The sequence below is a fragment of the Colobus angolensis genome, unplaced genomic scaffold (assembly GCF_000951035.1).
Source record: "Colobus angolensis palliatus isolate OR3802 unplaced genomic scaffold, Cang.pa_1.0 Scaffold36, whole genome shotgun sequence".
Classification (NCBI taxonomy): domain Eukaryota; kingdom Metazoa; phylum Chordata; class Mammalia; order Primates; family Cercopithecidae; genus Colobus; species Colobus angolensis.
The window spans coordinates 7027476-7096110 of NW_012116932.1; the positions used below are offsets into that span (position 1 = coordinate 7027476).

Here is a 68635-nt window from a genome sequence, read left to right on the forward strand (position 1 = left end):
CGGCCTGCCCCGGGTGAGTACCGTGCGCTCCGGCGCCGACCCGTTCTGGGCGCCACCTTGGCGGGGGCGGAAGGACTGGTTCGCCCCGATTCTGGACCCTGCTCCGTGCGGGATGGAGCAGCAGTGCCAGGCCCCCCGGGGATGTACGAAGGACGGTGTGTGTGCGTATGTGTGTGTACGCGTGAGTAAACGCGCGCGCGTGCGGGTGTACACCACCTGAAACTCGCTTGCTGGGGGGAATAACGCTGTCCGGAGCTGATTTTATTTCCCTCGCCAGCAGGGGGGCCCTTCCTGCGAAACGCATTGGGCGTCTTTCAAGGTGCAGGTGTGGTGAGGCTGCAGAAGGGAGAAGGCGCAGGGAGGGAGCTGACATTTATTGTGCAACTCAACATGCCAAGCGCTTCACCTAGAGTTAACCTTATTTCATCCTCTCCACAAATCTGGAAAGAATGGAATTATCCCCATTTCTCAGATGAGAAAACTGAGGCCCACAGACCTCGTGCCTTGCCCAGGGTCACACGGCTCCACAGCTGCGGAGCTGGAGTTGGACCCAGTTCTCTAGAGGTCTCTGACCCGTCTAAATGACAAGACCCTCCTTAGAACTAAAGAAACACAGAAGAACCAAAGATGATTAGGAAAAAGGATGCAGACAGAGCATTAGGGAATTAATATAAAAAAAATCTGAGCTCGTGAAATATCCTATCAATTAATTTCAAATATAGGACCACATTTACACTCCTTTCCATTGTCTGGCTCTGGGGGCGAGATGTGGTAAGGAAGGGAGAGGGCTGTGCCAGTGCTGGGCAGAGGCATCTGGGGACACCTTTTCAGAGTATCTGCCTGCTGGGAGGGGAGAAGTGTGTGAGAACCTGTGGAGGGAACTCGGTTGTTATTCATTCCTGACAATTGGCCATTCCTCCACCTCACCCCCTCCTAGTTGATTCCATTTGCTTTCCTTGATGTATTGTCCAAGATGACAGCTGTCAAATTGAAGCGGGGTCCCACCTTCATCATTGGCTGTCATGAAACCTTTTGGCATTAATTAGGTGGCCCTGCACTTTGATGATTGTATTAGGAGCTGTGAAGTGTCTGTGTTACTGCTTACAGAGGAGATCTGTTGGGCTGATGTTGAGCTAATGATCTCAATCAATGAGGCATCTAGAGCAACAGGCAAGCATTGTGCTTATCTTTAGGACAAAGTAGCAAGAAGCAAGACCCTCACGAAGAAAAATAAAGAGTATTGGGTTTGCCTCACAGCCCAACTTTAGAAAAGCATTTCAATTTAATATTTGAATTGCTTCACTGGAGAAAGAACAAAGAGGAACAGAAAGTGATTTCTGGAAGATGCTCTGGAACTCCTTTCATTTAGGTTTGAAAGATTTTTGAGTCATGTTCTTTTATGGTGAGCTTTGCCATCTTGGTGCACATTGGTGCCCTGGGTGCCTTCACTTCCAATTGCCAGTCCCTCCATCTCTTTTTTGGAGGATGACCCTTGGGCTGCAGAGCCTATTTTTGTAGGAACTCAAAACAGGGAGTGCCTGGGAATTTACATCTCACCTGGGGCAGCCCCTCTTCAATGACTGATGGGTGCTGGAGTATAAATAGTCCAGCTTCTTTGCCCTTGATCAGGACACTCTGAAGCATGATATCCTTTGTTTCCAGAGATCCAATGTGGAGTTGTGTCAAATTGACCTCTATGGTTCTTTGCTTGGCTTGTTTCCCTTGCTTGGCTTGCTATTTCTTGTTTTACTTCTTCACAGACATTTTTTCCTAGGAATATCTCCTAATACACTTTCATAGGAATTCTTGTCTCAGGATCTGATTCTAAGGAATCCAGACAAAAACATGGACCCTTCTCACTGTCAATGTTTTTATCCTTCCTATGTTATCCAAATGTGACTAATATCGGTCATAGGTAGCCCATGCTAACCTGTAGGGTGTTCTGTATGAATTCACAAAAGGTGTTCCCTTCCAGGCAGATGGATCCCCATGCCCAGGCAACGAATTGGCAGGCAGATGTTCAGTGCCCTCTAGGCCCCTGATCAGTGCATCTTTGGCAGTGCCCACAGTACTCAGCGGTCATGGTGGCATGGTGCTCAGAAAAGCAAAAAACAGAGTTGCTTAGTTGTCCCAGGATCTCGTTTCTTGGCTTCTCTTTTTTTCCCAAGAAAAAAATCCCCCAAAGAGGGATTTTACCCTCTTTTTTCCCCAGTTTTCCCCTAAATATTTTAATATTTCAGGCAGGTGTTTTGGTTTTCTTTGGACAAGCCAGTCTTAGTTTCTTTCTAAAGCCAACAAAGGGGAGGAAAAGGGCTGCTTTGGCTCGTGGAATCTCAATCGTGCAGCCTGCAGGAGGGTGGTGGTGCCTGGTCAGAGAGGGTAGGTAGGTCTCCACTGGCCTCCAGGGGCTCTCAGAGGGGACTTGTCTTGATGGTGAGGTTACTGGGTGGGGGCTTGGATGGGCTGCTTTTGTTGGAGGCTCTTGCTTGAAGACATTTTCCTTTCCTTGGATCCAGGAGGCTCATTGTACCTGATCTGGCATCCTGAGTTTCCTCACCTTTTCCTTTGGTGGCCTCTTGATAATATCTAAATTTTGCCCATCTGCTGGTGGAGCAGAGCCCCTTTGGGAGATGCATATGTGGGGGAGTTCTTTGAAAAGAATGTTTTTGTTAACTGCTTGGTAATGTAGGTCAGAAGAGAGAAATCTAGGGAAAGTGAAAGAGTAGGAAGAAGACATCTGTACTGGGAATTGGGGAGGGGAGTTTGGCTCCATCCCCAGAGTTCTGAAGCCTCCTGGTGACCTGGGGCAAGTCACTAAACTTCTCTAGGAACCTCAGTATTTTCACCATTCATTTAATAACAATTGTCCAGCCAACCTCAGAGTGTTCTTTGATGATCAAAAGGGGAAATATGTTAATGGACTCATCCAGTAATTATAGAGGAAGCCCGTGAAATCTTTATACAGAGACAACTGGCAATCCCTTGGGGACCAAAGTGTATGTAGAGGCATCATGATGTGGATAGCAAGTGGTAGAATAGAGATAATCACCAGATCAGTGGTTGCATGAAGGGACAGAGAAGTCTCCAGAGCTACTTGGGCTATTTTTGAAGGCTAAATGTTGACAGAATTTTGCAAAGGGAAGGGTGTCATGTAGTGTGTACTTATGGGGGTGAGTCCATCAGAACTGCCTTCACATTTGGGCTCTGACCCCTCAAGCCCATGTGATCCTGAGCGAGATACCCAACTACTCTGAGCCTCAGTTTCCTTATTGGTAAAATGGGCATATTCAGATTGCTCTGAGGATTTAGTGATGTAAAGCAATTACCAGATATTATTACAAATGGAAAGTATTGTTATTAAAGTTACCTTTTAGGTGAATGGATTCTGTTTGGCTGCCTGGGGCCAGTACTTTTCAAATATAGCTGGACATAATGGGGATCTTATGAAAATGTAGATTCTGATCCAGGAGATCTGGGGTGGGGCCTAAGATTCTGCTTTTCTCCCTAGCTCCTAAGTTCTTGTAGATGTTGTTTCTTTAGGGACCACATTTTGAGTACAAGGCCCTAGGCTACTCCCTCTTGGGTAAAATTTGAGTCCTTTGTGGGAGCTGAAGAGCACTGTGTTTGGAGAGATGATGGGTAGGGTTCAGGCCTCCTAGGCAGGTCTGGCCTGGAGCTGGGGTAGAGATAGCTAGTAATTGCTGCTGTTGAGTAGGATGTTCCTACTGGGTAGGTAATGGATCAAACCCAGCTTCCTTCAAATGCCCAGGACCAGCCTCCTGGAGGAAATTCTTTCTGGCCAAATGGCCAAATACTGCCTACTTTTGCATGCTGGCCCTCAGGATGTAGAGATGAATAAGCCATTGGCCCATAACTGCCCCTGCCACAGTGTGATTGCGGGGAGTGGGTAAGGAGGGGTTAGACATAGAAATGTACGATTATGACATGGTGAGGTGAGCGCTCTGTGGTGTTAGGGTAATGGAGAGGCAGGTAAGAGAGTTAAGAAAGGAAGGAACACTTCCTGGTGGTAATTAAATCTGAACTGGGTTTTGATGGATGAATCACTGTGTCTGAGATTGGAGGAGGGCAGGAAAGTGTGTGGAATAGTATTCTAAGACTGAGGAACAGCATGTGCAAAAGTAGGGTGCCATGATGAAACAGCTTGGTGTGTTCAGGTCATTGAACTAAGAGTTGTTTGGAGCATAGAGTGTGATGGGGAGGAGTTGGTCAGGGAGCAGAGCTCAGTTCATGAAGCAGTATTAGTCAGGAGGGTTTTCTAAGCTTTGCTGCAGTAATAAATCAACTTCATCATCTTGGTAGTTTAACTGAACAAAGGTTACTTCTCACACACAATGTGTGTCCCTCACAGGTCAATTGATAGCCAAGTTGACAGAGCTTCTCCCAGCTTTCAGCCTTGCCATCTGGAAAATGTGGCCACTGTAGTCACCAGTGCAGGAAGAGATAGTGGGAGAGTGTCTCTCTGGCTCCTCTGGAATGAATGCAGTGTTGCTTTTGTCCACAGCCCATTGGTCATTGGTCAGAACTAATTGTGAGAGGGCTGGGAAATAGGGGATGGGGGCTGGGATGGAAGAAAAAGTCAGAGAACATCAACTCTCCCACGTATGTCTTGTTATGAAGCTTAAGCCTCACTCTGAGGCCACAGTTTCTCAAATACGAGTGGTATGGGAATTCCTTTAAAGGAAAAAAATTCTTGTAGATTCCTAGTGTTGCTTAAATTATTTTTATTATAACGCAGTTTAGATATGTAGTAGTTTCAAATGAGTCTAAACTCTTTATACTTAGAGCTGTCATATGACCACATAACCAAAACAAATATATAAATAAAATATCAACACAGCTACAAGTCAAATACATTTGGATTAACTTCATGAATTAATGTTCTTATGAAGTTCTAATGAAGTTATTTTTGCTAAAATGAAATCCCTATTTCTGGTTATAACAGCTGCTGTTCAGGTTCTTGGGAATTTGGTATGCAGTGTGCCATGCCGCAAGGTTGTATGATGGCTCAATTTTCTCATCAGTTTCCTCTCTATACACTAAGCCTGATTTGTTATTTTCTCATTAGCCTATGATAATTAAAATAATGTTTCTTGATGCCAACTGTCTCAGTCTGTTTGTGGTGCTGTAACAAAACACCCGAGGCTGGGTAATTTGTGAAGAACAGAGATTCATTCCCAACAGTTCTGGAGGCTGGCAGGCCATGATTAAGGCACCTGTAAGCTTGATGTGTGGTGAAGGCTCATTCTCTGCTTGTTGCTACACGCTCCAAAGGGGATGGATCTTGTGTCTTCACACAGTGGAAGGAATAGGAGCCAACAAAGGGCCTAAGCTAGTTCTTTTCAGCCCTTTTGTCGGTCACTCATCCATTCTGTAAGGCAGAGCCCTCCTGACTTAATCACTTCCCCAAAACCCCTACCCTTCAATATCACCACACTGCAATGGGGACTAAGTTTTAACATATGAATTTTCCTGGTTATTCAGAACCATAGCACCAACTACAGTATAAATGCAAGAGTATATATGGTGAAATTATGTGGTAGCACTGTCATAACATGGCCATTCAGATAATCCAGAATATGTTTCTATTGATTCTTTAAACAAGGTGATTATGAAAGTGAAAACAGAAAGTTAAACAAAACACAATTTTGAGAACTTGTGTACCCTCCTAAAATAGGTTTGAGGATCTCCTGGAATTTGAGAAACAGGTGGAAAACTACTGGAGTGCTTAATGAAGGGGACATAGATGTCCAGCTTTATGGTTTAGAGACATCACTTTTCCCAGGGTGTGTGGAGTGGCTGAGGGGGAGAGAGAGGAAGGCCGAGACAGCAGAATCTGGGGTGGCTTGCAGGTAGCTGAGCTAAGATGTCATGAGGGCAGGTGCTCAGATGTAGTTAAGGGAATGGGAGAGAGGAAGCATGGATTTGAGAGACATGTAGGAGCTGGAATTCACAGAAGTTGGAGGTTGACTGCGATGTGGGAGGGGATGGAAGGGAAGAGGAGTCAAGGATGACTCTTGGTCTTGGAGGTCGAGGGTAGTTGATGGTACCACTGACCAGGATGAGGACCACAGGTGTCAGATGTCCATGGCAAGAATGGGAGAGCTCAAGACCAGAACTGTGTTCTGCTGTATTCACCATCCCAGCTTTTCTCATTGATGTAACTTTTCCTGAACCAGTTTCTGAGAAACTGCTGCATCTTGCAGTGCCTATTTTTCTTCTACGGGACGTTAATTAGTGCTCATTAAGATGATTTGAATGGCTTTATTAGCTTTTCTATTGCGCTTGCTGCTTCTGTCCTGTAGGAGCAGATTCTGGCAATATTGCCTGATTAAGCACACACTTTTTTTGTGCTCTATGTGTTCAAAGGAGGTGAAAAAAATTGAGAAAACTCTAGATGGTTCTGAGCTAGAAACTGTCATACCATATAATGTGAGATTAGTTTTCTGCCTTCAGTTTTTATTTTAAGAACACAAACAATCAACTTTCCACTCTGTGTTTTTGGACAGAGATACTGAAAATTCTCTGAGGAATGAGTAGAGGTTAAATGATCTCTAGGTAATTACATAAGAAGTAAAATGGAAACACTGCACTTTGGGGAAGTGGAGGGCAGAGAACACAAAGCCACACAGACAGACAAACAAAAATTTCACAAACCGAAAATAAACCCCTGTGGTTTCTAGAGTGAAATGTCATGTTAATTAAAATTTTGGCATTAAATATTTTAAAATGTAACTTAGTATTTACTTTTTGTATAAATAATTAACCTAATGCACCAACTGATGGAGGGAAGCAACATGAATAGGCTGCCAGAAGTGGCTTTTACTTTCCTGTTTCCACTTGAGAAACTTCTGCTTTCTCCTGGTCTCAGGCATTGTTTTCATAGCAGAGCCTCTGAGGCCCTCCAGGGAGATGTGTAACCTCCCCTCTTCTGAGTCTATCTGGAACTTGTGATAAAGGTTCTGTGAGCGAGGGCATACCAGTCACCCACCCCCAGACACCACATGCCACTTGAGGATGGCACCATGTTTTCTCATCCCAGAATCCCCCCAAGCTAGGAGGGCATTTCCCCTAACAGTAGTTTCCATACCCACAAGCTAGTCCAGGGCACCCTAGAGGAAGTATCTTTGGGTCTCAGGGTTAGTTGGAGGAGCAGATTTCCTAGCAATAACAGCCATGACTTTTTGCGAATGTCTCTTCCAGGAATGGGTTAGACAAGGCTGGTTATTCATTTTAATTCAGATGTTGTTTCGGTTTCAGAGGGCTACAACAAAAGTCCCCTGGAGCTTGGGTCTCTCCATTTGTGCCGGAGGCAGTGGGTCTTGCCAGATAATTAATATGCTCCCATTCTTTAGCAGATGCTATCAGTCCCTGTCCATGGTCCCTGAGCACACATCTTTCCTGTTCTGGTGGTTCCCACTGCAAGCCACTGCAACACTGTTAGACGGCTTTCTTTGGTTGCAGGGGCATGGTTGGCCCCCATCTGGTGCAGATACCCACAAGTGCTGGGCAGCTAATCTCCTGGGAGCAGCCCTCAATCACTAATGGAAGGGAATGGATGGACGAATATCACAGTTTCCTTGCCCCTCTGGAAGGATAACTCTGAGGCATGTTCTACCCAATCTCTCCAGAGGTTCCCAGGAGAACTGAGCCTAGGTTGGCCATAGCAGTAACTTACTCTTTGATGCCACTGTCCTACTTCACTTCTCCACTCTCCTCTAGTGCTTTCTGGGATCACCTCCCAAATCAATCCATATCCGTGCCCCAGGCTGTGCTTTTAAGAGAGACCAAGGTGATTGGGGTTATGTGACCAGCTCTGGCCACTGGACTGTAGGTGGAAGTACCATGTGTCACTTCCCATTCCAGGTGGTTGAAAGCCAGGATACCACCATTGTCTTTCTCATCTGCTACTCGGGCAACCTTGGAGACCATGTGCTTTGAATGGAGGATCAGAGATGGAGAAAGCTACTAGGTTTACACTGGGATTCATACAAGCAAGAGTCTTTTATTGTGGTAGCCCTAGAGCTTTTTGATATTTATCAGTTAGGGCACCTGTCTGTCTGATATACAGTGTCACCCTGTCGTTTTGTGGGTGCCACCACTGATGTCAGCCCATCCTCCGCTTCTCCATCCTACACTGGTCCATAAGAACTCTTGGAATCTGCTACCCATGACCTCCTTTAATGCTTCTCATTTCCAAACTCCCCTCCTCTGCAGTAGTTTGATTAATATTAAAGTAAAATTTAAGTTTCTCTATGGTTTTTAATTCATCTGGAAGTTATTTTGGTATTATTTGTGAAATAAGAATCTAAATTCATTTTATTTCCAAATTATTAACCAGTTGTTCCAGTATTGAATAAAAATCATTCTAACCTTCCTTGCTAGTTTGTAATCACCTTTCATTATACATTAAATTCTCATATAAAGTAGTACCTATTTTGGAGCTACAGTTTTTTTTTCTTAAATTCTTGTGCAAGTACCAAGACATTGTAATTGTAGCTCTGTAATATATTTTACTATCTTCATTACTCACTACTCATCTCCTTCCTGTCCTCCCTCAAAAATTGTATTAGTGCTTCAATTGCACAAAACCTACAAATTATAAATGGGAAGAACTGATATGTCTATTAGGCTTTTACATTCTGGAATGGACAGTCATTTAAATGGCTTTTCTTTTTTTTTTTTTTTTTGAGGCGGAGTCTCACTCTGTCGCCCAGGCTGGAGTGCAGTGGCCGGATCTCAGCTCACTGCAAGCTCTGCCTCCCGGGTTCCCGTCGTTCTCCTGCCTCAGCCTCCCGAGTAGCTGGGACTACAGGCGCCGCCACCACGCCCGGCTAGTTTTTTGTATTTTTTAGTAGAGACGGGGTTTCACCGTGTTAGCCAGGATGGTCTCGATCTCCTGACCTCGTGATCCGCCGGTCTCGGCCTCCCAAAGTGCTGGGATTACAGGCTTGAGCCACCGCACCCAGCCTTAAATGGCTTTTCTAATTCCTCTCACATTTTTGTGGTTTTGCTTATGTTGCTCATACACATTTTTTGTTAGTTATTCCTAGCAATTTTCTATATGTTGACATATAAATGTTATAAATTTTTTCATGTATTTTTCAATTTATTGCAGTTCTGTCAAAAGCTTGTATGTACATATAAGCTTCACTATACATATAGAAAATTCATAGATAGTTAATATATGTAATTAATGTTTTTTTTGCCTTATAGCTGACTACTTTCTAATTATATTTGGAAGTAAAAACATATAAAAACTATTTCATGAGCGTCCATGTACTCTAATTGCTTTTCCAGGTGGCTCAGCATAAACACATAGGTATATCCTAGAATTGAAATAAGTTCATGGAGAGAGGGAAAGATGGAGAGAAAAGATACATGAAGGAGTTGGCTGTGTGGTAGCAATCATAGGTTTTCTCTGTCACAGAACATGTGCAGAGTTACAGGGGCCATGAAAACAAATAACTTGGGTTCATTGTGGGTTTTCTCTTTGAGACAAAAGCTCTCACACATTTAAAACTTACCTGTAGGTGTTTCTGACTGGTCCTAGACACTGCTAGCACCAAATCAAAGTCTTCTCCCAGATGATTGAAACTTGTCAGTAATAATGTGTTTCTGTTTTTGGTCTGGATAAGAAAAGATGATGTCAGAGGATGCCACCTCTTCAGTAATGTTAAAGACAGGTCTGGCAGGTCAGACTGTTTAATGTAAAATAAAAGGTCACCACATCCCTAACCGGGGTCTTACCTTGTGTTGAAGTTGAGAAAACCAAAATCAGTGGACTTATTAATTTAAAAAGAAAAGAGAAACGGAAAGAAATGAAATATATTAGGTTGAAGCTCCTTTTTCTTGGAGTCAACTGATGTCCAAGGGTTGTAGACCTCTAAGTCATCCGATTTATAAGGAAACTCTTTAGTATTAGTCTATAAGTATGCTACGCAATGGCTGCTGGGAACTTTTAGTGCCTTTTCTTTAATGCCGTTATTATTAACTTAGAATCCAAAGAATTGACCATTTTCTGCAAAGACTACATAACTGAAGATGTTTAACTGGTTTTGAAGATTATATTTTCCAAAGAAGTTCTGTAGCATGAATGAAAAACAGGAATACATACTCATATTAAGAAGTGGAGAACAGGCTGGGCATCGTGACTCACACCTATAATCCCAGCAATTTGGGAGGCCAAGGCGGGAGAATCATTTGAGCCCAGGAGCTTGAGACCATCCTGGGCAACATAGTGAGACTCCCATCTCTTTAACAACAACAACAAAAATTAGCCTAGGTGGGAGAATCACTTGAGCCCAGGAGTTTGAGACCAGCCTGGGCAACATAGTGAGACCCTATCTCTTTAACAACAACAACAACAACAATTAGCTGAGTGTGGTGGCTCATGCCTGTAGTGTCAGTCACTTGGGAGGCAGAGGTGGGAGAATTGCGTAAGCCTGGAAGTTTGAAGCTGCAGTGAGCCACGATGGCACTACTGTACTCCAGTCTGGGCAACAGAACAAGACCCTATCTCAAAAAATAAATAAAATAAAGTAAAGCATCTGAGAACCAACTGAAAGACATCTGGAATTCCCATGTTCTCAGGAATGCTTGTTAGTTACTTGCTTTTTTTCCAGTTGCTTTGTCTGCATTACAATGCAAAAACAGCAGAGGCTTCTTGGTTCTCTTTATGTTTCCTTTCTCGCTCTTTCTTCGTCATGAGTACAAAGTAGATGTCTTTATTAAGCTGTTTCCTTAGAAAGGAAAGTGGTGTTAGTGTTGAGCTGCAGAGGGCTAGGTAAGGAGACAGAGTAGGATCTTTGTATTTTGTTCCCAACATGTTCACCTGGCCACAAATGCGATGTGTGGGTTTTTAGATAGTTTTAAGTGAGCATGTTAACAATCAAAGAAAAAACATACATGTTGGATTTTTATTCTGTTGGGAGGAAGGAGTGGGACTTTAAATATCTGCCCATCTCATAGGGGAAAAAAAGGAAAGTTTTATATTTTCTATGCTGCCTTGAATAACTGTCAAAAAAACTCTCAGCAGTTTCTGGCTAGCTAGCTGTCTCCATCTGGAGGTTGGCATTGTGTTTTTTTAACCTACAATTAACTACCATCCGCTAAAAATTCAGCCAGTAATAGTCATATCCTTTCATAGCTTCTTAAGAATTTTTTCTTAAATGTTCTTACAGTTCTTTTCCTACTCTTGACAATATCAATTTTTAGTATAAAAGCTACCAAATTAGATGCCAGAGACATCACTGATGATTACCATGAACTATTTGTTCATTGGCTCACATATGTTTATTATCTGCTACATGCCACTGTGGTAGGCTCAGTACTTTTAATTAATTTAAATTTAAATGGAAAATATCCGTATGTGTCTAGCGGTTATGGTATTAAACACTGCAGAGCTCTAGAGACTTGGGGAAACAGGTTAAAGTATCAAGTAAATTGTCATTTCAATGGTGATATGTGCTATGCAGAAAGAGACCAGATTGGTGAGGGAGGGGGATGGAGCAATTTGAGGATCTTTCAGGTAAGGCCTCTTGGAGTAATGATATTAGATCCATCACAGACCTGAACAAAGGCAGGAAGGATGTTCATGAGAGAAATAGTTTCAAGACACTCCAGGCACCTCTGGGTAATTATTTGCCGTTTGTTTTTAATGAAACAGGAGAGAAGGAATGTCTTCTACTTATGAATTCTAAAAATACCACAAAACCATCAGTGCTCATTCTTACTGTAAAATATAAAGACCTTTCATAATTTTGGGTAATGGTGAGGGTCTGGTTTCCCTGGAAGCAGAACCTGAGATGCGGATTCTTGTGCATGTGATTATTCTGGGACAGCTCTCAGGAGAAGGGAGTCAGGTGGGTAGGGAGTATGGCCAAGCAAGGGAGTGGTCTCAGCTGGAGTCACATCTCAGCCCCAGCCATGGAGAGCTCTGGAACATGCATTGTACCATGGAATTGTCCCACCCTGGGGTAAAGTCTGGGTCTTTTGTACCCCTCCCTAAACCCCTGTCCATCAGTCATTGATTATGGGCTGTCCTTGTGAAGGCAGAGTTGGGTGTGTGACCTCCTGGGTAAAGTGGCTCCAGTCAGCCAAAGTAACTCTTGGGAGACTTGGGCAGCGATGGGCTGCCAACACGTGTAAGAGCTGGAGGAGAGGGGCAGCCCTGGTAAAGGAATCTGGGTGGGTACCAACGAAATCCATGACAGTGTGCTGGCCCTATAGAATGTTGATGGCTGTGTAGCTTTAGATAAACTTTGGGGCAGAAATAGATGAAAAATCCTGAGTGCATGCTTGGATGATCACCCAGTAAATTCTGATGACCCAACCAATCGTCTGTTTTCATTAAACACTACTGTGGGTTTATTGGGTTCTTTCATGCAACACCTGTTCATTGCCAGCCTATCACATACCTGGCACTAGGTCTCTGTGTTTAGAATCTTGCCACGCAAGGCCCATTTATTTAGTACACTCCATCTCAACAATTTATATATATTTGGCAAATGTCATGATATAACATCACAAGAAATCCTGAAGAAGCTTAACCACAACTCCTGCAGAAGCTGAAAGCTGCTAAGGTTTATCCTTATAAAGGCTCTGAAGGCAACAGTCTGTGTTGAAACATTTGCATCTGATGCTTTCAAAAGACTTAGATGTAGCAGTTGGGCTGTTAGAGGGAACTGTGTCAGTTTCTGCCCACTGAGGTTGGCTTCTCAGCAGAGAAGCAGTTCTGCCTTAGTGTCACCACTGTCAATCTGGTTTAATCTGAGTGCTGACCATATGTGGGCAACCTTATGCCTGTCATCTCATTACAATCTTTACAGCTATCCTGGGAGGACGGGCTAGTGGGGGCCATGCAGGTTCCCATGGCAGTGAGGACTGCTGGGTGCTCCACCAGCAAAGATGCATTGTACTCAGGTTGGGTATTCGGGCCGCTGCTGAAGCTTTATGGGTCCAGTTGGATGCCTGACTTCATCAGGGTGTTGGTACCATGACTTCTCTACTTTTGAATTAGAGGAAAACCAAACCCAGTCTGAATTCCCAAAAAGAAGAAAAGTTTTCACCTTAATCTGCTTTACCCCAACATCACTCTTGTTTGGAATCTTAATACACTTTGAGTTGTTTTCTTTTTTTAGATCATCCCGTCTACAGGGATATCAGGCAAAAGCTCATCTGTTTATTGCCAGCTGCAGGAACACTGTGTGACTTAATTTTGCCCAGTTGGATGTTGGCTGGCTTAACAACTAGGGCAGAGCTAAACTGAGGTTGCTTTGCTTCAGTGTTGATGCCTGTTGATGCGTCTGAGTGCTGCTCTGTTTTCTCTGGAAGACCCCATGAGCTTAACATTCCATGTTATAAATGACACCTCTAAATATGTCCATGTCATTGTTCAAAAACATTCAGTATCTGTGGAAGGTTTGTTTCAGTTCTTACTAACTGGTTCTGTGGCCTTGGGCTAGTTGCTTACCTTCTCTGGCCTACAGTTATATTTTACAGCTGGGGAAACTGGGCTACTATCCTTGCAGTTCTAAAATGCAAAGATCTGCACCCACACAACTTTTGCATCCCACACACATGTCCTCTTTAGATTGGATCTTATGTTTACAAAAGATGCGTATTTCAACACAAGCAGTTTGTGAGAATTTTTACCAGCAAGTCTAATCATCACATAAATGACCGAGTCTTAACTATTTATGGAATGTCCTTCCTCAGTCTGGTGGATGTAAACCTCCAATAAACAGCACAGTGGAGCTATTTAGCTTATTTATTTCTTCTTGAGAAATAAATTGAAAAGAAATTAAGAAGGCTGGGTGTGGTGGCTCATGTCTGTAATCCTAGCACTTTGGGAGGCCCAGGCAGGTGGATCACTTGAGGACAGGAGTTTGAGACCAGGCTGGCCAACATAGCCCTGTCTTCACTAAAAATACAAAAAATTAACTGGCCATGGTAGTACATGCCTGTAATCCTAGCTACTAGGGAGGTTGAGGCAGGAGAGTCACTTGAACCTGGGAAGCAGAGGTTGCAGTGAGCCAAGATTGTACCACTGCACTTCAGCCTGAGTGACAGATCAAGACTCTGTCTCAAATAAATAAATAAAAAGAAATAAAGAAGAATTAAACATTAAAATAATTAAATTAAGAAGTAAAAGAAATTTATTTCTTCTTGAGAAATTTGGGTAATGTGTTTTTCATGGGATCCATCCATTTCATTTAAGTTGTCTCCTTTGCTGGCATAAAATTATTCATACTATTTCCTTATTATTATTTTACATAAACAGCTCCAGTGTTTCCCAAGTGTATCATCTGTCCTTAATATGAATGAAGGCTATATATTTTAAAAAATATTTCTTTTCAAATTATTTTACTGGCTTGCCATTTAATTATGTGTTGGACATGGAGGTTGCCTTATCAAGAAGTCAAAATCATTTAAAACCACTTTCTGAAGAATCTGCAGGCTGTTTGCCTCCTTGTTCCTGTACACAAATGGATCATGGAAGTTTCCACCTCAGATCTGATTTATTAGACTGACCCCTCATCTGATAAATGAGGTGCGAGAGTCTTCAGATCCAGGCACTGACAGATGGTTCAAATATTCCAAGTATCCTTACACCCATCTAAGATCCATTCAAGCCAAAGTGTGAAGATGTAGAAATGAGATTGATGTGCTTCATCTCTAGAGAAAAGGAGACGGAGTGTGCTTTTAGAATGATTTCTGCAACCTCACCAGTAGGAATGGAATGTGGTGAGGGTCTGTCTAGCCTAGTGTATTTTAAAGTATTGCATGACACAGGTCAGTGGACATTAGTGGGGTGGTGAGGGCCCTTAGGGTTTGATAACCAGGGAGGGAAAGGAAACTGTGAAGTCTTGCGAGCATCCAGTCAGCTGAAGGGAAAGTAGCCCCAGAGTACTTGAGGGCTCCCCTTCCAAATGAGTACATCCAAAGAGCCACCCTGCATATAGCACTGAGAAAAGCAAAACTCAGCCCCAATCAAGGTTACTGTGAATCTCCTCACTGCAACAGACAATTGGGATTAAATATTCAGGCCGTAGGAAACAGCAGCCTGGCCTGGGAGCCATGCCCTCTTGGAATTTTACTGAGTGTGCGATGAAGCCCCAGGGATGTGATCATGGGTGAGTTGGGAGAGTTGGGAGGAAACATGAAACCCGGGGTGAGACTGAAAGAGAAGCTGTCCCTAAGGAGTGCTCTGATCAAAGCCAACCAGCATCAGATGTCTCAGAGAAGGACAATGCAGGGGACAGGGTGGCGGCATCTGGAGAAGCTCCCCATGCATTGGCACAAAGAGCTGCAGGTGAAGAGAATCCTGTTGGAAAAGGAAAGGGGGCCAACCTGCTTCAGAATTTATGGAAGAAAAGAAAAGCCCAAAGGCAGCGTATGAAAAATGACTGGAAAGCAGAAGGGTTCACCTGGAGGAAAAGTGGTCAGGTGGTTAGAGAGAAAGGTTATTGTTATGGTTGCTGGCAGGTCCGAGGCCTCACCAGCCTTGGGAGGAAATGAGGCCATGTTAATATTAATGCCTGGTGTGCCCTCTGCCAGTGTCCTCAGAGTCCCCAGGGCAGGATGTTACCTGTGCTCATGTACACTGTGGCTACTGTTCCGAATCCTTCCTCCTGTTCCCTGCCCCTGTGGCCCTCCTGCTGTTGCTATCTCCCCAAGGCCCCGCATCACCCTCCTCTGCTGAGGCTGCCCTGGGTCCTGGGGCCTGTTCTGGGCAAAGCAGGTGTCTGGTCCTCCTCTCACTCTGCTGTGCCTTGTCACCTGGATCCCAGAGCTTCACACAGTCTTTGAAACATAGCTCCTTCAGCATTCTCCCTCAACCCTGCATTCCAACAGCACTTAAACCAGCTGTTCTGGGATTGGGAGCACAGGGGCAGAGGCCATACTGTTCCCTCTTTCTCATTGCCTCCCAGGCCTGTTATCTCCTCCCTGGGGGCTGCGAATGCCTGTGCACAAAACACCTCCTTCCCCATTCACCCACACCCCTGTCTGCACATTTGGCAACTTGTACAAATAAACAGATCCAGGAAAAATAAACACACTTCTGAGCCAAATGTGATCCTGGGTCCCAGTTTGGGTTTAGTTGGGTCATGCTGCCATACTTTAAGGGCTAATGAAATAGATACATACAAATCCAAGGGCTTTATGATCCCCTTACGCCCACTGAGGGCTGCATATTTTGGTTTCACTAACCACTTTGGCAAAGCAAGAGATATTCTGTGGCAGTGCATTTCAAGCAAATGTGCATCAGACCACCTGAGGGTCTTTTTAAAATGCAGAATCTGCTTTTGTAAATTGGGGGTGGAGCCTGAAATTCTGCATTTCTAAGATGCTCCCAGGTGATACTGATGCTGCTGGTCCACTTTGGGTCATAAAGGGGATCAAAATATGCTACCCCCAAATATGACACTTTGTCAGAAGAATTATTTTAAGCTGAAGGTATTTGAGAAACAGCAGATGGAAGAAAAGATCTCTATCCTCTCCCTATTTACGTAAAAGTCGACATAAATTTTCCTTTGTGAAGTTGTTCCTCTCGGTTGTCTTATAACAGGAAGGGCTGAACAACTCTTAATCACCAGAGAGGACTCTAGACTCATATCAGCCCAGAGATGGCTCTGAGAGGAATATGCATAACAAACCTTACTAAAATAATCTTTATCTTCCACTAGTTTCTCATATATATATATATATATCTTTTTTTCCCCATAGAAGCTCAAACCTTTTCCCTTTGTTTTATTACTTCTCCACAAGTTTATCATTCTTTGTTAAAATGGTATATAAGTCTCTGAGTCTGACTACCTTTTTGGGATTTTCACTTCATTTCTGTGAGGGCCTTATATGCATATGAAAGAAACATTTTTTGTCTGTCAATCTGTCTTTTGTCAGTTTATTTGGCAGGGCCCCAATCATTTAACCTAAAGAGTAGAGGAAAAAAAGGTTTGTTCCCCTCTAACAGTGGGCAAATTCTAGATCATTTCCTTTGCCACTTCCGTTTGCTGTACTTAAAATCTTTTGTCAAGGGAACCGTGGCTGGATTTTGTGTTTCACTGCACTGATGCCATGTTTTTATAACATATCACAAATTACTTATTAACTTTATGAAAATAACTACTTATAGGCAACTTGCACTCCCAAAAGGATACTCTGGAATTTCACTATATATCCTTGGTGCTCAGAGTGTGTCCAGGCCCAACAGCATCAGCATCACCCGGGACCTGGTTAGCAATACAGACTGTCAGGCCCCACCTAGACTGACTGAATCAGGACCTGCACTTCAACAAGATTTACAAGTGATTTGTGTGCACATGAACATTTGAGAAGCTCTGCTCTGTAGAACATAGTAAATTGGAAATGGAAGCTTCCAGTTTAACCACTTCAGTAGGATTCTCTAAGGAGACATGTCGGTGACAGCAGGAAAAAATTCAGACTTTGTCTGTCAGTCCTGTTTGTTGTCATGGGGTGTTTGTAGGGTATAACCCAATGTTCTGGGATCTCTGGAAAGAGAGGAAAATGCTTTCTGGTTTGCATGAAGCATGAGGGTTTTTCAGACATAATAAAGCCAGCAGAAGAGGAAGTGGTAACGGTGATACAATGATGAGATGGGTGGCCTATACTAGACAAGGGTGAGTAGGAAAACCGAGGGATGCGGGATGAGGATTATCGAGGGGGTCAGGGATAATCTTTAAAAGTGAGAAAAGGAATGTCCACTTAAAAACACTCTTGTAAACAATTGATGCAGTACATAAAACTCATAACTCCAAAGTTATCATGAGATGGAGCAGTCAATCCCATTTTTAAATTTGCGAGTAGCTTAGAAAAAAGTATCAGGCATCTGTTAGGTGGGTTAGAACAAGGCCTGGCAAATATCTCTCAGTCAGAGACCATACAGGGTTCTGTGCCAGTATGCTGCGGGGACTAAAATCAGGAGATAAAAGCCAACCCTGGACAGAGGCACTTCTGAGATAAGAGCAGGAAGAAGTCTCTTTAATTACTCTGTTTCTGATGTCTCAGTCGATGTCATGTTGGTAATAAAGAGGACAGGTAGTGAGGATGTTAATTAGAGATTGGAGTGTCATCAGTGATGACAGTCAATCAACAGCATGGCAGTTTCATTTTATTAATTTCTACAACTTTGATCAATATAGACATGGGCCAGGCTTCTGAATTACAAAACAGTAGCATTTTTGAGGCTTAGTGAGAGAGGCTTCATTCCAATTTTTTATTCGTTTACAAAACCTTCCTTGGGGTGTTGGCATAATCAAATGTAAGTTCACAAATGTTTCTCCTGCCTCATCTCTGCATACGAGCAAAATGAGTTTATTCCCAAATAGCCCCTGGAAAATGTCCAGGACAAATGATTACGCAGTGAAAATTAAAATTATTTCAGCCAGTCTTTCTCTATCTTCCACAGAAGAATAGACATGAATAGTCTCTCAGCACTGCATACTGAGGCCACAAGTGATTAATCTGGTGAAACCACAAAGAAATAAAAAGTTGATAAAAAGGGAAAGTATTTTCAGGGGCACCTTTCTGCTAGGAAGAAGGGGTTGATAATGTGGTGTTAGATGCATTGACCTTTCTTTTTTAGTCATCTTTTTGTTGTATTGAATATTACCAGATAGTTTAAAACACCTAACTCATTTTGTTTAGTACACATAATTTGTAAATGTTTATAGAGAGAGCATGTGTTACTTGGGTCCTATAACAATTTTGATTATCTCTCATTTATTTTTCTTGTGTTATTATAGCTTTTTAGGAGCCAAGATGAAAAGTCTGAAGTTAATACTGACCACAGACATAGGTTTCTTTGCGTTTTAATTAGACACATTTATTTTAAAATGACTTGGAAAAGGTAAAATCTCTTTAATTGTGATTTAAAAAGACAATATAAAAGAGAAATCTTTTATTTTTTTCTTGATGCTAAACTTGATTAGCAGCTAATCTTGTAACAGAGAAAAATAATTATAAGTAATTAGACAGGAAACTGGGTTAATGTGACTTACAGTCACTCTGGTAGCCTTTCTAGCATAATAAGGTGGAGAGCTGATCATCGAGGAATCAGGTTATGTTACTTTATCTAAATTGTGGCAGCAGATAAGAGACCCACTTTCTGAGCATCAAATCTATTAGAGGCAATAACGGCATGCCATGCTGGTGCAGTTACTGAGTTTATTGGCTCACCCCAGAATCAGAGCATGAAATTCCGTTTATCTCCCCAGCAGACCTGTTTGCTTAGGTTTGCTGGAGTGTTTCTTTTATTATCCCGTCCCTACTGGTTTTTCATTTCAGCCACTATGTGAGTGACAAATTCATCCTGCCGAGTCACATTTAGCATCGTATTCTCTTTGGCCTTGAGATGTACATCTACTTGGAGGAAATTCAAGGTTACAGGACTTATTTTCTTTATGAACAGGTGAAAAATAAGCACAAGTTGAGTGCTCACTCTAGGCAGAGCAATGCACCGGACATCCTCAGCAGTGAGTAAGACATTAATGCCATTTGGCAGGTGGTCAAACTGAGGTTCATAGGGATTAATTAACCTTCCCATGGTCACACAGCTAATAACAGCTTGTCAGAAGTCCTCTGGCCCATGGTCAGTGTTCTTTGTGCTAAAATGAAGCTTTCTCAACCTGAAGCAGTGTACTGCTGTCCCCTACCTGTATTAGCCATTCTTCAGAAATGCTACTTTGTCAAATTTCCTGTGGTAGACGGATGTTTGTGATTATATTTTCTTTTCACCTCACTTATCTAATGTATTTAGGAGGTCTTTTGTGTGATGTTTACTGGTGCTGCAATTAGCAATGCTGTTATTTATGGTGAGAGCTGGAAGACTGAAGCTAGACATTTGTGTTTGATGTTAGGGTTGGGAATTTGTTCCCCAAATCTTGTGTGCTTGCTCTCTGTATTGGGGCAGAGTTGGGGGGTTTGCATAAACCCTGGTCTCTGCTTTTGGAGAGCCTACAGTTTAGTTGAGAGGGAGAATGTTTACACCTACTAAGATGAAGTAACAATTAGCTGAGATGTGCAGCAGGCAAAACCTACATCTTCCATGTTCTGTGGTAGGTGTTGGTCTCAGGCATTCATGCTACATTTTGCTTTAATGAATGAGCAGGTCTTCAGAGGAGGGAGCTATCACTGTGAACTTATGACAGAGAAAGTTTGGGAGTAGAGATGGGTCTTAGGCTTTACAAGATGGTGAGGCTTGGATGGGTGGGGGAATGGAGGTGGAGTGGGTTGGAATTGTGAAGGGCCTTATGTGTCAAGCAGAGGAATTTGGGTTTGGACCTCAAGGAGGCTAATAAGGAGCTACTGTAGGTTATTGAGCAGATGGATGGCTTATCAAAAGCAGTGCTTGCTCTTCTGTATGTGTGGGGTTAGACTGGCATTGAGGAGAGACCCTATAAACATTTATATCTTGGTGTATTGAAGTAGAAGCAGCAGTTTTGTCAAGTCCAGGCCAATTTATGTTGCCGTAGGAAGTTAACAGAAAAATAAGGTGTTAATAAGAACATATTTTCCCTATGTTACTTCCTGGGACGTGGCTGGCTTGGTGGCTAAAGACAGAATTAGCATGTTTAATTTTTACTATCTATGGCTTCATAAACAATTTACTGTTGATGTAGGGACAGAGTACAGATTATTATCCTAGATTATACAGGTCGAGTGAGTCTCCCTTATCCAAAATGCTTGGGACCAAAAGTGGTTTTTTATTTTTTTATTTCAAGGAGTTTTTTTTTTTTTGATCTTGAAATATTTCCATTATATTTACCAGCTGAGCATCCCAGATCTGAAAATCTGAAGTCTGAAATGCTCCAATGATCATTTCCTTTGGTAGGTATGTCAGTGCTCAAAAAGTTTGCAGGCTTTGGAGCATTTTAGATTTTGTATTTTTGGTTTTCGGATGCTCAACCGGTATGAGGGTGAGCCACATGAAATTTGTTTTTGATGGTTCAAAATTGGTAGAACTACCAGCAGTTTTGTTTGGTTCCATTTTACTGATTTTGTAAGTAAAGGTGTTGCTGGAGCTGAGTGGACTCGGGCAGGCCTGTGGCTTTCTAGTAAGGTTGATTGGGGTAGGTTCTGGACAGTGGTGCCTAGTGGGAGACTGAAAGTACTCTGTGCAGTAGTCCTAGGGCATGAGCACGTTCCTGGAGACTGAGCCCCAGGCCTAAAGGATATGCTGTGCTCTCCCTGATGTTCGTTCTCCCTGCCCATGGACCAGGCATTCAGAGTCTTCTTCTTTTTCTCTCTTACCTGTAAAGACTATTTTAAAAGAGGAAAGAGGTCTTGTGGAAGAGAAGATAAAAATCAGTGCATCCCAAGGTTGCATTTTTCTGGTGCTTCCCAGTACCCTGAAGCAGTCATAGCTAGAAGTGCAATTTCAATAGGTCCCAGTTATGCTAAGGAGGTGGAGACCGAATTCTCACTTTTGCTGCAGACCAAGGAGCTTTTGAATGAGCTTGTGAATTCCTGGGCAGTGGAATGAGCAAGTCTGATGCTGGTGTGGTGGGGGCTGAGCTGTTCTCTCTTTACATCCTTTTACAATATGCCCTGGGATGGAGGCTGCTCTTATGGAGCCCATTCTTTGTTCAGGGATGGGGTGTTTCCAGGTTGCTCTCCTAACCACTAGGGATCAGGGCAAGCTTTGAGGTAGGGTCTGCTGGGATTGACTGAGCACAGAAATCCCAGAGAGAACATCCCCTCTTCTCCCTACCCAGCTCTGGGTACCTTTGTGCCAAGTCATCCATTACCACACTCAGACTCTATAATTCCAGTGTTTGGGAACTTGAGCCCACTAGTCCTATTGTAATTTGGCCTCTTTGTCACTCTTATGTCAACACTTAATACATAAAGCTCATTACTGTCAGTCCTGTTCCATGAGCACTGCTTTATGCCTCCCTGACATCCCATCTTGGACCTTTTAGGAGGGTTCAGGGGCTCTCCTGAACCTCATTCTATGCTAAATGTTCAAACATCCTTAAGGTATTCACTGAATGTTCCTTTGTCCTATTGGTTCTCCCCTGAGGATCCCTCTCCTATTTCTTCCCTATAATGGATAATTCTTCCTTTCCAGGGACTATAGATTTTGAAGGTAGAGCTCAGAATTTAGCTCCCCAGGTCTGCTTCAGAACTGTTATTCTTCTTCCCTCCTATAACACCTTTCCTTAGCTGAGGCTTATATCATCCGGTGATACAATATACACCCTTGCTTTGCCACTGTCATATAGTGGCTGGCCATTCATTTCTCCATGTTACCAGTGTCTTCATCTCCACGTTGAGTCTTACCTTCATCTGTACTGACCTCAGTGGCCATGTGGACAACTGGTCCAGCCCTATGTCTTGGTTCCTTTGCTATGTACTGGGTGGCCTCCACCTCATCAGGTGTTGAAAGCCCAACTCAAATCTTGTCTTCCTAGCACTCTTGGTTGCTCATTCTCCTAGTACTTCATTGATTTCATTACATCCTCTTTATGCCTCTAGGTTTTCCTGGTAGGTCTGCCCTCTTGTGACCATAGCCAGTAGTTGATCCTTTGGTCCTCCCTATCCTTTTCCCACATCTGCTTGGAAAAAGCTCAGTCCAGGATATAGGCTAAAATCTCTTTCTCTGTCCCTATACTGAGTCTTCTGGGAAAATAATCAGGACTTCATTTACTTAGTCTGACAGTATGTAAAGGATCCTACTGTGTGTGAAGCACATAAGAAAAACCAACAAGAACACCAGCCCTTTTGTGCACATGATTTTGACAGTCACCTTCCTTGACACCCTTCCTCAGTTCCCCAACGCAGGAAATACAAGCTGGTATTCCTTCTGTAGCTCTCTTTCTTTCTCTTAACATCGGCTATCTCAGACAAAAATGGAGGCAGATTAATTACAGAGGCTGTGAGAAGAAAGGGGATAACAGATGTCCATATACAGTTTAACTGTAAATGTGATTGTTAAGCTCATAAATTTGTGGCATGTGGGAAGATCAGTATCAGCCGCTACCTTGTCATCTCATCTGACACCTGCATCTAGATGGAAATCATCTCAGAACAGATTGTACATTATAATTAAAAAACAAAAAACATTCTGTGTAGATTTGCTGGGCCAAAATCCCATCCTGGCACAACTGGAGTTTCTGCTACAGTTGATTCAAGTACACTTATAAATGATTATCTTAAATTTCTTCTTAAAGGAAGCATAAACAGCAGATTCTTCCATGTAGAATATGACATATAGGTCCTGTAGGGTAACTTTAATAATTGTCATCCCACCCTTGTGGCTTAACTGAGTGACACATTCTGTTCTTTTCCAATTTCTCTTCCTGACCTGGATAGAAACTGAGGAAATTAAACCACTCCTGCCTCAGCTGCTTTACTCTGGCTAGGCATAGTCAATCAGGAAATACAAAAGTCTTGTTTTATTCATGTACATTCTCATTATTTAAGCTCTGAACCTTGGTTTCTTTACTTTTTTTTTAATAAGAAGAGGGAAAGCCATCTGGACAAGGAAATTTTTACACCTAGATTGAAACCTCCTTCAGTTTTCCTATACTAACTCTAATGCAAGTGGATCTCAGTCAGAGCTTTAAGAAATACCTACCATATCATGTTGGCCCATGAGTTCTTGTAATGCCAGGTGAAGCTGTGCACGGTAGACTTCTACCTTATTGATAGATTATACTACTACTAAAGTGAAATTATAATATGAAATAGATATTAAAATCATAAGGATGGTGTTAATAACTAGCAACTATTGTGTCCTTACCATGTGTCAGACACTCTCTTAGGTAAGCTGTAATTTGATCATTTATTCTTCACAAAAACCCTGGGAGAGAGGTGTAGCATTCTTACTTTATAAATGGAAAAAAAAAAAAAATGAAATACAAGTAATTTGCCCAAGTTCACACAAGTAGTCCATGGCCGTGCCGGGATTAAAATCCAGATCTGTCTTAAACCCTGTGACCATAACCTCTTCGCATACTACTCGACCTTGAGTGAGTTCAAAATCAAGCTGAAAAAGAACTGTTCTTGGCAAGGAGATGGGTAAGAGTGGGTTTTTCAAAGTTCTGGAATGTTCCTGCCTCTTGTTGGCATTTCATGGGCAGCAAACCTGGCCTTTCAAAGTTCTAGAATGTTCCTCTTGTTGGTGTTTCATGGGCAGCACAACTGGCCCTTTTTATCTCAGTTGTAGATCCTTGAAGGTCAGTTCACTTTGGGGTAGCTGGAGTTGTGTTTACAGAGTCAGGCCTCACTTTGAGAGGGTTCCTGTATTAAAGACATACCTGAGACTGGGCAATTTACAGAGAAAGATTTTCTTGGACTCACAGTTAGTTCCACATGGCTGGGGAAGCCTCACAATCATGGCGGAAGGCAAGGAAGGGCAAGTCCCACCTTACATGGATGGCAGCAGGCAAAGAGAGAATGAGGAAGATGCAAAAGCAGAAACCTCTGATATAACCATCAGATCTCGTGAGACTTATTCACTACCATGAGAACAGTATGGGGGAAACTGCCCCCATGATTCAATTGTTTCCCACCGGGTCTCTCCCACAATATGTGGAAATTATGGGAGTACAATTCAAGATGAGATTTGGGTGGGGACATAGAGCCAAACTGTATCAGCTCCCGAGGTGTGGCCCATCCTGGGGGCCTCTATGAGGCCTACAGGAATCACTACAGGCCCGATGCTGACTCTGTTCTGCACTCTTGGTGTAGAGGAGACTGGGAATTAGACCTAAGTATAAAGGCTCCGTCATTTCTAACAGACTCTCAGAAACCACACTTATAAACTGTAATACTAGAATCAGTCATCTTTAGTAAAGTTTCAGTGAAGGCTGAGGGCTCTCTGAACCCATCTTAACTAACACTCTGTTGTCCTTTTCCTGTTGCAGGACAGCAAGGCCTATGTGACCATTCTCTAAAATATTTAAGCTCGAGAATCACAGAGCGGAAGCTGCAAGGCTCCTGGCTGCCTGCCAGCCGAGGGAATCTGGAGAAACCATTCCTGGGGCCGCGTGGCCCCGTCGTGCCCTTGTTCTGCCCTCGGAATGGCCTTCACTCGGCACATCCTGAGAACAGCCCGCTGAAGCCCAGGGTCGTGACCGTGGTGAAGCTGGGTGGGCAGCGCCCCCGAAAGATCACCCTGCTCCTCAACAGGCGATCAGTGCAGACGTTCGAGCAGCTCTTAGCTGACATCTCAGAAGCCTTGGGCTCTCCCAGATGGAAGAATGACCGTGTGAGGAAACTGTTTAACCTCAAGGGCAGGGAAATCAGGAGTGTCTCTGATTTCTTCAGGGAAGGGGATGCTTTCATAGCTATGGGCAAAGAACCACTGACACTGAAGAGCATTCAGGTGGCTGTAGAAGAATTGTACCCCAACAAAGCCCGGGCCCTGACACTGGCCCAGCACAGCCGTGTCCCTTCTCCAAGGCTGAGGAGCAGGCTGTTTAGCAAGGCTCTGAAAGGAGACCACCGCTGTGGGGAGACCGAGACCCCCAAAAGCTGCAGCGAGGTTGCAGGATGCAAGGCAGCCATGAGGCACCAGGGGAAGATCCCTGAGGAGCTTTCACTAGATGACAGAGCAAGGACCCAGAAGAAGTGGGGGAGGGGGAAACGGGAGCCGGAACCTGGTAGCAAGCTGCCCAGGGAAGCCACTCTAGAAGAGAGGCACGCAAGGGGAGAGAAGCACCTCGGGGTGGAGATTGAAAAGACCTCGGGTGAAATTATCAGATGTGAGAAGTGCAAGAGAGAGAGGGAGCTTCAGCAGAGCCTGGAGCGCGAGAGGCTTTCTCTGGGGACCAGTGAGCTGGATATGGGGAAGGGCCCAATGTATGAGGTGGAGAAGCTGGTGAGGACCAGAAGCTGCAGGAGGTCTCCCGAGGCGAATCCTGCAGGTGGGGAGGAAGGGTGGAAGGGTGACAGCCACAGGAGCAGCCCCAGGAATCCCACTCAAGAGCTGAGGAGACCCAGCAAGAGCACGGACAAGAAAGAGGACAGAGACCCAGAGGATCAAGAAAGCCATGCTCAGGGAGCAGCCAAGGCCAAGAAGGAACTTGCGGAAGTTCTTCCTGTCACAGAGGAAGGGCTGAGGGAGGTGAAGAAAGACACCAGGCCCATGAACAGGAGCAAGCATGGTGGCTGGCTCCTGAGAGAGCACCAGGCAGGCTTTGAGAAGCTCCCTAGGACCCGAGGAGAAGAGAAGGAGGCAGAGAAGGAGAAAAAGCCATGTATGTCTGGAGGCAGAAAGACGACTCTCAGAGATGACCAACCTGCAAAGCTAGAAAAGGAGCCCAAGACGAGGCCAGAAGAGAACAAGCCAGAGCGGCCCAGCGGTCGGAAGCCGCGACCCATGGGCATCATTGCTGCCAATGTGGAGAAGCATTATGAGACTGGCCGGGTCATTGGGGACGGGAACTTTGCTGTCGTGAAGGAGTGCAGGCACCGCGAGACCAGGCAGGCCTATGCGATGAAGATCATTGACAAGTCCAGACTCAAGGGCAAGGAGGACATGGTGGACAGTGAGATCTTGATCATCCAGAGCCTCTCTCACCCCAACATCGTGAAACTACATGAAGTCTACGAAACAGACACGGAAATCTACCTGATCCTGGAGTACGTGCAGGGAGGAGACCTTTTTGACGCCATCATAGAAAGTGTGAAGTTCCCGGAGCCCGATGCGGCCCTCATGATCATGGACTTATGCAAGGCCCTCGTCCACATGCATGACAAGAGCATTGTCCACCGGGACCTCAAGCCGGAAAACCTTTTGGTAAGCCTTGACTTTGGATGATATAGGAGAGGGTGTTTTTAGAATATGGGATAAAATTGATATCAATTGCTTTGTACTCTGTCACCTTTACACACTAGAACTTTACTTTTATGTTAATACAACATACTGTTCCAGTATTTAAAACTATGGTTATAGGTCATAAGTTGCTGAGATAAATTAGTTTTGATGAACTTATGGAAAAAGAAACCTTCCAATTTAAATAAAATGGAAAATGTCTCCTCATCTCTGGGAGAAAAATGCGTTTGTCTTGATAATGACCACGTGAACTTAATTTCTTGGTACTTAGGTACTGGGATGCCTACTGGTGGCAGCTTCCCCTTGAGGCTTTGTGTGCATCATTCACCCTCCCACTGAGATGCCACTTTGGTCTTTTTGAAGATAATGCTTTGCTGAGCAGCTCAAAAGGTGCAGTACTGTAAGGGTCTGTATAAGGAGTGCTGATGAGGCCGGCTCTGGAGTCAGATAACTTGGGTTTGAATCCTGGCTTTCTTAATTGCTTGCTCTAAGATAAGCCCTTTATCTTGCTGGACCCTAGTTTCATTATTTTGCAAAAGAGAAATGGTAATAGTGCCTATTTTGGAAGGTTGCCTGCAGTTTGAGTATGGGAAAAAGAAAAGCAGCCCCTGACAGCTGGGAGCTGGCCTGACACTCTTATCTCAGCTATGCCATTCTCCTGTTGAGCATAAGCAATTTCACAGATCACAACATCAGATAAGGCCACTCTGTGACCATAATGGCTCAAGACAAAAGCAAAACCCCTTTATGCTGATGTCCAAAAGCAGATAAAAATAAGAATATTGTCCAAACCACAAATAAGGTCACATGTCCCCTTTGTGGCTGCTGTGAGTGACTGAGTGCATTGCTTCATCCTTCCTATCTTCACGTAAGAATTATTAAGATACCTGATTATAGAATTACCCCCATGTGCTGGCACTATCCAGCCCAGAGCAAAACCCTGCTTTCATGAATCCTCCCCCAAATCATTTAACACAGCCCACATAGTGTCATGAGTCCTTTAAACACTCTCTTACTTTGATTCCCAAATCCCAACCGTGTGTGTTCTCGCTTATTGCAATGAGTTGGTATATTAATGTGTTTGAGTACAAGTGTGTGCCAGGAGGTCTTTGTCATGATGACACTGTCACCCTCTGGCATGTTCACCCACTTTCTTCTTTATAGCCCTGATCACCACTTGATAGAGTCTGTATTTACCTTTCTGTCTCCCTCCTGTTATTGGAGAGAAAGTTCCATGACACCATGGACTTTGTTTCATTCAGAATGTGCTCTCAAACCCAGAACAGTTCTGTCACTTGGTCGACATTTAATACATATTAGTTGTATGAATACCTACCATGCTGCCTGGGAAGCAGCAAGAACTCTATCAGTGGCAGAGACTATCACTATTATTACATTAAAAACAACCCTGATATCAAGGTGAATCTCATGAGTAAGCATTCAAAGTCACGTCACTGCAGATAAAGCAATAGTGAATGGACACAGTGATTTTGATGGGCCATATTTTGGCGAGGAGCTGGAAAGGTCCCCCGGGGGGAAGGGATTTATGCTATTTTCTTTAGTTTCCGTGGCTGTAGACTCAGCCTGGAGACACTATCCCAGTGGATTCGCCTGTCTGTAAACTGCTCTCACAAGCAGGTGAAACACTGAGTGAGTCAAACTAATTATCCGGTGAAATTATGTCTATATTGACCACTAAGTCGAGCAACCTTGTTTTTGTGTTTTTCTCCTAACTCATAGAATTACAGAAGCAATTTGACTGGTTGAATGAGTGGTCTGAATTACTCTCTTTGAACAATTTCATTTTTTGCATTAGCTGGAAGTCCTCGTCCTTTCTTTACTTGCTTTTTGATTATTCCTGTCTTTTGGGTCTGAGCCCAGATGTCTTCTATGTGCAATGTACTGTATGCTCTTTATTATGGACACTTTGGAATTTCAACAGAGCAGTGTTCTTTAACAACTCTCTGCTTCTTCCACTGAATAGCCTAAGCAGGAGAGATCCCTTTCGAGGCCTAAGGAGGTCCCCTGAGCTGAACATTTCAGACATGTGCCTACTATAGCATTAGAACAGTTAAACAAGTTCTCAGCTATGTGGAATGAGATCACTGTCTTTTGGAGAGAGTTGGCTTAGTTTGCATTTTCTAACAAGATCCTGGCACCAGTCAGTTGAGTCGACCCATCTCTGGGGCAATAGAAGCTCTCATTTGTGTGGAGGGGTTTATCAGCTCTTTTTGAGATGGAGAAAGTCAGCACTGTTATAGATCACATGGAGGGTGGTTTGAGGAAGTAGGAAAACAGCAAGGAATATGTTTAATATGGACAAGCTTCTTGCCTCTGGGTAGTTCTTCATGGTTTAAATGTCAGTACGTGCATGTTTTAGTGCTCGGGGGCAGGCAATGGAATTGTGTATGTATGTGTGTGTGAGAGAGAGAAGGCAGACTACAAAGTGGTGTAATTTTTTCATTCTAAATGCATGAGCTTTTGTTTATCGGAATTGATCCCAATTGATATGTAGACCCTTTCTTTTTTTTAAATTTTGAATAAAGCCTATATACATATATTTCAAATAAAAAATCTTTTTTGTGGTGTTATGGCTTCTTCAGAAACTGTAGAAAGCTACATATTTGAGCCATCTTATGTGGAATAGGTTAATATATTTGTTTTCCTATGGATAATTTGTCAGCTTGCATTTATCAAAACGGACAGGTCTGGCACATTTATAAAACATGTTTATCCTTTTTCTGGGTGAGTAAAGTTTAACATATTGTTATGTCAGAAGTCTAAATGCTATCTGATGTCAGTGCTTTTTGGTTTTTCAGAAAGAGATAGAGATAATGTTGGATTGACAGTTGACTCGTCCGGGTTTAGCAAGGTGTCATCTCTAAAGCTGCTGATATAATTACATTGCAAATTTGTTTGGCCTTCTAAGATTTAAAATATTAATAAATATCACATTGGTGACTACTGTCCATAAGTTGGTGTTCTTCAATTGCCTTTAATTTAGTGTTTTGCACTTGTGTTGAGCTTTATATTGTCAAACTAATTGTTTCTGCCTTTAATGGATGGCTGCTGTGTCTGCTAAGACCTGCCTTTGTTAAGCTTTGGGAAGTGATTATGTCAGAACTAACTTTTGATTACACGGCTGATTGCAAGTGTTGCTGCTTTTAGAGACTATCTGTATGTGCTAAAAGCTCCTAATGAATATAGCAAGCTTATCATATTTTAATCAACAGAAATATTTATATCTGATAATTGGGCCCTAGAGTAAAATTTTAGGCCTACGTTACTGAGTTTATCTATTTCTACTGATCACATTTCCTGATAAGATGATGGTGTTCTTCTTCCCTTAGGGTTATTTAGACTCCTGAGATCTTACAAAAGAAGTTTTAATTATAAGAATTTCCAGCTTGCAGAAATACCAGTGTTAATTGCTGCTTCTGCCAGTGTGTGCTCCTAGGAGGAGTTGGAATATGCTGGGTGATGTTGGCTGGGCTCTGTGGAAGGAAGTGGAGAAGCAAACAGGAGCTGGAAGAGTGATGATGATTAGACCAGCTCACACACACGGTGGAAGGGCACAGGCCAGGTTATTTATAGCTGATGGCTGAGAGATTGTATTCAGCAAAGAAAGCTGGGTGAGCGGGATGGGGAAAGAGACTGAGGAGATGTCAGACATGAGCATTAAGTACGGTCATTTGAGAAAATTTCTTCCAGAATAAGGGGAAGAGAAGGATGTGTTCCTGCCTGGAAATAGAGTGGAAAGGAATGAGTAGGGTGGGCATGCTGCTACACCTCCACTAGCATGTAGGGTGCTCATGTCTCTAATTCTGCTACTGCCCCCAGACTAGCTGTTATAACCCTGGAGTGCTGGGAGCAGAGATCCCCGAAATCCAGGAGAGATGGTGGTGGGGATAGTGGGAACAGGTCTCATCTTGGTCAAGTACAAAGGTTGTATCCTCTTTCTGGTCTCCTGCTGGTTCTAGGAAGAAACAGGCTTGTCTATATGTTTACTGGTGAATATGACTAGGACAGGGCAGTGACTGGCGTCCCTAAAGGTGGCAGGGAAAATCTGGAAGGATAAAAAGTAGCCAATCACACTTCCTGCTCATTCTCCCTTTACAATGAACCTGTTCAATCATTTTCTTGGTCTGAATTCTGTAAGTTCTTTTTCCCTTCTACTCTGATATATAAGAAGGACTCACTGATTATTGTTGTGGTAGTCACTGGTTCTGCAATGCATAATTCTCCTTGATCAGCAAGGTTTCTCTTCCACCAGCTTCAGTTTCAATCTCCTTTCCCTTAGCTTCTCATTAATAGTCCAAGTATTCATGAATGCATTTATACCCCAATCACATTAAGAAAAAAACTAACAACAACTATGAAGTATACTTAAGTTCTACTTAATAAAATAAAGAAATATTAATTTCAGTAATAACATGAAATTACCAAAGAAAAAGTACAGTGACACAAGTCTTTAGGTCATTGGTCCATTTTGATCAAGTCATTGAGAATGCTGTTATATAAAAGATTGACCTCTAGAGAACTGTGGGGTATATTCTTGTCAGAAATCATTGCAGTTATGACTGTAGGTTTACATTGGTAAGACAGGCTCTCAGCATCCATTTCAGCAATTTCCAGGACAATAATAGTATCTGTATACTCAGTGAACTTATGTATTTCCAGGGTTTAGCCACATAGGCAGAGGTTACAGGAAATTTCTCATAGTCTTCAAAATTCTAGATACTGGGTCATCTTGAGGATTGAGATTTTCTTTCCTCTGTAAGTTCCTTTCGAAACATCCACCTGAAAGGATAGGTGTCTAATAAGTTACTGTCTGCAGTAAGTTATCAACAACAAAGACAATTTTAAAGTATGATTCCTATTTATCAACTTGGTGGATATCTTCTAAAACCGTGACCTCATTTCATCAAGGAGGCCTGAAGATCTGGTCATTTGGTAAAGGAAAATAACAGCACCTTCCTTTAGTCCACTTAATCCCTGTGTTCATGTATGTTATCACCTCTCTAAAAGAGTATATTCTTGTGAGTCATTTGAGGATCTAAGATTAAGTTTCTTAAAACTCTTTAAGGGCATTTGGAAAATGGTCTTAAGCTGAGGAAACAGCTCAGTAAATCTCTTCAAGTTGCTGAGATCTAAGGTCTAGTTGTCTAATTGCAACGGAAACCCTCAGGTTCTGGGTCATCTTCTTGTGGAAGTCCCACATGTTAGGGGTTATGTGAGGGGAGGGAGAAAAGAAGGAGTGAGGAGTCTGCTGCCATGGTCCCAGCAGGAGATGATGGTGGCTTGGTCTTGGGGACTGCAGTAAAGATGGGGAGAAGTGGTCATCCTAAGGGTAAAGACAAGACTTGTCAGTGGATTGAATGCGGTGGATGAGGAAAGAGAAGACTCAAGGGTGACAGATGTTTCTGACCTGAAGCTGGATCAGTTGCAGCCCCATTTTTCTAATGGAGGATGGTGGTTTCTGTGTAGTTATGAGGATGAGAGTCTGACTGAGTTAGGATAGAATGGAAGGTGGAATACTGTAGACAGTGTGTATGGACGCCTCTTTCAAGGGTGTGTGCGTGTGCGTGTGTGTGTGTATGTGTGTGTGCACTCACGAAGAAGATCATAGATATGGGACAGTTGCTAAAGAGGGATGCAGAGAAAATAAGGGTTGTGTTTTTTTAACGTTGAGAGATATGACAGCATCTTTATGTGATGATGGAGCCATTCTCTGGGTTGGGGAACTGTGGGAGAGAAGCAGGGTCGAGGTGAAATCAGTTTCCAGCATATTGAATTTGAGATGATCATCCGATTGGATGACTAGGTGGTGAAGTAAAGTGTGCTGTTAAATATGAGGCTATCAAGTTCAGGAAACACCTACAGTCCAAAGTCCTTCATCAGCTGGGCTGGCCACCTCTGACCAGACACTGGGTTAAAAAGACAGTGCATCACAGTGATTTCTATGCTCAGAGCTGCCATTAGCTTCCCTTCACATTGACATTCAGAATAAATGCCAAGGTCATTTCCATGGCCTGGAAGGTCTTATATGATGTGTACTCCGTCTTCCTCTCAAAGCCACTCTCCAGCCACCCAGCTCCTTACTCGCCCTGCTCCTGCCCCTGCTTGCTACATCAAATCATGCATGTCCTTCGCATTTACTCTTTCTTCTACCTGAAAACTTGCTCCTCACATCTTAATATGGCTCACCCCTGCCTTCGTTCAGATGTTACTTCCTCAGTGAGTCCTTCCTTAACCACCTTATTAAAAAAAAAAAACACCCTGCCACTGTCTGTGCCAGTATTGCCAGTAGAATTTTCTGTGATGATGGAGATACAGGTGGCCTATAGCCACATGGGCAGTTCCTCCTGTCTAAGGAACTGCATTTTAAGTTTCATGTAAAAATCAATAGCCATGTGTACTTAGTGGATACTGTACTAGACAACTCAGCCCTTATCCCACTTTTACTTTTTCTAAACGCTTATCACTGCCTGACATTACATATTTATTTGAATATTGTTCATTAATAGAAAGGAGGCTTCATAAGAAAAAGAAGTTTATCTGTTTCATTCACTACTTTATTCTTAATATTGAAAACACTGCCTAGCAGATGGTAGGTGTGTAAGTATTTGTTGAATGAACATGAGATTTTAATTAAGTAGAAATAAGCGGATGCAATAAACAGACACCAAAAGCATTTTGTGAGCATGCCATGTGACAAGTCCCAGGGAAGACTTTTTCCTCACTGATTTTTTTTCAGTCATACTTTTGTATTATGCTATGTTTATGTGTTTGTGTGTATATATATATAGATATATACACATATATATATACACATATATATGTAGACAGTGTGTATAGACACCTCTTTCAAGGGTGTGTGTGTGTGTGTGTGCACGCACGAAGGGGATCATAGATATGGAACAGTAGCTAAAAAGAGATGTAGAGAAAATAAGGGTTGTATTTTTTTTGTGTAGATATATACACAAGGGTGTTATTTTTGTGTGCATATATATATATATACACATAAGAGTGTTATTTATGGTGTATGTACATATATTTTGAGACAGTTTCACTCTGTCACCCAGGCTGGAGTGCAGCGGTGTGATCTCAACTCACTGCAACCTCCGCCTTCCAGACTCCTCCCACCTTAGCCTCCCAAGTAGCTGGGACCACAGTTATGAGCCACCACACCTGGCTAATATTTTGGTATTTTTTGTAGAGATGAGGTTTCGCCATGTTGCCTAGGCTCACTTCAAACTCCTGGACTCAAGTGATCCATCTGCCTTGGCCTTCCAAAGTGCTGGAATTACAGGACTGAGCCACTGCACCCAGCCTGTATTATGGTATATTTTGCTGTCGTCGAAATATAAACGGATTTTAGGTATTGGCATTTTAATGTGAATTGGTTTCTAAGATCATTTCATTCTTCACAGCCAGTTGAAAATGGACCTTGGAGGGAAAAAGTACGAGAAACCATGATGGATCAAGTAAGAAGGTGGCAAAGATAAATAAACTTTATCCATGCCTTAATCCTTAAGGGAGCCATTTGTTGTTTGGGCTGGACTCTGCTGCCATCTTCTGTTCAGAGATGAGAATTGCAAAATCACATTTAAATTGAGGTACCATTGAAGGAGAGAGCAAATTGTTGAGAAAAATAAAGATTCTTCTTGAAGCTTTGAGATTTTCCAGATGTTATCTGAATGCCTATGTACATAATGTACATCACTTGGATTCCAAGCATGACACTTTGAGGTGGCTGGAAAAGGGTGAGAGATGCAGACAGATAATAGTCATTACAGTGCCATGTAATCTCTTACACACTTTCAGTTAGAGAACAACCGAAAATGAGCCCCCAGCAGGAACATGGCCTAGAGCAGCAACTTTAGGTAGGCTGCAAAATAGATACAAGGAGATGTGGGGTGAGGGCAAAGTGAGATGTGTTCAAAGGGGGCTTTTGTGCGCCCCCACCACACAACCCGGGAAAGCCCTGAAAGGTTTTCTCAGGCAGGGACATTGAAGTGGGTCATTTAACGGGGTCTTTGGCTGTCTTGATGACCACTTGAGTGCCTGGTCAACCGAGAGTCCTGAGGTGCTGGACATTCTTGGTTAAGAAAGGCATCAATGACATATGGGCCATCCAGAACTTTACCGTGTACACAGATCTCTCTGAGGTCGTGAGGAAATGCAGATTCTGGTTCAGGGGCTCTGGGGCAGCTGAGAGCTGTAACAAGCTCACAGGAGATGCTGATGGTGCTGGTCCAGGGTCCAGGGGCTGCACTGGGAAAAGGGATGAGTGAGGGAGGGTGACCAGGACACCAGGTCCTGTAAGGATTCACTAGAGTATCCTTGGTTGTTGTATTAGCCAGAGTTCTCTAGAGAGACAGAACCAATAGCATATGTGTTTATAGGGATGTATGAGATGGGATTTATTAGGGGACTTGGCTCACATGATTATGGAGACTGAGAAGTCCCATGACTGGCTGTCCACAAGCTGGAGACCCTGGGATACCAGTAGCATGGCTCAGTCCAAGTCTGAAGGCCTGAGAACCCAGGGGTTACTGGTATAAGTCTTGGAGCCCAAAGGCTAGAAAGCCTACAGTTCTGATGTCCCAGGAGGATGGGGAGGAGGGGGTACAGAGAGACAGAGAGACAGAGACACCAATTGCCTTTTCCCTACTTTTGTTCTATCCAAGCCCCAGCCGGCTGGATGCTGCTGTCATCCATATCGAGGACAGATCTTCTGCACTTGGTCCACCTGGACTCACACGCTAATCTCCTCTGGAAATACCTAACAGACACTGCCCTCACCCCGCCCCCCCATCAATGATGCTTTACCAGTACTAGGTATTCCTTAATCCAGTCAAGTTGTCATCTAAAATTAATCATCACAGAGGCTAGCTTGGAGAAGCCAGAAGCGAGCTGGGGATCACGGTACTTGCTTCCCATCTTTGGAGGGATGTGTTCTTATTCAGCATCACTGGAGAGCACAGATTTAGAAAACAGGAGTGGGAAAGGAATTCTGAATCAACATAGGGGTGAATCTCCTCACAAGCTACGTGTGCCATAAATGGGATGAACTACAGCTTAGAGTTGTGGAGTCTTTTCCATTTTGAGATTTCATTCAGACATGAACGATAGTCTGGTGGGAGGATGTTTGAGACACGTTTTTTGCTTGGGTGGAGGTTTGGATTTGATGGTATCAGTTGTCCCACAGATTCTGGGAAGAAGAATTATTCTAGGACAACATCACTCATTTAATTTCAAGGTTTAAGATAGGAACTGTTCTGAAGCCAAATATGTGAGGTGCTTGTTGCAAAAATAAGCCAAAAAACTTGCAGACAGTGTGCGACCTTAAAAGTAATTAAGCTGCTTAGGTAGAGGAAATAAATGACAACGCTGAAGAATATTAAATAACTCTTGACAGTAGAAGCTGGAGACAGAAGAACTAAAATCATTGGGCCACCTGGGGCCACTTTCTGGAAGGGACAAGTGGCGCCACTGATCTAAACCGCCCCCCCAGTTCTGCTTATGCAATTGTTGATGCTCAGGGGATGATCCTGAGATTGAAAGAGAAAAGCTATAGCATGAAGAAACTAGAAAACTAGAAAAGGCATAATATATCTCACATAGGTCCATATCATACTCTAAAAACAGATTTGACATTTTGAAAATATATCATTCAGTCTCTGGATAGTTAACATAATAACTTTTCAAAGTAAAATGTGAGTTTCCAAAATGTTTAATCTGCTGCAAGCTCAGTGGAGCCAGGTTTTGGAATTGGGGGCTTCCACGAGGAAGGTAATGTTTCACTTATTTCACAATAGGAACACACTTATTACTTTGGTGTACTAAGTCAGCTGAAAGCTTTATTTAATTTATTTATTTTTAAAACTAATTTGTTTATTTTTAAGACGGAGCTTCATCCTTTCACCCAGGCTGGAGTGCAGTGGCTCGACCTCAGCTCACTGCAACCTCCATCTCCGGGGTTCAAGTGATTCTTCTGAGTCAGCCTCCATAGTAGTTGGGATTACAGGTGCCCACCACCATGCCCAGCTAATTTTTTTTTTTTGTATTTTTAGTAGAGATGGGGTTTCACCATGTTGGCCAGGCTGGTCTCAAACTCCTGACCTCAAGTGATCCACCTGCTTAAGCCTCCCAAAGTACTGGGATTACATGAGCCACCATGCCCGGCCAGTCAGCCAAATGCTTTTAATGCTGCTAATTTATAAATATTTGTGAGAGACATATTTTTCCAGCAGTCACCCAGCAACTATGATTAATGCATATGATCCATCTGGTCATTCTAGGCATCACATTATTTTGTTTTCCTTCCCTTCCAAACAAGGTTTTCTTAAATTATTCTGGTAATTACCCTGTTGTCTCCTTTTGGGCTATGTCAGTTTCTATATGCAGACCAAGCAGAATTTCATTTTAGTTCTAAATTTATGACTTTCCATTTGGTGAGGTTAATTATGGAGACCTTGATTAGATTGTCTGGTGGTGACTTGGGCTCAGTAATTAAGACACATGCTGCTTCTGGAGATGTAAGCTCACTGACAGAAACCAAAGCAACTGTGGAGAATTTATTCTGGTCTGGAGAGACAGGGGAAAGGCGGCTCCACCCTGTCATTCTAGGTGTTGCCCATGGCTGTGATGGGTCCCAGGGAGAGGCAGAGCTCCCCTACTGCCCACCTGTCCAGGCACTGGTAGGAGCCTTGAGAGCCTTTGCCCCAGTTCCAGGAGAGATGTGAGGGCGTATGCCTGCAGACAAGTTGATAATTTCTCCTATAGCTGTGGTGGCACTAATGAGTCTCTTGCTTGGATAAGACTGCCCAAATTCTAGTAAGTTTTCACACAGTGGTCTAACTAACTGCTTAGTTCACCTTCATCTGAGCAATCAGCTTCTACCATGAGAAACATGGCAGTTACCCTTGGACCTTATGTGTGCAGGTACCAGATAGTTTGGAAGGATGCTGGAGTATTGAATTGTGTCTGATTATTTAACCTTCCCTCAAACTGGAAAACTTCTTTCAGGCAGGGGCACTGATGCATCTTTTACTTGCTGCAAGATGTGCTGGGTTTGCGCCCTCATGGTTAGTTTTTTCATGTGAAATTTAGTTTTATTTGCCAGCATAGTGACCTAAATACTTGCCACACTTACCTCTTGAGATTAGTTTCTTTTAGGTTAAGGTCCAGCTTTTCCTAACAGTCATAATCTTATATCAAATCACTTGTTGGGGAAGGAGGACAGGACATACTAACTTGGCAATGGGATTTGGCTTACCAGAGATGAGAAAGTCAGTCGCCTGGACTTGTTTGAAGGAATGAGACAGGTGGGATAAGTTTTGAAGGGGAAAAAGGAGGGAGCATTTCAGATTCTGTATTCATTCAGAGTGAAGGTGAGTATGCCTTTTCTCCATTTTAAAAATTGACCAATTCTACCCTTTTCTAAAACCTGGTGGAAGTCACACTGGGCCTTTTGGTCACTTTAGAGCTAATACTTTGCTAGGCAAATTGCAGACATTGAATGAAACTCATGACATAAGCCTATTTGCTGGAAACTGTCACTCCCATTCTTCCGTCTTTTATTTTGAGACAGGGTCTTGCTCTGTTGCTGAGGCTGGAGTGCAGTGGTATAATCATGGCACACTGCAGCCTCAACTTCTCAGGCTCAAGTGATCCTCCTATCTCAGCCTCCCACGTAGCTGGGACCACATGCATGCATCACCACGCCTGGCTAATATTTTTACTATTTGTAGAGATGAGGTCTCCTGGTGTTGCCCAAGCTGGTCTTGAACTCCTGGCCTCAAGTGATCCTTCCACCTTGGCCTCCCAAAGAGCTGTGATTACAAGTGTGAGCCACTGCACCTACCCCACCCTTATTTTTTTTTTTAAACAAATGAGAAAACAGACTCAGATGAGTAAAGAAATTTGTCCAAGGCCATTCAGCTGCAAGTCTTGGAGTTGGAATTGCTCAAAGACTCCTGGCCTGTTTGATTCTTAATCCCCCACCTCTCCCAATGAGGGCCTATATTTAACATCTCTCTCCTGCTTATTGGTCTACTTCTTCATTTTTTGCAATTTTTAATTTTTGTGGTTATGTATTAGTCCGTTTTTATGCTGCTAATAAAGAGATACCTGAGACTGGGAAGAAAAAGAGGTTTAATGGACTTATGGTTCCACATGGCTGGGGAGGCCTCCCCACAATCATGGTGGAAGGCAAGGAGGAGCAAGTCACGTCTTACATGGATGGCATCAGGCAAAGACAGAGCTTGGGCGGCTCCGCTCCTGTGGTTTTGCAGAATACAGCCCCTCTCCCGGCTTCTTTCACAGGCTAGCATTGAGAGTCTGTGGCTTTTCCGGGTGCATGGTACAAGCTGTCACTGGTCTACCATTCTGAGATCTGGAGACAGTGGCCCTCTTCTCAAGATTCCATTAGGCAGTGCCCCAGTAAGGACTCTGTTTGGGAGATCCGACCCCACATTTCCCTTCTGCACTGCCCTAGCAGAGGGTCTCCATGAGAGCCCCACCCCTGCAGCAAACTTTTGCCTGGACATCCAGGCGTTTCCATACATCCTCTGAAATCTAGGTGGAGGTTCCCAAACCCCAATTCTTGACTTCCGTGCACTGGCAGGCTCACCAACACATGGAAGTGACCAAGACTTGCATCCTCTGAAGCCACAACTTGAGCTTTATGTTTGCCTCTTTCAGCCATGGCTGGAGTGGCTGGGATGCAGGGCACCAAGTCCCTAGGCTGCACACAGCATGGGGATCCTGGGGCCAGCCCACAAAATTTTACTTGTAGGTCTCTGGGCCTGTGATAGGATGGGGTGCCATGAAGACCTCTGACATGCCCTGGAGACATTTTCCCCATTGTCTTGGGGATCAACATTCGAGTCCTCATTACTTAGGCAAATTTGTGCAGCCAGCTTTAATTTATCCTCAAAAAATGGGATTTTCTTTTCTATTGCATTGTCAGGCTGCAAATTTTCCAAACTTTTATGCTCTGTTTCCCTTATAAAACTGAATGACTTTAACAGCACCCAAGTCACCTGTTGAATGCTTTACTGCTTAGAAATTTCTACCAGATATCCTAAATCATCTCTCTCAAGTTCAAAGTTCCATAAATCTCTAGAGCAGGGGCAAAATGCCACCAGTCTCTTTGCTAAAATGTAACAAGAGTCACCTTTGTTCCAGTTCCCAACAAGTTCCTGGTTTCCATCTGAGACCACCTCAGTCTGGACTTTATTGTCCATATCACTATCAGCATTTTGGGCAAAGCCATTCAACAAGTCTCTAGGAAGTTACAAACTTCCCCACATTTTTCTATCTTCTGAGCCCTCCAAACTGTTCCAGTCTCGGCCTGTTACCCAGTTCCAAAGTCACTTTCACATTTTTGGGTATCTTTTCAGCAGTGCCCCACTCTACTGGTGCCAGTTTACTGTATTAGTCCGTTTTCCTGATGCTGATAAAGACGTACCCGAGACCAGGAAGAAAAAGAGGTTTAATGGACTTATGGTTCCACATGGTGGGGGAGGCCTTCTTACAATCATGGTGGAAGGCAAGGAGGAGCAAGTCACGTCTTACATGGATGGCATCAGGCAAAGACAGAGCTTGTGCAGGCAAACTCCCATTTTTAAAACTGTCAGATCTCGGGAGACCGATTCACTCTCATGAGAACAGCATGGGAAAGACCCACACCCGTGATTTAATTACTTCCCACCGGGTTCCCCCAACAACATGTGGGAATTGTGGGAGTCACAATTCAAGATGAGATTTGGGTGGGGACACAGCCAAACCATATCAAGGTACATACTAGGTGCATATATTTTTGGGGTACATGAGATGTTTTGATACAGGCATGCAATGCATAATCATTACGTCATGGAGAATGGGGTATTCATCCCCTCAAGCATTTATCCTTGCGTGTTTACTTTTGCACCAACCTAATACAAACAATCCAATTATACCCTTTCAGTTATTTTAAAATGTACAATTAAATTATCATTGACTATAGTCACCCTGTTTTGCTATCAAATAATAGGTCTTATTCATTCTTTCTAACTATTCTTTTTGTACCAATTAACCATCCCCACCTCCCCCCATCCCTGCCCCATACTTCTTCATTTTCATTCCCAGTCTTTTTCCTTTCTTTTTCATGTCTGCCCAGCCTTTGCATTGCCCAGAGGCATTTTCTAATGCTCATGAAAGCTAGACTGTGCTCAAAGTATCCTTGATCCTTGTTCTAACTCAATGCTGCCTAATAGCCCTTTCTGCAACAGTGGAAGTGTGTCTATCTGTGTTTCCCAATACGATAGCCACAAGCCACAAGTGGCTTTTGAGTACTTGAAATCTGCCTAATGCAGCTGAGAAGCTAAATTTTTAATTTAATTTTAATTAATACATTTAAGTAGCCACTCGTGACAATATGGTGCTACCATATTGGACGGCATAGTAAATCTAAACCATTGGTTCTTTAGTTGAAAATGTGAGCCCTTGTCATTGAGGTCAAGTTAGCTTTGTCAGTGTTTTCCTAAGCTGTAATCCCACATAGGTTTATCATTTGCTTATCTTGACCTTGCATGCCTGTTGTTTCATTAGTATCCCTTCTTTGTTCTAATCACAATTTTGGTGGTGGTTTGGGGATTTTGGTTTCTTACAGGTTCAACGAAATGAGGACAAATCTACTACCTTGAAATTGGCTGATTTTGGACTAGCAAAGCATGTGGTGAGACCTATATTTACTGTGTGTGGGACCCCGACTTACGTAGCTCCCGAAATTCTTTCTGAGAAAGGTAAGTGTTACACATTGATCTGTGGGACTCTAGTTCCCTTACTAACAAATATTTCATTTGTAATATTTACTAGTTTTCAATATGGAATAAATCTCAGAGAACTGATGCTTAGGCTTGGATTTGGACTTCAATGAAAATATTTGAAGTAGGCTTGATCAAAGCATGAGAGCTTTCTCCTCATCAGGGCTGCCCCATTACAGTGAATGGATCAGTGTGTGTGTGTGTGTGTGTGTGTGTGTGTGTGTATTTGTGTATGTGTGTGTGTTTGTGTGTGTGTGTGTGTTTAGTGTGTTTAGGCAGGACAGTGAGATGAAAGGTGATGGAGAATTGGATGGGGAACTCAAGCAAGCAAGGCCATTTGGGCTACTGACCCAAGGCTGTCTCTAACAGGAGAGAATTGAAGCAGTCCTTATGGTACTTGGTTTAAACACTTCTTCACCAACCTTCCATTTAAAGGAAAAGGGGATCCCATTTTCCTCCATGAACTCTATGAATATTTATTACCTACTTGTATATTATGCAAGGATCCAATGAGTTGTTTTAGTGACATAGTTTCTAAAACATTTAAAAAGGAAATAATAGTTATGATATGGCTCTAACTATATGAATGACTATTTGACTACTGTGGCACTTCAGGAGAAATCAATTTACCCACCGTTGTAAGATGGGAAGACCTTCATCGGGTTGCAGGGTTGGTGACAGGGAGAAGGGATGGACGGATAGTTTCCCAGCAGCAGAACCATCAGGACAATTAAGAAGAGGAGATGGCCAGGCACAGTGGCTCACACCTGTAATCCCAGCACTTTGGGAGGCCAAGGCGGGGTGGATCACCTGAGGTCAGGAATTCGAAACCATCTTGGCCAACACAGTGAAACCCCGTCTCTACTAAAACTACAAAAAAATTAGCTGGGCGTGGTGGCGCATGCTTGTAATCCCAGGTACTCAGGAGGCTGAGGCAGGAGAATGGCTTGAACCCGGGATGCGGATGTTGCAGTGAGCCAAGATTGCGCCATTGCACTCTAGCCTAGGCAACAAGAGTGAAACTTCGTGTCAGAAAAAAAACAAAAACAAAAACAAAAACAAAAAACCAAAAGATGAGGAGATGACATGCATGAGGTCAGGTGTTAGAGACATGGAGAAGACTAGCCTCAGTGGACCAGAGAGAAGCACAATTGGTTGGTGTATTAGTCAGGTTTTTGTGTTGCTATAGAAATAACGAAGGCTGGATAATTTATAAAGAAAAGAAGTTTAGTTGGTTCAGGGTTCTGCAGGCTGTACAAGCATGGTGCCAGCCATCTGCTCTGCTTTTGGTAAGGGCTTTAGGAAGCTTACACTCATGGTGGAAGGTGACAGGGAACCGGCATGTTACATGGTGGAACTGGGAGCAAGAGAGAGAGAGAGGGAGGAGGTCTCAGACTTCTAAACAACCAGATCCTAAGTGAAGCACCTGAGTGAGAACTCACTTGTCACCAAGGGGATGGTACTAAACCATTCATGAAGGATCCACCCCCATGAGCTAATCACTTCCCACAGGCCCTACCTCCAACACTGGGAATCAACACATGGAATTTCAACATGAGATTTGGAGGGAACAAATATCCAAACTATATCAGTTGGGTAGGTTGAGCTTAAATTCTCCACAAATGGGAAGGCTGGGTAGAGGTGTTTAGACTTGGTGTGGCATCGATGAACTGGTTAAGAGAAGAAAAGAAAGCAAATAGGCAACATGAATTCTTGGGAAAATCACATATTGGTGGTAGCACCAACTAAAACAGGGTGTTGGAAAGGATAGCTCTTTTGGGAGACAGGGGGATGGGGTGAGTTTAGTTTTGAACACACTGACTTTGTAGAGATATCAGGATGGATAATGGAGTTGTCCACTTGGCAAGGAGGTGAAGCTGTGAGCTGAACATGTGGCTTTGAGACTCCTCAACAGAGAGGTGGTTGATAATGGGCTCCTTGGTAATGCCAGGAATGAGAGCCAAGGACGTATTCTTGAGGAGGCCAAGAGCTCAGAGATGAGAGAAGGAAGGAGGGGTCAGTAGAGAAAAGGGTGGGTAGCCCAGAGAGGATCTGGAAAGTGCATTGTCACAGAGGCCAAGGGACATTTCTAGAGATTGATGAGACCCAGGAAAATCAGTCCCTCTCAACAGTGAACGGTTGAGAACTGAGAAAGGGTCACAAAGGGTCGTTAGTGACTTATTCTCTTAGTGTTTTCCTGCTGATTTGTGTTTTGTCAAACTTACTCTGGGGCTTAATCATGAATATCTAACTTCTAAATTACAACGGTCAAGTGTTTTCTTTTTCTAACTGTAGAAAGTTAGAAAGTGTTGAAAATGTATATATTGCTGTGATAAGTTTTGGGAAGACAATGTGTAATATGTATTAATAATCTTTATATTGCTTTGTCTATTTCACTGCTGGAAGGTTATTTTAGGACTATAATCAGACATGTGCACAAATATTTAATAAATGCTCATCAGAAAATTCCTTACAGTTGTAAAAAAATTAGTAAAAACTTAAATTACAACAGCAATTTATTATGTAAAGGGGATACTAATAGTTGTTAGAAATCATGTTTGTAAAAAATATTTTTTATATTTTTCATAGGAAATTCTTATGTTGGAAATGCCATTATATAATATTAAGTAAATAAAATAGAGTGTAAGTGCAATGTGATCCTAATTTTATGTAGAAAAGTAAATAAAAATGTTATTTAGAAAAGAATACATGTCTCCATATGGGTGTGTGTGTGTGTGCGTTGTGTACTAGTGTGTGCACATGTGGGGGATACAGCTAGTAAACATCAGTCTTTTAAAAATCATTTAAAAAGCCAGTAAGTGATATTTTTTAAGTGAGAGAGAAAGCAGTGGATATATAGGAAGCAGAGATTGCTCGTATAGACTCGGGCTTCTCTAACTATCTCTGGTGAAGGGTGAAGTTTTAAAATTTCCAGTACAGTGTGGACTCACAGTCCTGCTGCATGTGACTAGAACACATCTCATGCCACATGTGACTCACCACATGTGTGTGACAACGCCTGAACTGATGTATGTGCTGTTCAACGAGATGTGCCATTCAATCATGCAACTGAATGTCACAGTCTTGTTAAATTGCTATAAGAGTTTCCAAACACTTGCTTTCAAGTGTTTCTGTGCTCATTTTATTACAGACCAGTAATAAGGCATTGCAAAGTGGCAGTGGCCCATGGACCACACTTTGAGTAACGATGGTGTAGAATCCTTATCTATAGGAGTTAGAAGGGAGCTGTGTTTGGAAGTGGCTCTTGGTTGCTGAGAGCTGGGATCCTCTGTAACTTAGATCTATTTAGAACCACAATACTCCATCATTTATTTCGTCACCTTTGACCCTGCCTGGTCTCAGGTTTGTTTGTGTCTCTGCCTCTGTCTGCACAGGTTATGGACTGGAGGTGGACATGTGGGCTGCCGGTGTGATCCTCTATATCCTGCTGTGTGGCTTTCCGCCATTCCGCAGCCCTGAGAGGGACCAGGACGAGCTCTTTAACATCATCCAGCTGGGCCACTTTGAGTTCCTCCCCCCTTACTGGGACAATATCTCTGATGGTGAGATTTGGGGCTTCCTCACACAGCAGAGGAGGGGATGAATTTTTCAGGTCAGATGTGTAGAGGACCCACTACTGTGCCTGGCGCAGAGTTGGACTGTCATCATGTCATGTCTCATCCTTTACTTCCTCAGTAGCTTCATATAGGTTTGTGTAGCACTCTGAAAACTTTGAGATTTTAGTGAAAAAATTTAGTGCTTTGAGATTTAGTGAAAAAGCCTAACCACCAGTTACAGTCACCAAGTACTTTTCCTTACGGTAATTCAAGAACCTTAGAACTGAAAAATATCAGAAACATTATAACTCTCCTTTGGAAAGAGAAAGGCCATCTTATATACAGAAGTGTTTGTGAATGGAACAGACTGAAAATGCTTATTTTACACGTGCATAACCAAGGGTCCTGTAGCAGCACACTTGGAGCACAGGGGCTCTGCAATGAAGATCTCAGTTATTTTTTAGTGACCTGGAGCCTGCATGGTCCTCCCTGCTTTTGGCCCTCTGTTCCATTTGATTCCAAAAGAAATCCTTCCCCTTGTCTCTATGGATTTGTCTGTACTACTCACTGTCCTTGTAAAACTGAGAACTAGATAATTGGGGATTTTGAGTCTTTAGCTTAAAAAGTAGAATAGGAGGCTAGGTGTGGTGGCTCATACCTATAATCCCAGCACTTTGAGAGGCCCAGGTGGGAGGATTGCTTGAGGCCCGGAGTTCGAGACCAGGCTGGGCAACTAGCGAGACCCCTTCTCTACAAAAAATAAAGCAAATTAACCAGGCATGGTCCCAGCTGCTCTGGAGGCTGAGGCAGGAGGATCGCTTAAGCCCAGGAGTTTGAGACTGCAGTGAGCTATGACGGTGCCACCACACTCCAGCCTGGGTGACAGAGATCCTGGTTCAAAATAAAAATAAAGTAGAATAAGAATGATAACATTTTGTTTTTCAATTTTCCCTAAACATGCTGTTTAATTTTAGTTATTGAACTGCCTCCATCCCTAGCCTCTATTTCCTCACTGGGATTGGAAGATGAGGAAAGGGAAAATCTTCATTTTTCCCCCTCTAAATAAGGTAGGGAGAGGGTGGCTTGTCACAGTAGATGAGGATCTTGAGCTGACAAGGCAGTGGCAACTGGGAATTGAGGGACTAAAAATCATTTTAGAAAGTTCTGTGTAACACTCCTTAGATTTCGGCATGGGTGGCCCTCGTCCTGGGGCCTGTGCTAGTCACATCCTTCTCTACAGAGTGAGGAGAGTATGGGGCTTAGGGGATGTGCCCCCAGAGCCCAGGTCCCCTCTTCTAGGTCACTTCCTTAAGACCCATGAATTCCCTGTCCAAATGGCCCAAGCCCACTTCCAAGGTTTGTGAGACCTCTTTCCAGCCTCTTCCCACTATGCCATAAAGTAGCCAAGGAGTGGCTGTCTGGAGCAGATAGACAGAGCTTGGACATGTTGGCTGGGTTGTCTGGTTGTCCACACTTGTACACAAGAGTCTGAGGATTCTCAACTTAAATCTGGCCTTCCAGCCTCTGAGTGAGTCATTTGAGGACCCTGAGAGAGTGGTTCTGGCAGTGGTGGGGCTGGGGCTTTTTGTGGGCAGAATTTTTCCGGCTTGAATTGGGTGGTGTAGGAGGACTCTGGGCCTTCTGTGCTCAGGAGGTGGCTGGACATCGGTGTACGGGAGCGGTGATTGGTGGGTGAGCAGCTGGTCTTGAGTAAAAGACAGCCTTCAATAAAGACAAAGAACAACAACAAAAAGGTGGATGTTTTCTTCTTGTGCATTCTTGAGTGATTGAAAGAGCAGGCTCAATGAGCCAGGCTGGGAGAGCCGGCAAGCCAGGAGGAAATCTCTTCTGCTTTCTGCCTGCTGCTGGGCTCACCAGTTGGCCCCTCATTTCCCTAAAATCAATCCAGTCATGGTCTTGGGCAGAAAATAAAATTAATTTTGAATTTGCACTCTTTACTTTTTAGATTTCTTTACACGGTTTTCAGTTTTGTCAATGTGAAGGCATATGTATTGACTTGGGAAGATTGAACATATTTTATTTAACAATGTGTTAGTTTTGATTTGAAATCTTAAAGTATGTAGATGTATAGCATGTGGTCTCCATTTGTTCCTTTGCCCTGAGTGCCTGGGATGTTAAGAGTGGGCCTGGCCCCGTGATTCTAGAGAAATGAATGAACATCCTCTCGAGCTGTGCTGTCCAACATGGTAGCCCCCTCTCCGCTGCCACACATGGCTATTTAAATGCAAGTGTAAATTAACTCAAAGTAAATCATATAAATATTCACTTCCTCAGTTTCACAAGCCAGATTTCAAATGCTCAATAATCACAGGTGGATAGTGCAGATAGAGAATGTTCCTGCCTTCTACTGGACTGTGCTGCTCTAGAATATGAAGGAGCCTTTCAGCCAGCCATGGTGCTGACGTGAATGTTTGTGTTCTTATTTCTTGTGTGGGGAAGAAAAATTCAGAACCACTTACATTCATCACATTTTCCCTTCACTCATTCCAACAGCTGCCAAAGATCTGGTGAGCCGGTTGCTGGTGGTAGACCCCAAAAAGCGCTACACAGCTCATCAGGTTCTTCAGCACCCCTGGATTGAAACGGCTGGCAAGACCAATACAGTGAAACGACAGAAGCAGGTGTCTCCCAGCAGCGAGGGTCACTTCCGGAGCCAGCACAAGAGGGTTGTGGAGCAGGTATCGTAGTCACCGCCTCGGGAATCTGTTCAGCCCCCAGTTCTGCTCAAGGACAGAGAAAAGGAGGGAAGTTTGAGAGAAAAACAATGAAAGAGGCTTCTTCACATAATTGGCGAATCAGAGGGAGAGACACTCAGTGTATTTTAAGGCATATTAAAAAAATTAAGTAAATGTTAAATGTCAACATATTTTTAGATTTGTATATTTAAAGCCTTTAATACATTTTTGGGGGATAAGCATTGTCATCAGCGAGGAATTTTGGTAATAATGATGTGTTTTGCTTCCTCTTTGTAACCAAGTTTATTCTGTACTACAGGAGTGGTGCTTACCAGGGTCTAAACTCCCCCTGTGAGATTAATAAGGTGCACTGTGGTCTTTCCGTGTTAATAAAATGTGCTCTGAATAACAGAAGTGGGCCTGTATTCTGATTACTTCTTTGTGCTGGTGACGACGGCCAGGGAATGAATGATCTCCAGAGGCTGATATGACTACATATAGATGTGAAGGACACTTGATGAGTTGACAAGACCTGTTTATTTAGGATGTACTATTCTTGGTCTCTAGCATTTCAGTCTTACCAAAAATCAGTTTTGGTGCAGTCTGAGACATGGAAAGAAAAAACCAAACTATTAAATCATTCTTGCTCCTGCAATACCATTATACTGCTTTTCAGCCCAGTTATCCCTGAGCCTGAGTCACTTCTATGTGAAGTCAGGCACTCAGGCTGTGACTGTGTTAACATTTTCAGATCACGAGGGAGCCATTTAGTACATTAATATGTCAGAAATGCAGTAAATGGATTACACAGGGACTTGAAGGAGCTCAGAGTTCAAGCACATTCCTACCTGCAGGGCATACACCCAGGACACATTCCAGATTTCTGTGCTGAAATATTGGTCTTTGCAGATGACTCTGGGAGTATGTGTGGGCTGACAGCAAAACATATCCTAATATTTCCCAAATTTACCTTCCTAGATTATGAATGATCTGGTCAGTAGGCCACAAATCCAGTCAAGAGTGTGGCTGTCTCACTTCTCTGTTCCCTAACAGTTTTGGAGCCATCTGGGTGGAGGGGTGTATTAGTTAGGAAAACAGGAACAGTACTAGAGAATTCAACATAAGGAATTGCTTAATCAGGTTTTGGAAAATGGAAAAAGCACAAAGGAGGCTCTGGTATAATTTAGAGATAGTAACTGCGGGAAGTGGCTCCCATTCTTAGGTGGAGAACCAAGGGAAGAAGTTGGGGTTATTAGAACCTAAGAGATTGAAGGAGAAATTCCTTGCAGTGGACACTGTAGTATGCCACTTAGGTCCTCCAAGACTGAAGGGAATAAGCTGCTTGGGGTGCTGCTGGATGATGGCCCTCAGCTTTCAACCCGGTACAGGAATTACCCTCCACTGGAAGAGACACCTTTCAGCTCCCTCCTGAAGCAGGCCATATCAAATGACTAGTCCAGGTAGGGTATGGCGGCTCAGCTCCTTTGTCCCAAATAGGGACAATACTGAAGGGCGATCCAACTACTGACCTGCTCATGGGGGTTGGCTGAAATGTTGGTTGAGACTGCATCACAGCCCAGCTTCTCCCTTGCCCAATCCTGCTTCTTTCCTTTCCCTTCCAGAGGTAATGATCCTGAGACCACTCCCTAATAAGCCTTTTGGATGCTAATCTGGATTTCAGAGTTGGCTTCTCAGGAAACCAAACCCTTGACACTCCCTAGAAACTTGAAACCACATCAAAGAAGTACCAGCTGGTGCTTTAACCTCAGAAGCTTGGAGGAGGGGCCCTGTGGAGCTGGCACTCAGACCCCTGAGGAGAGGGTGCTGCCCAGCAGGCAGTGTAATGGGACTCATTCTGAAAACATGAAGAGGCTGGAAGCTGGATTCAGTTGCTACTAGAACATCGTTTGATAAAGACACCAGTAACCTTCATTTCACTAAATCCAAAAGAGAATTTTCAATCCTCAAATTAGCATCACTTGACCCTATTGACCACTCTCTCTTTGAGTAATTTCTCCTGTTGACTACCATGATGGCACATTTTTCTGTTTTTTTTTTTTTTCCTCCTATACCTTTGGATCTCCTGTATAGATTCAGTCTTCTTCCAGTTGCTAAAAGCTGTAGTTCCATCCTTAGTGGCTAGGGAAATGCAAATTAAAATCACAATGAAAGATCACTATACACCCATTAGAATAGCTAAAATTAAAAGGCTAAAATGAAAAGACTGATCATACCAACTCCTAGCGAGGATGTGGAGTGACTGGAATTCCCGTACCTTGCTGCTGGGAGTATAAAATGGGACTTCTCCTTTGGAGAACGGTTTGGTAGTTCCTTTAAAAGTTAAACATGTACCTACCATATGAAATTGCACTTCTAGATATTTGTGCAGGAGAAATTCAAGCATACGTCCTATGAAGACTTCACAATATTTATAGGTGCTTTATTTGTAGTAGCCCCAAAGTGGAAACAGCTTGAGTGTGCATGATTTGGTGCATGGATAAACAGATTGTATGGCCACACAATGAATAACAGCCACAAAAAAGGGATGAACTACTCATACACGAACAACATGGATGGACCGCCAAAGAATTAGGCTGAATGAAAGAAGAAAAAAAAGACTACATTTTGATTATTTCATTTATGTACTATTCCAGAAAATGCAAGTGAATCTACAGTGACAGAAAGTGATCAGGGGTTTCCTGGAGATGGAAATGGGGAGAGCAGGGAGGAGGGATTGCAAGGGAACACTTGGTAAATTTGGGGATGGCGGATGTGTTCATTTTCTTGAATGGAGTAATGGATTTATGGGGGTATATATGTCAAAACTTACCAAATTGTACACTTTTGCTATGTGCAGTTTATTGTGTGTCAATTATACCTCAATAAAGTTGTTAAAAATATAGTTGCAGGTCCTCAAAGTTCAGTCCTAGACTCTATTTTCACTCTATTTCACCTGGCAACTTCGTTTACGCTCACTATCTATTTGCAGATGAGCCTCTCCTCCTCTGCCCCCAGTTATGTTTCCATCCAAGGCTTCTCTAAGTTCTAGGCCCATCTTTCCAACTGCCTACAGAACATATCCGTGCACAGCCATCAGAAGTTCCTCTACAGCAGAATCCCCAAGCCTGGTCCTCCTCTATTTCTCCCTAGCTCAGGGAATGGTGGTGTTCAGCAAGTTCAAAACAGGCATCACCCTTGATACCTCACTCTCTGACTCCTGAATCAGTCCACCCTCATTGATTTACTTCCTCAGTGTTGCTTGGATCTGTCCACTTAACTTCCTTAGTTTCTCTTCCAATGGACATTTAGGCTGTTTCTCAGTAATTATTTATTCTTACAAACATGCTGTATTTACCATCCATCCTATATGCATCCCTCGTGCGTGTGTAGGAGAGTTTCTTTTCTTTTCTTTTCTTTCCTTTTTTTTTTTTGAGACGGAGTCTCGCTCTGTAGCCCGCACTGGAGTGCAGTGGCCGGATCTCAGCTCACTGCAAGCTCCGCCTCCCGGGTTTACGCCATTCTCCTGCCTCAGCCTCCCGAGTAGCTGGGACTACAGGCGCCCGCCGCTTCGCCCGGCTAGTTTTTTTTGTATTTTTTTTTTTTTAGTAGAGACGGGGTTTCACCGTGTTAGCCAGGATGATCTCGATCTCCTGACCTCGTGATCCGCCCGTCTCGGCCTCCCAAAGTGCTGGGATTACAGGCTTGAGCCACCGCGCCCGGCCGAGAGTTTCTTTTCTTAGAGAGAAAAATCTCCAACTTGATAAGATATTGCCAACTTGATTTTGAATTAATTTATCCTCCCATAAACAGTGATGAAAGCTTCTTTTCTCTCATGGTTTACCACATGGTTTTGCTTTTTATTACCCAAATGATAATATTTGAACATAATTGAGAAATAACAGAGAAGCTGTGTTGTTATTACCACAAAGCCGTGTTAAAAACGTTGACAATTGTGTAGCACTTAATATAGAGCTCCTGGAGTAAATTCCAGTGTGTGTCTCATTTCCACCCAGAACAATGGCACCGCTGGCTATGATTTTCAGCCCTACTTTACAGATGGGGAGACTGAGACGCAGAGAAATAACCTGACTTGCCTATCATCACTTGGTTTACAAAAAATGCCAGCTCCCAGATAAGCACCACAGTGCAGAGCGGCACCATCCCTTCAGTTGCCAGCCTCTGCTCTGTGTCTGATCCTGCAAGGCCAGATCCCAAATGCCTGTGGATGAGCAATACTAAAAAGACTCCTTTCTGCAACAGAGGTACTTTTTCTAGAGGCTCCTTTAACTCCAGCCCCAGTCCTCCCACTTCATGAGACCTGGAAGGCTGTGTTTGAAACCAGCGGCCAGTACTGCGGGGCCAGGGGCGTCACATGCAACCTAGTCACCTATGGATTGGTTGGGAGTTGATGGTGAATGTGGAGGTGGCTTAGGAGTCATAGTTGGTCCTTCCAAGGAGGACACTTTCAGTGAAGAAGCCCCAGGGGTGACTGTCAAGTGACTTGTGTTCTTTCTAGGGCTTGGCTCCAGCTCCTCCTGAGTTGGGCAATCATAAGGCAATTGCTCTGTATTTCTTACCTGCTTTAGGTGGCAGGGGAGTTTCTGATTCTCTCTTACCCTGAAAACTCATGACACTGATGTGGAGACTCTGGTTGCCTTATCGATCCCTGAAGCACCCACTATCCTGGTGCTTCCCTGAGCTGAATTGAGTCTCCTCACTCAGTCACATCTTTCTCCGGGGAAGCTCACATCCAATAACTGGTCAAACTGGGTTAAAAAGGTCCAGTCCCCTTGCTTCAACTAACGACAGCTCCATAGGGCCACCCTGTAGCTCCATGTGGGATCAGACATGGCCTTTGCTTCAACTAGACCACAGTTAGCTGCTTCTACTCAGTCCCATGCCATTCATACCTTCTTCCCCAGCAGGTGCTGACACAGAACAGTCCCCAGTAAACTTCCTGTGCAGACACCTCTCTCTCAGTGTCTGCTTCCTGGGGAAACCAGCCTGTGACTTTCTCATAGCCAGTGAAAATGAGCAGGAGGCCACTGAGCTTGGGGACCATCTAGCCCCTCTTGACTGGAATGGACCTGCCTAATGCTTGGCTTCCCAGACTGAGGCTGATCCCAGAGGACCACGGTACAGATCGGCTCTGGGTTCAGGGCTCTCTGAGTCCCAGGACTGCTGGCTTTGAGGAAGCTTTTAGCCATGTAATCCAGGGCCAGCAAACTCAGAGGGTTTGCAGAAATAATTCTGGTTTTCTTTATTTAAAAGGGAGATTAGAACGAGTTCCAGTGTGTGAGCAAGACTGGCTGGGCCTGTGTGAGTAACTGGGGTCCAGCCCGATAGCTGTGCTGAGGAGTGGACAGCAGCTCACCCAGGTAGTGCTAGATGCTGCTGGCCAGAGTGGGAGGAAGCTGAGCCTACCTGGAGAAATCTGGGGACACGGTGTTCTCTCAAGCAGACCCTGAGATAAGGACATAGGTGGATAGTTTATTTGGGAGGCAAACCCAAGAAGTGTGGAGAGGGAATGGGGAAGTGAGTCCAGGAAGAGAGGAAAGCCAAGAAAGGGTGCATTCACTTGTGAGGGCCGCTGTGGGCAACTGGAGCTCACGTCCACTGGGAGCCCTCTAGAACACAACAGAACTGTCCCACTGCTGCACAAGGAAACTGGATTGTATCCACCAACTCCTGTCCTTCGTTCTTTGAGAATTTCTCTTGGTGTGTGAATTCCCTGCCACTTCTGTCCTGTTTTGAGCCAGGCAAGTTTCCACTATATGCCAGGTCCTTGACATTTTCTCAGCGAATCCTCAAAGAACCTCATTGTATAGGCATTATTATCCCACCCCAGCATCTCTTGCATGAATGACCATCATTAGAATGAATTTTAAACAGAAATTCGATCATGTCGCCCACAGCTTAAGATGGCTTCCCAATACATTTTAGAACTCAGTCCGCCTCCTCACCATGGCCTAGAGGAGAGAAATGGCCTGGCTCTCCCTACCTCAATGATTTCATCTCCCACCCTCTCCACATGCTACTTCTGCTGTAGTCACACAAATGCTTCTGTGGCTTCTCATACACAGTCATCTCCTTTTGGGGCCTTTGCACTGATCATTTCCTTTCTCCAGAATGATTTTCCTCCAGCTCTTTGAGGTCTCAGCACAAATACTGCCTCCCCTGAGAGACGGCCTCCCTCAGATGCTGTCCCATCCCCTTGTTTCGTTTTGTCCAGTGCACTCCCCAGCCTCTGAAATAATCTCCTTTATTTTGTTTGTCTACCTGCTTGCTCCCCACCACTCCCTCTTTCAGAATGTAAGCTTCAGGAGGACAGGAAGAAACCTTGTCTGTCTTGTTCCTTTTGTATTATCAATGCCTAGAAAAATGTAGGCTCACAATAAATATTTGTTGTATGCAAGAAGCAATTCCCAATGTATCAGTGAGGGAACTGAGGCTCCAAGTCACACAGGTCATAAATGGCAGAGCTGAGAGCTGAACTCGTAATTATCAAAGACTATGGATCTTCCCTCCATGCCACCCTGCCTAGGAAACCTGGAAAACTCACCTCTCTCCTTTCCTGTATCTTGATCCCAAGTTTTAGGATCCTGCCTTCAGTCCTGATGTAAAATCCCCATGGTCATTCCTTTGTGGCAGATACTAACGACTGAGTTTCTGAGATAGAATCTCCATTGCTGTTTTTCCTCAACGGAATGAATATTTTTTCACATTTTAGAATTTCTTCAATTGGAGTGCATTTTACTGTTGATGAATGCTTAATATTGTTTCCTTTTCCCCTTGAAAGATCTTATTAAACCCAGGGTGTATCTTACAGTGACGACATCCTAGAATCTGGAAATAGATTGCAGTGAAAACCCTGTAGTTGTTTTCCAGAAAGCAATGGTAGTTGAGATAAATAGTGGAAATTTCTCCCTTTCCCTTGGGTTGTGTTCTTTCTGTTTTACACAGGTACTGTACAGAGTAGCATCAGATATTTATTTTGTTGTTAATGGTATATATTTTTTCCATGTCTATCTTCCTGATAGAATCTTGGAATCAAATAATAAAAGAACATAAAGATATATTTAGATTCATTCTGACAAGTTTCATATCTCTGAATATACTCAGAGAGGAAAATTTGACCTTAAGAAAAATTACATTGAGAAATCCAGCTGCTATTATAAAATCCATTCAGCACAGAGAAAATGATGTGTCTTCCAATGTGGTACCTGTGTAATTTATGCCAACAGAAAGCCAATAACTTCATCATGATCTGAAAGCAAATTTCACTCGTGAGAACTTGGTCTCTCTCCTGATCTGATAGAAAGAAGCATGCTGTATACATTCTCAGCTCCAACTTCCCAAAAGAACTTTGGTGGGAGTGAGAGATTGACAGTGAGAGATTTATGCAGGAGCATCATGGAGGTAACTCTGGAAACAGAAAGTATGATTTTAATAAGAATACTTCCTAAACCTTGGATGTCTTTTTAAATTGACATGTTTAAATTGATATGTTTTTCCAGCAAATATAGATTATCCAGTCTTAAATCAAGCTGCTTAATTATTGCCTAATTTTATTTTCTGTAAACCTAATTATGTTTTCACTGTGTACCTCCATCCTGCTGGCCAGCAGGCGGTGATATTAGCTGTCACTTCACATTGGACTGCAGTCCCTGCATCTTGTGAAGTGCTAAGTCATGGGGTGCATCCTTTAGTCACTAGTTCCCTGAGGTTACTACTGACTCACTTACTGTCCCTGCCCAGTGGTTCCCTGCTACTTCGTTGTCTCTCTAGGGTCAAAGAATACTTTGTACAACTGCCCATGGCCCTCTTTCCATGGCATACTGATGATTCCTCCTTGCTGTCCTGACCCCTTGCTATGTCAGCACTTGGTTCCCTGGGTTTCCAGAGCCTATAGAATTCTTTTTCTCAATTTCCTTGAACTAGGAAGGCTCTCTTTGGATGGTTTCAGGAGAACCTTTTCTTCTTCTTTTCTCTCTGTAAACTCCTTTCTGTCTTCCTACATCCTCCACAGACCTCCAAATCCTACTCTGGGCAGGGCTGGGATCAGGTGAGGTGAATCAGGTATCCTCCTCACCCACTATATTTAAGGGTGTGCCTCAAAAATCAGATTTCTTTTGGTATTTATTTTGTTTTTCTAAACTATTGCATGAAAATATTACTTATCTTGATTACTGAGTGTTTTGGTAGCTCCTTAAATTTTGCAGCTGAGGGGGCTAGGTGCAGTGGCTTACATCTGTAATCCTAACACTTTGGGAGGCCGAGGCAGGAGGATTGCTTGAGCTCAGGAGTTTGGGACCTGCCTGGGAAACTTAGTGAGATCTCATCTCTATAAAAAATAAAAAATTAACCAGGCATGGTGCTATGTGCCTATTGTCCCAGCTACTCGGGAGGCTGAGGTGGGAGGATGGCTTGCCTGGGAGGCGAAAGTTGCAGTGAGCCAAGACCATGCCACTACACTCCAGTCTGGGCAACAGAGGCTGACCCAGAGGCTAAAAAAAAAATTTGTAACTGAGGATAGTGCCTCACTCACCTCATCTTAATTCCGGTTGTGGATTTTGGGAACAAACACAGTAGATCCTATGGCTTATTTCTTGATATAGTTTGGATGTTTGTCCCCTCCAAATCTCATGTTGAAATGTGATTACCAGTGTTGGAGGTGGGGCCTGATGGGAGGTGTTTGGGGAATGGGGTGGATCCCTCATGAAAGGCTTGGTGCTCTCCACTTGGTAATGAGTTCATTTGAGATCTGGTTGCTGAAAAGAATCCGCTGTCTCTTTCTCTTGCTTCTTTTGTTTTTTTTCTCTCTTTCTTGCTCCCTGTCTCACCATGTGGCATGGTAGTTCCCCTTGCCTTCTGCCATTATTGTAATCTTCCTGAGGCCTCACCAGAAGCAGATGCCCACACCACACTTTCTGTATAGCCTGCAGAACTGTGAGTCAAAATAAACCTCTTTTCTTTATAAATTATTCAGTATCAGGTATTCCTTTATCACAAGCAAATGGACTAATACATGCCTCCTTTCTCTCTTGCCATGTATCCTAAGAACCAGTTGGAAATGAGAGAAAGGTAGGGGAAATTTAAGGTGGAAAAACCATATAATTACTATCTACGGATGTTATTTAGCCACACATAGAATTAGAGGGATGGGCTTTGTCTCAAGAGCTCATTCCTCAAGAGTATATATATATAATGCTCTCCCACCTATGCTTCTAATACCAGGGAGAGGATGAGGCTGTGTTTGATATCTTGGATAGGTATGTAAAAAGGAAGACACTTGCTCCCTCATCCACCTCAATCACCAGCTGGAATTAAAGTTGCCTTTCAGCTCAGATTCATGGCTGTGGAGACATAGCCAGCTGAGACAGTCTCACTGCTAGTAAAGTTACAACAGAAATGACAGTGGGGCCGGGTGCGGTGGCTCACACCTGTAATCCCAGCACTTTGAGGCCGAGGTAGGCAGATCACGAGGTCAGGAGTTCAAGACCAGACTGACCAATATGGTGAAACACCATCTCTTCTAAAAATACAAAAATTACCTGGGCATGGTGGTGGGTGCCTGTAATCCCAGCTACTGGGTAGGCCAAGGCAGGAGAATTGCTTGAGCCTGGGAGGTGGAGGTTGCAGTGAGTTGAGATCATGCCCCTGCACTCCAGTCTGGGTGACAGAGCAAGACTCCATCCCAAAAAATAAAAAATAAAAAAGAAATGACAGTGGCCCATGACCTGCTGGATGTCTCTTAGTTTCATTTTTCCTTATTTCTTTGAGGCTCAACTCCTCACTTTCTGGCTGTGGCCCTAGGCTGATCTGTACTTCTGGACTCGTTAAGAAACAAAACCCAAAACAGTTTTTCAAGAAGAATCTCCATTCCCCAAATTGAGATCAGTGAAGTTTGATTCTATTTTTATAAAAGGCTCAACTTCTGCCCAGTGGCTCCAGTTCAGCACTATCATTAAGGAGGGAGCGTGGAGGCTTCAAACGTGAGGGTGATTCCTTTTATTGTGCTTCTCTCTTCAAACTTCCCCTCAAGGAGGAAGAAATCAAAATCAGAGAAACAATATAAGGTTGTAAAAAGTCAATGGAGGATTCCAGGAATCCTCCTGGAATCGGAGGATTCTGGGTCTTTGTACCTGCGAAGCAGCTGCTTTCAAGCTGCCTGACTTGACTCATTCAGCCCTCATAAAAATCACTGAAGGGCTGAACATCACTCTGTTTCTCTGCTTTGTGTACTCCCTTGAAAATAAACAGAAGCACCATGGGACATTTTGTCCCACATTTGCTGCTTCTGAGGGTTTTTTCTTTTACCAGGCTTCCCAACACAGACTTCTTCCCTTCCATAAGCTCGGAGTGATGGAGTGTTGTTTTCCCTGGTTCTGTTTTCCCAGGTTGTGCTTTCATGACTGACTCACATCCCTCTCAAACAGAATACAGGCAGCAGCCGGGTCTCGTCCCTCACACACGGGTTCCCCTTACCTCTGCTTGGTTCCTTCCCGCTTATGGCACTGTTCCTGACAATGCATCCATGCCTTATGAGCTGCATCTTCATCAGGAATCAGGGAGTTGCCAGAAAGACGAACAGCCCAAACAACTCAGTTGGAAAGGGGGCTTATTGAAAGGTGATGGCGGGAATCTCCAGGAAAAGATCTTCCTGAGAATAAGAAGGTCACCTGCTTGGCTTCTCCAGCCTCGCCGCCCCTCTGCGGCTCAGTGGGCTCTCGGCAAGGCCTTGGAACAGGGCATTCTCTTGTTTCTCTGCTGCATGCTGGTACGTTTCACACCGACTTCATGGGTCTTGATCACTCACGTTTATGGGTGTCATGCAGCCCACTCTGGCCCCCGAGCTTCCATGACCTCACAGCTTGTCTCCTCAGAGCTAACCTGAGTCATGTATGGATCTTTTTTAGAGGAAAGAAATTCTCAGGGTTCCATATCCAAATTCCTGGGGAAGAAACTGGCTCAGCCTGGGTCAGGTGTCCACCTCTAGTTCAATTAGCTGTGTCAGCCAGTGGCGGCAGGTCACATGGTACATGGGCTGGCCTTTTTAGAGAAGAGTGAGTGAGGGTAGATTTCAAAGAAGAGGATGGTCTTGGGTGTGTAGGAAATGGTTAGAGTGTCTAGTGCCATCCCTAAGTGCCACTTCCCTGCTTTCTGCCCATCACTCTGGAGCACAGCCCGGTAAGCTTTCCTTTCAAGAAAACATGATCTTTTGATAGTCTCACGCTCTGGCCTTCTGTTTTGGGTTCTGACGTTGGTAGATTGCTTAGAGAGGCCTTCCCCACACCAACTTAAATATTAAAACACCGTCCTGTGTATACACTTATTAAATATTTAAACAGTAAATATTTCATCCATCCAGAATTTTTTTGGTGCAAGCAGTTAAATAGGGAATCCAGCTCTATTTTTCTCCTCCAGGAGCTCATCACTTATCCTGACATAATTCTTATTGATCTACTCGTTTTTTAAAAAAAATTTTCAAGAATATCTCATTTATTATATACCACATTTTCTTATGCATTAAGTCTGTATTCAGACCATATTCTGTTTCATTAACCTGTGAATCCATGTGCTGGAGTTGCAACAGTTTGGGTAGTATATGGGCTTCCTCTGTTTTTTTTTTTTTGAAACAGGGTCTCACTTTGTCACTCTGGAGTACAGTGGAGTACAGTGAAACAATCACTGCTCACTGCAGCCCTGACCCCCTGGACTCAATCAATCCTCCCGCTTTGGTCTCCCCAGTAGCTGGGACTAGAGGCGTGCACCATCATGCCTGGCAAAGTTTTGTACTTTTTGTAGAGATGGAGTTACACCACACTGCCCAGGCTGGTCTCAAACTCCTGGGCTGAAGTGATTCTCCTGCCTCAGTCTCTCAAAGTGCTGGGATTACAGGAGTGAGCCACCGTGCTCAGATGGGCTGCTTCTTTTGAACTGTGGAGTCATTTCTCACATCCTGTGATTATTTCCATTGTTCATCTTCATAGACAAGACTGGTCTTATTTGCATAATACTGGACACTGGGGCAGGTCCAGTGAGGGTCAGTGGAGGGCTTCCTCTCCATGTAGGGAGGCATCTTACCATAGGAGTGCCACCTTTGAGCATTTTCTCTTCCATGTTCATGTCAGCAGCCCAGGGCTGCCAGGTCTTCTCACCACCCAGCCCAGTGGCCAACGGCAGGAGTCATTATAGCAGGGCCCATGCACCCTAGGGCTGGCTATCCCCGTGTACAGTGTATGCAGGGTGATCGCCAATGAGAGCTGAGGTCACCCTCAGTTCCATTCCATGGGACCTTGGCAGCAGGCCACAGGGCCACTCCTGAAAGGTATTATTCTCCACTGACTGCAAGCACCATCCACCTCCATCTCTAGCGTCTTTGGTCCCAAGTTCAGGTGAAAGCCAGGTTCCTGGGATCCCATCACTTCATGTCCAGTTGAGCCCTTCTTAGACGTCCATGCAGCAGATGGTGAAAAGGACAGCACTTCTTCTAAGTTCCCTATATCAGTTTAACCCCTATTTCAGTTTTTAAGTTTTAGGCTTAAAGCCCTTCTCTGGCTTCCCATTAAGAAGCCTGTTATGATTTAGATTTTTTTTTTTTTTTTGAGACAGAGTCTCCCTCTGTCTCCCAGGCTGGAGTGCAGCGGCGTGATCCCGGCTCACTGCAAGCTCTGCCTCCTTGGTTCACGCCATTCTCCTGCCTCAGCCTCCCAAGTAGCTGGGACTACAGGTGCCTGCCACCACGCCTGGTTAATGTTTTGTATTTTTAGTAGAGACGGGGGTTCACCGTGTTAGCCAGGATGGTCTCGATTTCATGACCTTGTGATCTGCCCGCATCGGCCTCCCAAAGTACTGGGGTTACAGGCATGAGCCACCGCGCCCGGCCGATTTAGAATTTTTTACCCTAAGTTTATTTTGATGGAGATTTGATGAGGGAAGAGAATAAATTACATGGACTTAATTTACCACTTAGTTTGGAGGTTCTACATTTTTTAAAGGAAGTCATGGGAATGTGAATTATTCCTTTCCTTGAAAGCAGTGTTTCTAAAATGTGGATCTGCAATAGATGTATTATTTACCCATGATTCTACCTTTCCACCTCTCCCTCATCCTAGGCAACCTCCGTGGGAGGGAATGTGCTTCTCTACTCCATTGATGTTAGCCATATGACTGGCTTTGGCCAATGAGATATGAACAGAGGCTTTACATATGTTTGCCTGTTTAGTTTGACCTTTTGTGCTTCTGCCATCTGCATGCACTGAGAAGTTCTGGTTCACAGATGAGAGACACATGGAGCAGACACGAACCTGGCCTGTAGACTGATGCAGAGTGGCCCTAAGTGAATGGCAGACCTGTGAATGAGAAAAACAAATGGTTATTACTGTAAGTCATTGAAACATTGGGGCTGCTTGTTACACAGCATAGCACTATCTCAGCCAAAACCCGACTAATACTGAGTCATGTATGGATCTTTTTTAGAGGAAAGAAATTCTGGCAAACTCTCTGTGCTGATATCACTTATTAATTCATTTAACAGATAATACTGGGTGTGTGTGTGAGAGACAGAGAGAGAGAGAGAGAGAGAGAAAGACCAGTTAGAAGGAATTAAATAATTTTATCCAATGAAACTTAAATATTTCAAACAATACTAGGTATACATTTCTTACCCTTGTAATCAATAATCATAAAGCAAAATAACATTGCAAATTAAGTTAAAATAAAACTACATCAATAATCTGTGTCAACTTAGTGGGGTACATGATGCTTTTCTTTCATGAAATTGTTTTTTGCACTACAAACAAACTCCTAACTGCTCTGTCTCAGGTTCTTTTGAGTTAGGTGTGCTTATACCCTTGTGAACCCTGCCTCACTTAAGTCTCACATCACTTTTCCATAATCACTGTGGAGCCTGCAGCTGAGTCCTTTGGCTTTTGTTAGTATAAATGCTTCCTTAATGAGTTAGTCCACTTCTGTTCTGTTTCATTAAACTTCAACAATTAAAATAATAGCAGCTGACCCGACCTCCTAGCACTATCCTAACAATGCAAAATAAAGGTCTGGAATCTGGTTTTACGATTTTCCTTTACTTTATCAGTCTGACAACCTGGCATATGTTTCGATTAACTTTAAAAATGTATCATAAAAATGAAAAATAATGCAATAGATCACACATCTTGGACTTTGAAACCCCAGTATACTCATTCAGTTTGAGACCTCGCGGTTGAAGCACTTTTTGTTGATGTTGAAGAGAAAGGAAGGACAAACCAGACTTTGCGCAGCCTGGGCAGCAGGTGGTGCTCTTGACGTTGGAATCACACAGGGCCTGCCGTTCTGGGTGCGTTGGTCGTTTATGAGGTATAATTTACTGGTGTTGCATTGCAGTGGGTTTTTTGCTTTTTAATCTTTTAAAAATACCCTCTGTGTGATGACCTTATCTGGGCCGAGTCAGCCAAGCTTAGCCTAGTGAAGCATAAGCAAGTGACTGCTGGGCTGCAGTTTGGTCCTTGGGCTACGTTCTCTCTCTCTCTCTCTCTCTCTATATATATATATGTATTTTTTTTTCTGGGCTGTAAAAGCAATGCTGGCCCAAGCCTGATAGCCAGTGGTTTGCTGGGGAGACCTTTGTACCTCCCTAGATACAGGCAGGCTGGATCTTTCTAAGCTAGTCCACTCCAGAGCCCCACACTTGTAGGCTAGCGGGTCAATTCTCATGCTAAGGCATAGGTATGAGTCCTTTCTGCTCTAGTCTGCAAACAGTCAAAGCGGCTTTAAAATGTAAATCTGGTAATTTTACCCTTAGCAACATGAAAATCCCAGTATACATTTCTCTTCAACAGTGTGGGATCATAAGACACTTTGTTTTCAATCTGCTATGTGGTCTCAACCACACTAAGGCTTGTTTTTCTATTTGGAATCTTGGAATAACAGCATCTTCTTAAGGATGCTCATTTATAGGATGTCTCACTTATATGATTTATAATGAAAGTCACCCTGAGTTTTTCTGGAGATATTAAATGTAGAATCATAAAGTTTAAGATGTAGCTATCATCTTGTTCACCTTACTCCTCTTGCATCTGGATATCTAATGCCCAGGAAGGGGAAATAAACTTGCTCAAGGGAGCTGAGTGGATGAGTAACACAGCTTAAGTCTTTTCCAATCCAGTTTTTAAAAACACCAGAATTTTCCCCCCACCATAGTGCAAAACCTATATACATTGTCATGCTGGCATTGTGCTAGGGGCTGCTCACCTGGGTCTGTCTTGCCCAGATAATCCCTATTGTTGAAATAGATTGAACTCATGCTATAGACCGACAATATTATATACATTCAGTCTCCAATAATGTAACTCAAACCTAGGGCATCTTCAAGTGTGGGACTCATAGACATTATAACATCAGATTGAAGATCTCTTTGATGACATACATATGTCTATGCTTCCAGATTTTAGGGACTCCCATAGCAAGTATGGCTTTTTTTTTTTTAAGTTGAGGGCTAATTAACATAAAATAAAACACATTGATCTTAAATGTTTAGTTTGATGAGTTTTGACAATTGAGTAATTGCCTTTTGAGAACAAAACTGATTATAGATCTAAGTCTTACATAAGGCCTGTATGGAAAGAAAGACAAAAATCTTAGAGACCCTGCCAGTTCTCTTGGTCTTCTTAAGAAAAATATTCTGATTATGGGTTTCCAGAAATTCACCAAACCTCCTATACGTTGTGAGAAACATGCCTGAGCCAATTTTATTTAGAACTCAAAGGGCAAAGTGACCACACACAACAGCTGTAGCTGCTAATTAGAGGCTCTGATTTGTGTTTCCAGGTGCCCCTCACTAAGGATCCAGTCACTCTTCACTAATGTAGGCCAAACACCAGGCTGGTCTTGGTCCACTGTGGGCACTGTGTGTGGCTATGGGTTTTAAATGCTTGGATTTTAATTCCTTAGTTCTGAGTCTTTGTTCTCAGTCTCCATCTTGTCTTTCCTCCTGGGTCCCCATAATTCTAGCAGCAGGTTTTGCAAAGTCTATTCCTGCCCATGTGTTTGGGGTGGTATAAACCTGAGTCTTTAATGTAAGATATACAGGGAGGATCAACTTTTTTATGTTGCAATATTGTTTTGCCTTTTGTTTTTTTGAGATGGCGTTTCACTCTTGTTGTCCAGACTGGAGTGCGATGGCACAATCTCGGCTCACTGCAGCCTCTGCCTCCCGGGTTCAAGCGATTCTCCTGCCTCAGCCTCCCGAGTAGCTGGGATTACAGGCGTGCACCACCATGCCCAGCTAGGTTTTTGTGTTTTTAGTAGAGACAGGGTTTCACCATATTGGTCAGGCTGGTCTTGAACTCCTGACCTCTGGTGATCCACCTGCCTTGGCCTCCCACAATGCTGGGATTACAGGCATGAGCCACCATGCCCGGCCTTTTTATGTTGTAATATTGGAAGCCCCATTCTGTCAGGCTGACAGGAAATTTCACTTCTGGTATAACTGTGGACATCTCTTCACCCTGGGATTGTTCCAAGGTCCTGGGAGTCCTTCATGGAGATACTCAAAAGGGGAAACCTCTCCAGTCATGAGCCATGGGTCCACATTGGCTAGTGCTGAGACCTGTTTACATTCCACTTGAGACACCATAAACTTTGGTGAGGCCAGGAGCCCTGGTGCTTTGGGTCACTGGTCCAGTCCCCTGACCCTAGTATCCCCTGGAGGTCTTAGGACCTACTTGGAATACTGTCCCCATAAACTCATGGGGCTCATAGACATTTTTACCATCAGGAGTTCTGCCCTGCACTCTCTTGTTGCCAGCCTAGGATCCCTCTTTCCATTGTCTTTGGAACACCCGGTATTTCCTCATCAGGGGGTTGTTACAGGGAACAGGAGAACAGGTTTCTGACCTCAAGTAGCTTCTGTCTCTGGCTCTGCAAAAATGCCCTAAGGCAAAGATTTACAAAGGCTGCTTGCATGAAATCCAATGAGAGGAAAACAGCACTGAGCAGAACACAGGTTAATATCTCAAAGGACGTATTCTTTGTCAAGTGTTTATGGTACCTTGATGGCCTGCTTTGCTTATAATGCTGCAGGGTTCTCTTTCCTGCTCACTTTCAGAACATTCTGTGTCCCCTTTATCTGCTAGAGTTCCCCTGGTAAGACTAAGAGTTATCATGGCAGGGACTTCATGAATACTTTTACCTGGAAATAGTCATTTCCCATACCCAGCTGGGTGGAAAGAACACATCTTGGCACATTCCAACAGTGGTCCTGTCTGATTTGATGTCTAATGCACCCCAACAAAGAAAATGAATAAATTGCTTTATTTCAAATTGAACTTGGGTATGTCTGAGTTTTCCCTGTTATACTCATTACCAGGACCGGATAAATATTGGCAATTGAACAAGAGTGAGCAGGTGAGAGAAAGAATTAAAAGCAGGGTGAAGCTTTGACTTTTAAGGTATACCCTTTTGGTTTAGGTTTTGCTGATGTCTTCAGGCTCTGCATTTTGGCACATCATCAAGGAGCCAGGATATGGTGCCGTGTGCAGTACCGTGTTCCTCTCATCCCAGGCAAGGAGAAAATCTATCCTTGTCACCAGGGGACACTGTGTGTCTGGCCTGGGGCGCTAGCTTGGCTGTGATCAGGCAGCAACTGAAGTTTGTTAGGTGCCACAATGCGTGGGCCTGCATCATGCTCCCTGACCCGAAACCTGAGGGATTGGAGCTATATTGGCTTCTGATAAATGCTTTCCCTGACAATCTGTGTTTGGTATCTTTCTCATTTTATGCCATGCTAGGTTTATTCTCTCAAAATGGAATATTTCTGTCTGACAAGATAAGGGTTGTGTCATCATAACAAGATATTCTTGCTTATGGCAATGACAAGCCTCTTGGATAAGCTCTAAATGTCCAGACCTGGTCCCTGATAACTCACCCAATCTCCTTGGCTTAGCTTCCCTCCATCCCAGAGGTCAGCGAGGGAGAGTGTGGGTGGACCAGGGCCAAGGATGGGCTGATGCTTTGACAGGGAGCCGGAGAGGGATGAGCTGAGGCTGTCAGGGCTCAGAGGATGGGGCTGTTGATAGGAAAGGGCTCAGATGCTGAGTGACGCTGGAGGAAGCTGTGGGGTTGTGGGAGGGGCTTATGCACATTTACAAAAAAGCATAAAAGAGTGGTTTTTACACTTTGATAAGGTCCATTTTGTTACAGATGCTATAAAAAGCTAGATTAAAGTCCTGAAAGTTAGAAGGGCTTTGTTAAATTGCTGCTTTGAGATCTTCTGATTCATCCTATGGGCAGTGCCAGCCATGGAGAGCATGTTTTCCGGGATTAACCAGGACGTGAGCTGAGCTGCATCTGCTGTAAAGGGATGTCTGGAAGGACAGGGCCTGGGGGCCTGGAGACAGCTGTGAGGTTGTGGCCGCACTTGAGGGTTGCAAAGCACTCGAGGTGCATTTCTGCCCCATCTCTGTCTGTGAGAAAGAGAAAATTTGTTAGGGTTTGAATGTCAGTCTCTCTCTCTCTCTCTCTTTCTCTCACCAGCTAAAAACCTCAATTTCTGGACCAGGGTAGTAATAAATGCATAGGGCTGCTTTGCCCAAGCTTGCCTGGAACTAGCTGTCAGGAAGAGAAGATAAGGTCTTGGGACTGAAATGTTCAAATTGTACAAGTTTTTTTCTTCTAATAACAGAGTTGCTGACAGTTATGAGGACTATACCATTTTAACCTTTTAAAATAGTTGAGGTCAGCCAACATTTTAAAATCAGAGAACTAAAATGAGTTAGACATGCCCAGGACATGTTGGCCATGTTGATTATGACTTCAGATATGTGGGTTTTCATATGCTGAAAAAGATCAATTTGTTATAAACCAGATTTCCATTGATATGATGAAAATGTGTTTTTTATGGATGCAAGCTGCAAAACTTGAGAAATATTTAGGTTTGAAAGTTGTGTGGAAGGGTGTCAATGTTTTGGTGACTTATATTTACTTTTCTAGGGCAGTTTGCTAGTCAGCTCTCCAGGATTGGTTGAACACTTCCCAGAACCCTCTAGAATACTCCTAACCTCTAAGATTTTTTTTTTTTTCTAGAAAGTTTGGGAGAGTTAGGCTGGATCAGATACATCGGTGGGGTATGAGCACATTGTCTCACCCAGAACCATGACTTCTCCACAGTTGTTTCCAGCACTCTCCTACCCTTCCTTCCACAAAAAGAGGAGAGAAATTCTCCCTCGCCTCAACCTCAGAAGCACCCACTGTTGATCACGGAGTGACTAGTTTCCTTGACAAAGTATTCCATAATTTTTTTGGAGGGAAATATGGTAGTGTATCAGTCAGCTATGATATGTAATGAGCAACCACAAAAATCTCAGAAACAGACAACAAAAAGCATTTATTTAGCTTATTCATCTACAGGTTAGTGGACGTGGCTGTTGATCTCAGCTGGGCTTGACTGTGTATCATGAGTTGGCTGAGGACTGACTGATCTTACACAGCTGAGTGGATCTGCTTTGACTGCAATGGCTGGGAAAGCTCTACTTCTCACTGCAAGTCTGTAGGTCTCTTCGGCAGTGTCTCTCATGCTTCTTGGGCCAGCAATCTATCCAGGGCATGTTCTTATTATGGCAATGGCAGAAGTACACAGGGAATACTCCACTGCAAAAGCATGTTTCAAGCCTCAGCTTCGTGACACATCTGCTCAGATCCCATTGGCAACTTTCAGAGCTGACCCCAACATCAAGGATTGGTGAAATACACTCCACTGATGTCAACACATGGAACTGGAAAATCACATGGGAAAGGGTGTGGACATAGGGTGCTGTAAAAAATTGGCCCTCAAGGCCAGGCATGGTGGCTCAAGCCTGTAATCCCAGCACTTTGGGAGGCTGAGACGGGCGGATCACGAGGTCAGGAGATCGAGACCATCCTGGCTAACACGGTGAAACCCCGTCTCTACTAAAAAATACAGAAAACTAGCCGGGCGAGGTGGCGGGCGCCTGTAGTCCCAGCTACTTGGGAGGCTGAGGCAGGAGAATGGCGTAAACCCGGGAGGCGGAGCTTGCAGTGAGCTGAGATCCAGCCACTGCACTCCAGCCCGGGCGACAGAGCAAGACTCCGTCTCAAAAAAAAAAAAAAAAAATTGGCCCTCAAAATGTAATCCACCACAGCGCATATGAGATACTTCTTTGTATTGCTCAAAAAACCTCAATGGCTTTGCACTACCCTTAGCCTGGCACTCAAGTCTAAAGGCAATCCTTTACCATCCTATATAATCTTATTTTCTACCACCTTTCAGTAACACTTCCCACCTTCACCTTCCAGCCAAATACATCTTAAACATGCCTACCTTTCCTTGGGCAGCCCTCTCTAGTTGTTTACCTAAGCTCCATTCTTGCTTCATAGTGAAATATAGGGTCTGCTTCCTCCTTGTAGCTCTTGGAGGGCTGGACAGGTCTATTGTACCTCCAAACCTCTGGCATCCAGCCTGGCACCTAGCATGCTGCCGACTGCTTAGTAAGTTGTTTTTAATTTTTAATTTTAATTTTAATTTTTTTCCCAGGAGCTGGGAGTGAAAAAGGGAGGAGAAAGGAAAGTTAAGAGGATCCAGAGCCTCTGCCGCATCCAGGGTACCCTGTCCCTTTCATTCTCACATTGGAGTTAGGATACAGCTGAGACAGGGCAATTCATGGGCTATTTTCTTTTTTTAATTTATTTTTATTTATTTTTATTATTATACTTTAAGTTCTA

General features: G+C 43.6%; 1 protein-coding gene across 1 annotated transcript; it reads left to right on the top strand.

Annotated features, from left to right (window-relative positions):
- Positions 1-24160: 24160 nt before the first annotated feature.
- Positions 24161-48305, top strand: DCLK3 (doublecortin-like kinase 3). The gene is made up of 5 exons (XM_011953351.1): positions 24161-24224; positions 24915-26791; positions 41490-41622; positions 45039-45206; positions 47715-48305. The coding sequence occupies exons 2-5, from the start codon at positions 25340-25342 to the stop codon at positions 47906-47908; spliced, it is 1947 nt and encodes a 648-aa protein (XP_011808741.1). The 5' UTR covers positions 24161-24224; positions 24915-25339; the 3' UTR covers positions 47909-48305.
- Positions 48306-68635: the final 20330 nt, after the last annotated feature.

Bases quoted from the DNA above. Each gene is read 5' to 3' on its own strand.
- DCLK3 (XM_011953351.1), top strand. From the start codon at position 25,340: ATGGGCAAAGAACCACTGACACTGAAGAGCATTCAGGTGGCTGTAGAA. The intron at 26,792-41,489 runs GTAAGCCTTGAC...GGTTTCTTACAG, and splicing joins TCAAGCCGGAAAACCTTTTG to GTTCAACGAAATGAGGACAA. The intron at 45,207-47,714 runs GTGAGATTTGGG...TCATTCCAACAG, and splicing joins CTGGGACAATATCTCTGATG to CTGCCAAAGATCTGGTGAGC.